Raw genomic sequence first — 72,089 nt, 5'->3', positions numbered from 1 at the left:
TGTAGAGCAAGAGTTCTCCAAGGTGTCCCTATGTAGCTTAAGCCTGTGGGGCTCGACTAACAACCTGTGCCGTGATCACTGTTGCAATCCGGAAACATGTATTTCTCTTTGGTGAAGACATTTGAGTGATATAGAAAATGCACAAACACCCGTTTAGAAACCTGGCCTCCATCTTCCACAGGAGTAGAGAAATGTCACCATTTCAGATTCGCCCCATCCGTGGTTCCTACAGTTTGAAAGCACCTGCGCATCTGTAGAAGCAGCAGAGCAAGCTGCTGTAGCACTTGATCTTGTGCATTGATCTCCCAGCAGAAATGAGCCAACATGCTGCTGGTGTGTACTGCATTGGACTATGTGGTCTGTAATCAACAACAGATTAAGTGGCCAGAAAGATCTGGGCTGTCTGGGCTGGATTTGTGCCACAAAAGTCACAGACCAGACTTTACCACCAGGATTTGCCGATGGTTTGCACTTCAAAACTGCTATTTCCAAATACAAGAGGAAGGTGGTACAATCATTCCCCACTGTTAGATGGATGCAGGAATGTTTGCACCATAGACATTTTACTGAAAAGGGAGTGGGAAATCCACTGGCTTGGCAGTACAGATTAAAATATTATCACATTTACTGCACAGCCTTTCCAGATGTAGTCTGAGGGCATTTCTGTGGACAACAGATGGGGGAGTCTGAGCCAGTCTGAGGAAGAGAGCAGCAGACAGAGATCCTTGAGATAATTTGGAATTTGCAGACAAGGAAAATGAATGTCAAGCAGCTGGACAAGCTGTTAAAAAGTCCTAACAACTTACCTCACGTTTTTTGTCCCCACAGTATTTTCATAAGATGGGAAAATTAGAGGGAAAAGAAAGACTCCTCTATTCCATACAGTAATAGAATTACATTGGACAGTGATGATACAATGTGATAAATTCTACTCTCACGAAATGAAATACCGTACTATGGGTTATTCAGCAATATCTCCACAAATACAATCCTAATAAAAACCTTAGAACTATACACTTATTGGCATGACGGTATATAGTGCTTCACCTTTCCTGAAGTTAGTACTATTTGTTTGCACCAAGCATTATCACTATGTATTGCTCCACTTCACATACCTAGTAGATAATAAACACAGACTAAATCATGAACAGTAATTGCAAATTTGTATGATTTGTTATTTTAGAAGTAGAAAGTGAGTCAAGTACCTTTCATTTGGTGGAATTTTGTTTCCTGTGCCAGAAGAGGGAAACAGCCTCCTGAGCAATTATACCTACCCATAACCAGGCACTTTCTAGCCTCAGAAATATGTCTTTAACACTCACTTATATGGCTTGACATTTTCATTTTGGGTGAGGGTAAGTATCTTAGTTTTCAGTGATAATTAATTTGTTGGGTTGAGCCCTGTATGTATCTATTTTTACTGATACATGCATATTCATTGCTCTCCTCCTTCAACCCTTCTTACATCCTCAGTTGCATCCCTGCTCTTGACTCCTGTGCCTAAAGCTACATCAGCGCTTCCCTCCAGCTGTGGCCACCGTTCCCTCCACACTGTAACGTATCAATTTCTTCTAAAGGAAAATCTTGGAAGACAGTGTGACTTTCCTTCTTTCTCCCACTTGTTTTCCATTCACAATACATGCACGCTACTCTCTTAGCTGCAGCTCTCCTCTAAATCTTCCACTTGCCAGAATAAGAGCATTTCCTCACCTGGTCTCCATTGCATCTGTTACTGGTCCCATTCTTCCTTTTCCTGTGAAAACAAACTTTCCATCTGCTGCCTGTGGTCTTCCCCATCCCACATGTTTATAAGGTAGGTTTATAAGGTAATATTTTTCTCTCTTTTACAAAAAAAAAAAAAAAAAATGCCTCCTTCACCACCACTCCGTCTATCTACCTCTAAACTTATTTCATGCACCCTGTGCTACTGCTGTCCAGAGAGCCTGTCCTTCATTTCCAGAATTTCCTCTTTTCACTGGCTTATACCATTTGCTCTTGGTAAACTGCTCCTGGTGAAAATCTTAAACAACCTTTTCCAAACCACTCTCATTCTCTGTCAGCCACCCTTGTGAGCGAAGCCTTTTCCAAGATAATGTGGCCACACTCAGAAATGACAAGAAATAGTGTAGGTTTTTGTAAGCATAAGGGCTCTTTCTGAAACCTGTGCAAGCTTGTCCTGCTTGTTCCCAAGCCCTGGGTGTAGAAATAAAGAAAAGGCTTTAGCTCACTGCCTGGGTGCCAGGCTGCAGAGTGATAGTGAGGAAGCAGCTAGCACTACATCTGGCTCTCTGAACTCACCTGCAAATTAATTCTGTGCACACCTGTCTGCAATGAAGGCGTGCATGGAGCATCCCACATCTTAAATACAGATCTGGGAAGAAAAGACTTCCTCAGATGAGCATGGAGGAAGTAAACAGCTCAGTGGAGTGTGAACTGGCTGCAAAGTGCTTTGCTGCATGTAGGCATGTTCCAGGGCAGAACTTGGGTGGATAAGCGATTGTATATAGGTATGCAATAAAGGGTCTCATTTCTTCATTGACTTGGGGTCTGTGCCTGCATATGCCGCAGGTTTTGTCAGTGCAGCACAGCCTAAGCTGGTAAGACCTGCCAGCAGAGAAGATGAAGATTTGCCTGTGGCTCTCATTAAAGGTCTGGAAATCTTTTCTTTCTTTGAGTCCTTCCACTCTGTTCATACAACATGTTCTTTAGAAGGCCTGTGTTGCTTTTCTTCCAGGTTTCAGAGCAGCAGAGGCAGGTGGTGAGTCACACTCAGGCCACCTTTCCTTCTCTTTTTCCTGTAAACTCACTTCTGTTTCTCTGCCTTTCTATTCAGAGCTTCTACCATCTGTGCAAATTATAGTCCTGAGCTGTTTCTATGATACATCCTTGCGAGGAGTCATGATGAAGGAAGATAAAACAGGTTTTCGTTTCCCCTGTCCCAAGTCCTCCTCACAGCCTTCTTTCTCTATCCTACCAGTCATTCACACACATAACCCAGTTATGGTGTTTGGCTCCACTTTCCTTTAGGCACCAACACCTGGGCTATGTTTAAGGCCTACAGAGTCTTCCCACAGAACATTCTTTAGCACGGGCTATAGCAATCCCAACAGATTTCTAAAGCTGTTAACCAGATCGTGATAAAGCTTTTGATAGTTTTGCTGATCTTGAAAAATGTAATATTATATTGACTCAAAATGCTGCCACAAGTATCTTCTGATCTCACTGCCCTGAAAACATCACCTCTCTCTGAACCTCCCCTTCTGATCAGCAGGTGATGCCAGCCTGCACCATACGCTTACTAGACGATCAAACAGAATCCTCCAAACTTTTTACGATGCCAGAGATGGGTGGTTTTGCAGGGGTGGGGCAAAGGGTGAGTGACATCTCTAGTAAGCACTAGATACATACATTGTTCTCCTTCAAAATCTTGTCTTGCAATGCTTGTACCAAAGAATCCTCACTATAGAAAGGTGCTGGGCCTAAACTCACAAGTTGATGGCCTTCGTTATCACTTTAAGGACTTAAATGCAAACTATGGATCATTGACACTTTTTCCTTAACCCCAGAAGATCCAGAATTTCCCCACATTTTGAGTTTTCTCCATAAAACAATTCCTCAGGTGCCTGTGGAAATTGCCCCCGCTGGGCATACACAGATTATGCATTATCATGGCAGAGCTGGGCCTCACATCAAAGCCCAGTGGGATGCTCCGGCCTGTTGGACCTGCAAAACCCGAACTGCTGTGATTATCACAAAGGCACAACAAACCAAAAAGAGGAGCTGGGGGTAGTTTATTTTATTTGAACCAAAAAGGACAGTAAATTAACTTGGGATGCAGAAGACCCAGGGTCAAAGCTACATATCACCTAAGATAATCTAAGTAAACAAACTTTTTTTTTTTTTTTTCTGCAAGAATGTAAACTTTCTCCATCTAGGACATAACAAATATTTAGTAGGGTCACGCAGATAAAACAGTTTTAACAGAAAAAGCTAAGGAAATGACGCTATAGGATGCCATATGGCTTAACAATTCAAGAGGTATCTGATGCTTTAAACCTGGGAAAGGAGTATGGATATACATGCCTAACAATTCAAGTGAGGATGGATGTAGCTGGTGATTTCCAGACTTAAGTTTTTCACCACATCACCAAACATGAAGCTCACCTGTGCAACCTTTATAATAAGTTTAATAAAAAAATTAAATCAAATTAGAGGTCAGAACAGAAAGGTTGATGGGAGTATATGCAGGGATTATAGAAAGGAGAAATATTTAATCCCACATTACTGCTGTAAGGATAATAGTAGCATGAAGGACTGAGGTAAAAACCTCCCTAACAAGTAAGGCACTAACCCTAGAGGTACTGTTACTGGTTTTGGCCTCTTTGCTCCTCTCCCTGAGTTTCTTGTTCCCAAAGCACCTCCTGCTCTCATAGGTGCTGCCTGCAGCTAAAAAAAGCTTTCTGATAGACCCACAGCTGGTCATGTAATTTCACTATTGGAGTACATGCAAGTCTTTGTGTCTCATTTCTGTTTACATACTGTCTATAAACAACCAATGAGACCCTGGAAGGTCCTTGCTGTCTGTAGGGGTTTGTGGGATAATAATTTCAAACTAATGCTTGGCTTGGAGCTGACTTTCATATACTTAAAGACAAGATTTTCATTCTTTGTAACTGGTCTGTGCCAGTTGAACAGGGAGGTGCAGGGAAGGTTTCTGTTGCCTGACTGGATGAGCTTAATCTTTGAGTAGGCTTTTAGGACAAACTCTTGCCATGGATGAGTTGGAAGTTCATGTGTATGCTATAGTCTTCACTAAAGTGTATGTCGTTTCTAGGCAAGAGTTGCTTCCAGTAAAATCACAGTCAAGAATATTGCCGAAAAATAAATACAAAAAGACTGCAGTTAAGTTATTTTTTACAAAAGTTTCAAAAAATTACTGTATTTTTCACTCTCCACTCTTGAAAGATGGTTTAATCAAGTTTCTGATATCCCCACTAGTTTTACACTGCTACAGATAGAGCAGAAAAGTCAAAAGCAGTGGCGGAGACACACACAGAAGCAGCACTGGTGACAGCAATAGACGAGCTTTAATGTTCAACATGGACCTTAATTTTAAAGTTTTTTACGCAATGAGAAAGTGTAACTTATAGAGGCAGTGTTCTTATGTAAATATTTGCAATGTTTATCCAACATCCATTTCTGTAAGGGACCTAATAATAGCAGAGGGTTAAATACTAAAATTGTGTACATTTGTGTACCTTACCTAATAATAATACTATATTTAATCAGTGATAAAATGTATTTTCAAGCTTACTTTACTATGATTCTTTTAACATCTCTCTCTGCATGCTGGGTCTCTTCTGAGCATCTTTGTTTCTACCATTGCACTTCAATGTGGATCAAGCATGTGCTTTTGAAGCACGTTGCCCTCATTTACAGCACTTGCTTTGCATTGCAGCACTATCTTGGATGATGTGAACTGGCTTATTTACACATTAAACTGAGCTGCAAGATGAGCTCTAGAAGAGCATTAATGCCAATAACAGGCTTTCATTCCCCACAACCAGACTAGAGCTATTCCAGGGAAAACACAGGTGTATACTGTGGACACAGGGTGAACATCACCAGTTTCCCCCCACAAGCCCTCTCCCTTTGGGCCACGCTTGTTAGCTAGTAGGAAGAGCCCAAGAGAGGGTCAGATGCTTCCTGGTGTGCAGGACCCCAAATGGCTGCAGAAACACCTGAGACAGGAGATGAAATGAGATGAAACACGCAGGTGATGTCACATGCAGACTTGTTTGCCCCACAAACACTGAGTACTTTCTATATTAATAAATATCTAATAGCCTTGAACATTGTCAGTGAGGTCCCGTGGTGTGCCTGAAGAGGACCACTAGTGCAGAATAGGGGTGGAAGGACACAGATGTGTATGAACCACCCGCTGCTGAGGATGTGCAGGTTAAACCCCTCTTAGGCAGACTGTGAAACATAAGCTCAGCCATTTGCAGGGTTTGGCCAGTCCTTCCAAAATATTTTGCAGGTACGTGTTGATGTTTCTCAGTAGTTGTTTTGTATGCTCAGCTCTCTGTCCTGGGAAGTCTGAGTTTATTAGACATCCATTATAATTGACACATTGTTGCAGTAGGGGTGAATAGATGCATTAGACAGATGATCTTAATTGGCTTTCATCCAAAAGAATTAAAATAAAAAGGCAGCTGAATTTCATTCACATTTTCAATTAGTAAAACTTCCTTTCATTATTATAATGCCTGCTGAAACAGCAGCCACATCAGGGTGACAAATCCCGTTATCATGCTTTCTGCAATTGTCTTCCAAAAAGGCGTCTATTGAAAGCATTGTCTGAGCGTGTGTATAATGCTGACAATCAAGCTCCGCTCAGAAAGCTGGGGGAGGGTGTCTCACTGTGATCTATATAGAAATGCATTTCTTTCCCGTGCTGCTGGTTCTTCAGTGCTGTGTATTTGCACTGGGGCAATGTGCTCTGACAGGCTATGCGTACTAACAAGATCAATCACTGAGCATTAGTGGAATTCTCATGCTTTTCCACCTATTTTTCTTCCCTTTCTTTATTGAGCGTGATCCTCTGCAGGTGTTATTTGTTTGTCAGACTGTTACATAGCAAATGTGGAAATAATTTTTTTTTAGGGAGCAGATAACAGCTGAACTCATATTGCAGACAATGGTTTCACACTGAAGTACTAATCGAAAAGAATGTGAAAATAATTCTTTAGGCATTAGAGAAATAAATGGCTTCTTGGGGGTGGGGAGCAAAAAAAGGGGCATTAGGGGGTTGTTTTTTTAAATCCTTTTTGAGCAGCTAACCAACCTAATGCACTTGTAATGGTATCCCAGGTTCTTAGCTTAGCCAAGTCACCTAACTAAACCAGACAAAATTATATTATTTATTTGTTCCATGTGACACTGAAGAGAAACATGTGGATAACCAAGAAAATCAGTTCATGTGGGACTTGTGTTATCCAGTTTCCTTTCATTGAGTTATATGCCAAGAGCCAAATGTATTGCCTGAGGGTTGTTTTCCTTTTATTTATTTAACTATTTACTTATTGAATTGTTCCAATTTACATAATTTCCTATATCATCTAACTTTTGACAGCCATAGTCTCTTATATTATCCACCTGAAACTACACATGTGGATCACAACTGTCACATTAGGGGATGATGTTCATGATGTTCAGTTTTCCACATGCAGAAGCTGGGATCCATTAATTTCAAACATCCTAACAAGATATAATCGGTTGGTGCCAGAAATCCAGTTAACAGACTGAAAACTTGGCACTCCGATGCCACAGGATTTCTGGAAGTGACAGCCCTTGCACAGATGAGGGGCATTAACACCTCTGCTAAAGTCTACTTTATCTTTACATGAGACTCTCAAAGCTCTAATCTTTTGAAACTGTCTGGTTCATGGATTCCTCAGGATTTTGAATACCACTGCCTCTGCAATTTTGTTTGCATAAAGTTAGCCAGTGTGAGTTTCATGGGTGGTACCCACAGTTTCACTTTGCCATACCTGCAGCACTTTCAGTTACAGCGTGAGCATGATGGGTCTCAGTGATGCTTTATGGGCCGGCAGGGAAAATTATATGTATCTGTTTAAAGGATTGGTCCTAAATTATATTCTTCTGTACTAGAAATGTATCCCCTGGCCATACTTGAAAAGCCCCTAGTGACGGGTGAGCTGACCATTACTCTCCTGGGAGCCAGCTTGCCTCCTCAGTGTAAAAGTACTGCTATAGAGAGCTCCACCAGGGACACATCACCAGAGGAAGGAAGGCTGCGAGGCAGCAGAGAAAGCCAGCAAGTCAAGAGACCTTTTTTTCAGCTGCCTGCCTCCTCTGCAGTCTTGCAGTTCCCAGTGTCAACAGCCATGCTCCCCTAATTATTATTATTACATCCATTTTTCACAACAGTAATTCCCAGAGCATCTGTGAGACTTTCCAGCACAATTCACATTCTCCTTCTCAACACCTTCTTTGAAGAGATGAGCTCCAAGCAAAATGGGAGGAATCCTAATTACCATCCATGGTGAAAAGCCAGAAGAGAAAAAAAGATTGGTAGGAAGAGTGGCACCTTGCAGAGGTGGCAAGAACCAGACATGGTTCAGTCTCCCACAGAAAAGCAGCTCCACTTCTGTCGGTGCCTCTCAGACATGCTGTCCCTGCACATCGGGTCAGCATCCCCCTCACTGACTCCCGCGTCCATCAGAGATAAGGCACCTTGTAGCAGGCTCCTGCTATCTCAAATTATGCAGAGGAACATTTCCCTGGGAAGACTCCTTCCAATGACATTTCTGATCAGCAGATTTGCCGTCACCTAATTTATACAGCTCTACTGGGACATGTCATTCATTTTCATAAAGTATTGTGAGTTCTTCAGTTGGAAGATGCTAAGTAAATGCAGTTATCACCTGGAGAAATGAACTCTACATTGTTTTCAAATTAATGCAGTTGGTACTTTTTTTTTTTTTTTTCCCCTCAGATTTTTTGTTCTTTGTCTCACACACCTATAAAAATCCAACACAACTAGTCCTTACCAGGCTGGGAGAGTTCCTTACTCCCAGCCCTAGCAGTTTTGTTTTCCACTTTTTCATCTGGCTGGCTGTCTCTAAAGGATTAATTAAGCATTAATTTAATATCTGTCAGCATTTCTGTTAAGTAAAACCAAGACAATTTTGCTCTTGGTCAGGTTTCTGGTAAGGAAGAAAGTGTGTTCATTTTGTAATGATGCACCGGAGTTCCCGAAGTTGCTGTAAAGCACTCTTTATAAAGTGTGAAATGTAAAAACAAAAGAATAAACCAAAGCCTAAAACTAAAACCACTAAGGAATAATGATGAAAAGGGAAGAACGCAAACCATATCTCATCCTTACTACTGGAGATACATTTTATAGCTAATGCATTTAATGAGTCAACATTGACTTCTATCGCCTGAGAGCTTACTGAATTATTGAGTATCTGTGGTATGGATTATATGGAAAAAATAGTTTGAAATGGCTTTTTCCTCTGTGCAAATTTAGTTTTATTTATATTCAGCTACAGTTATTTTCTGAGGTTGTTATTAGACGAGTTCATCTTTCCTGTATATTTTAAAGACCTAATGTGGTTTAGTAAAAAAAATACACTTTTAACAGAAGCTTTAGAAGCTCTGGGGTTTGAAAAACACCTGAGGAAAGCTTAACTGAAAGAAGGACAAAAGAATAAATCAACAACAGTGTTTCGCTAAGACATATGTCTACTAATTTACCCTGAATAAAGCATCTGACATATACTGGGCTTTTTTTCAGATGGATAAATATTGACTTGGTTTGATTATTTTTTTTAATGTCCTCTAAATAAATAATAACAACAATCTTAATATTTAATTTTCCCCTTGGGTAATGGGAGGGCACACTGCTGGTGAACAGAGATGAAGAAGGAGCTGCTCCCGGCACAGTGCATCCTTCACTGTGGACCTGTTTATTAGATTTTTCAACTTCCAGTCTTAGGTGGTAGATTGATTTGGCACAGATTAGATAGGAGGTAGAAAGGAAAGCTGTCTTGTTAACCATTTCCCATATGATGATTTAACATTGACTTGGCACTGTTCTTTAGTGCCCTGCAAACAGTTTTCCAAAAGGGATGGTGTCTGCAGCTCGTATGCAGAGCTTTCTGATAGCTCTGCTTCACAGACATTTCTCTGAAAACCTGGCCATGGATGACACACCAGCGGGAGCCATATTAGCAATATCATGCTTGTCAAACACAGCTTTGAGAAATATTATTTATAGGGCTGGCTAGTAAACAAATCCATTTTGTGAAAAACGTTCAGGTTTCAGAATGTGATTTTGGTCCACATCAAAATGAAAATGAGAGCTGTCAAATTTTTTTTTTTTTTTTTTTTTTTTTTTTTTTTTTGGTGGAGGGAAATAAAGATCCTGGGGACTAGCCAATAACTGGATTGTCAGGATGTGCTCCTGGGATGAAGAGATGCCAGAACTGTGTCCACATTTCTTCTGAGTCTGCAAAACACACAATTCAACAACAATAACAAAAAATATTTTCTCATGAAAAAATGTCATCAACACTTTTGCTACCAACTTCAGTTATTAGCCACCTAGGAACTGGTTTTGCATCTAGTCTGAACAGCTAACCTCTATAACGTGCACTCCGTTTCTGCACTGTTCCTGCCTGGCTAGTTAAACCTTTCATCTTTGTTCCTGTAAATCCATCTGGTGCTTCTTAAGTGAACCAGATTTACTAAACAACGAGATTTGCTGCCACAGCCAAACACATCCATCACCTTCCTTTTAACTGTGCTGTCTTCTAGAGCTGTATACCCCAAGCTGTATGTGCCTCATGGTGGGCAAAGCAGAAGACTCTGGTTCTTGAGTGCAGCCCTCAAAAATCATAACACATATGTTAGCACGGCGCTCATTCTCCAGGAAGACTTGGTTTCACTGGACCACTGCCTAAATAAATGCAATTTGGAGCAGAAAATCTGTATGTATCTGATTACTCAGTCTCCATCTTTCAAACCATGTTCTTGTCCTCTGTGGTCAATTCCTGAAAAGAAATACTCATTTGCTTAGCTTTCATACTCTTAAATCAGTGAAGCTGCTCCCATCCATCAAGCTAGTCTGGTGCACTTGCGCAGAATAAAGGCCTTATATTTTAAATTCCTTTTTAAAGCATCTTTTCATTTGAGGAGTGATTACATATTGTAGAGGTATTTCCCATTCTGAGAGTATGACACAGTGAAGCCTTAATTCCTCTGGTCATCACCACAGTGCAAATAATGGGGCAGGAGTAGTGAAGACCCAGAGCTGCTGCTAGCATACTAGCAAATTTATTTGCATAGAAAGTGCTGACAGAAAGGGTGCAGTCACAGGACAAGTGATATATATATATATATATATATATATATATATATATATATATATATATAAAAAAAAAAAAAAAAAAAACAAACCCACAACTTTCATTAGCAAGAATTAATTTGCACTGTCTTGCCAGACTTACTGCGCATGCTTAGGAGTTTTGTAAATAAATATCGCTGTCCGTCTGCTGTAGCTGGGGACTTTGGTATAATTTAGAGGTAAGCCTGCAGCTATGGGAAGCACTGGGAAGACGTTCCCCATGGGCTCCGCTCCCTGACCTGTGCTCTGAGCACCACAGCATGCTGCCACCCTATAAAGCATGAAATGAGACTGTTTGTCACGTTAAGAAGGGGGGTTTCTTCAAACCCTTTATATTTGATCAGCCTGTCAGTTTCCCAGGACGAGACCCTTGTGTCCGACCAGCCTGTCTGCTACCTGCATTGTGACAGTCACTGTGTCAGAGGGTGATGGCAGTAACCTGTTCAGGGACCCCTGCTGACAGCATCACTGAGTCAAATCCCTTATAACAGCTACCCAGATCTCCAGAGATATATACAAAATGAACTTCAGCTGAAGATTTTTATTATACAAAATGCAAGTTTGTGACAGAATAAGGTTCCAAGTTTGCCGGTGATAATACCCTGACTGCAAAGCAAGCAGCAAGCTTAAAACAACACGCTAATAACAGCTGGCATGAGTCAGTCATAGAGTAAAGTTCTTACCCGGCAGGTATCCCTATGGGGGAGAAGACAGGTTCAGCCCATCAACTGATCCCAGAAGTCACAATGGAGCTTTCCCTAACTTCTCCCCTCCTTTGCTTACTTTTTATACTTCACAGTACATTGCATATTCATCAGACACAGGATTGGTTACAAGTTTCTCACTTCTAACACAAATTAGTACGCAACCTCAGATAGCACTGCTAAAGTTCTTCACTAACTACACGTGCTGCTCAAGTGGAATTTTGCCCCCTTTGGGGGGGGGGTGGGGGGGCATTTGAGTCAGAGATCGAGATCTACCACCACCACAATTATCTTTGTCCTGTTTTCCACTAATTTTCTGTTGATGTCAGTGGATTGCAACAACCTTTTCAGCTGGTCTCCTCTTATAGCCAGAACTTTCCTCACTGGAAGGCTTCTTTCTGCATAACTTAGATAATGGTGTTCTTTTCACTATCTGTTCTTCCTAAGGCTGACTCCCTTGATTAAAGGTCCCTTCATTCGTAACAGCTTTAGAGAGTGGGTCAACTTGACCTAACTTTGTGCGCAGATTTGTATATACTTAAACACTAAATCAGAGTTTAGTAATTTAGAAGTTTAGACAAAAATTCACCCCCTTTGGACTTATTTCAGTCCAGGACCACCTAATTTTCTTTACATGTAGGTAGACCTTGAGCAACTCTAGTCATACATATTGTTGTTACTTATTGGTATCACGTGCCCAGTGAGGTGTGGTGGTACCTTGGAGGCAGGTAACTTTGGGATGGAGGCGTGCATTGGTATTACAATGAGATTATTTCATCCGAGGAAAGTAATTTTGCCAAAATGGTTGGCTGAGCAGCAAACATCTTCTCATAGATTCTTCACATGACAACTGCTATGCAGCTCATCAGCTGTTGTGCCATCAAGTTCCCATTCCAGCAGGGCGTACAACAGACCCTGGCCACAGTGTCTCTGCTCCACTCCACCCTCCGTTACCCCTATCAGCATGTGCTGAGCTGGCAGGGTGTGCTGCTTAGGGAGCCGCGGTAAAGTAGATTCCGTGTGTGCCAACCATCCTGAAAGTGATAGCTGTATTTTACCCCAGAAAGCTTTCTGTAATACTATGCCTCTATTAGATCCCAGTTTTCTCTAATTTCTCCCCTCAAAGTAATTTTCCCACACTGTTAGACAGCCTGATGTTACAGTGCATGAAGAGGGATATACTAGCTCAGGGCACAGTGACTAGCTAGCAAATATGAGAAAACAAATCTCAAGAAACAGAGGAAAATGCATACCAAGTAGGTGGATGTATCTTATGTGCCATACTTAAAAATACCTTCTCTCAGGAAGGTGTTAAAACTTAATCCCTCAACACACTGCTCCCTTTGAAGGAGCTAGGAAGAGCTTGTGCACAAGCTTGTGAAGGGAACCTTGTGGGGCTGCTGTGGAGGGTTAGAAGGAGCAAGCAAAGGCTTGGGAGACACAGGGAGCCACCCTTACCCCTTCACTCTGCTTCACAGCAGAGGAAGAAGCCACATCGCATTAAAACACACTCCCAAAGAGGCACATGCACTCCTGCAGCCTTCACAACCTCATCACCAGTCAGGACATTAAGACCCATTACCCCACTGACCAGAGGTCTCTTTCTTCAGTATCAGCAGAAGGGTGAGAGGCAGAGTTGAGGTCCAGGAGCTCTGCTACCCTGCATGGGTCCTTTGCTTCTGTCATTGCTGCTCTTGCACCTCAACCACAGGAGGGCTTTAGCTATTTAACCCACAAATTGCTGACACCACAGCAGACCGGCAAGGGTCTTGGCATGTGCCAGTGACTCACCTACGCTCCCCAAGGCCATCCTCAAGGGTTGGTGGCACTTGCTATTCAGGTTGGCGCTGCTGACATGGGCAGCTGGCAGGAACTCAGCAATGTAATTTAAAGCTTCTTTTAACCCACAGTGCAGCCATTAACCTTCCACATGGGCACCAGCAGATGCAGTGCCGGAGGGAGCGTGTCAGGTCTCTGTTTTATTTCCACAAGGCTACTGCGAAGACACAGGCTCATGAGAAGTCCCAGGATCACTGACCCTTTTGGAGAGGTGGTTGGACTAAAGGCTCAAGTAAGGTCACTCGTTACACTGCTAACTGATCAAGACATTTGCGCAAGCACCCCTCCAGGTCTAATGGGACCTTTAAGCTCAAGACTTCATTGTGGAAAAGTGCCTAAACTGTTTCACAGATAAAGGTCTAGTCTAGAAATGGAGAGCCTCTCTCTAAAGAAATACTGTACTTCTGGGCCACTCTTCACCTCCGTTTCTGTCTTCTTTAGCAAGTGTTGTTTGCTTTAGATTGTGGTGGCTTTTAATAATGTCTTACCTTACTCTTCCCATGGCTGAACTTTAAATGGAGAGTGGCAATATATACATGACACAATAAAAAAGCTCCTACACCAAAACCACGTGTTGAAGGAGGCTCTGAGTCATTCTGAGGTTTCCTAAAATTGCACAGTGAACAAAATCTGACATGATTTTACACTATATTTGTATAATGTTGCTGTTTTAGGAGAAATACAGTTTAAAAATTTTTCATACAAATAATCCTCATTTAAGAGTCTATCTACTTTTTTTAATTAAGACAATACTGCCTCACACATGGCTAGACAAGTCCTGTTGAATATGATGTTACCTCCCCAGTACTCACTTTTGGGCTGCCAATGATGTGTTACCTGCCTTCCTCCTTCCCATCAACCAGCATACACATCCTGGTGGAAGAACAAAGTTTCGTGCTTTGAGTCAGCACTTGCCAAACAGCATCATCTGGGAGACAGCCTGACACTGATGCACCAGGCTAGAGAGCCAGGTTGAGGGAGGGGAATGAGCAATACAAGTCTGGCTGGATCACTGAAAGTATTGAAATGGTGACTTGTTCTTCTGACTATCCTGGATTCTATCATAAAGCAGGCAATAATTTCTAAATGCTTTGCGAACACCACATATTTGATTTTTTAAAATATTTAAGTTTACATTTTTGGTTGATCTTTTTAATGATTGTTTCTCCTCATCTCAATGTATTTGTTACTATACATAATTTTTCAAAAAGAAGGCACAAAATAATTGCAGCGCTTTAAAAACAAATGAGGGATGGCCCTTTCTATAGCAGAAAATACAGACATAAGTCTTGTGTACACCCCACTACCTAAAAAGCCTTTGTGTCTGGGACAGGTAAAGATCCGCATTTCAAGTGTGAGTGACAACAGGCAGCCCTTTTTGAATCCATACAATAAGGGACTTACAATATTAGCAAAAGAAAAATAGTTGCTCTTATTAACAGGCACTGTGGTCCACCACCTGGCAAGACTCTTTAGGCCTTGCTACCCTAAGTGGTTGCAATGGTGCCACTTCCCAAAGATATCACACATGACAAGCTATTAGTCAGAAGTGGATCCAACTGATACGTTATAAATAATCAATGTGTTAAATGCTGCAGCAATACTGAGCAAGGATAGGTTGCATTGCTGCTTTTGCCTTGTTTTTGTTGTTATCAGGATTAATTTAGACTAATGTTAAACCCTTTGCATTTCTCCTGGTTTCTTTATCTCCAGTTGATGACAATTTACTGAAGCATATTTGGTTGCAATGTTCGTTTTTTCCTAAAGAGCATGATGATGCTCTTTTATTAGCATAAGCACTCAAACTGTGTCCAATGTCTTAAAGCAATTTATACAAATTGTAATCACTTGAGAATTTTATTCTGAAATTAATGCTTTAAGAGTTTTGATTAATTCACTCATTTCAAGACTCCCACTTTAAATACTTCAAAGTGTGCATTAGCAATCTTTGTCATCCATGACATATAGTGCATGTGACACTCATGAAATCTCCACACTGAAATGCATCCACAGTTTAACACCAAGCAGCAGCAGCAATGGTGGTGGAAACAACCCAAGGTCCTATAGCATTCAGAGATGATTCTTTGTCTAGGGTCCTATGAAGGTGCTGTGAAACTTAGCCGTCACCAACTTCAGTCCCACACAAAAAGTTAATTTAGTCTGATCAGACAAATATTAACTTTAATGTATGGTATAGGTCCCATAAAAATCCAAAAAATGTCTCACCCTTCTGTTTCACTCTCTCCTTGGACCAGGACCAGCCAGCCAAAAGTTGGTGGAAGCTGTCTGGTTTTACTACAGGGCATGGTGAGAACAGACACCAGCATTTAACAGTACACACCAGGTGCCTCCTGTTTCACCCTTGTCAGCAGCATGTGTCCTTCAGCCTCAGTTTCCCAAGTTCAGGGAATGTGATATGAAATGCTGAGGGGTATCACAACCTGACTGAGGTTTTCTGGCTTGTTATTGGCAATTATGCCATGAGCTATCAGCATTTCTTACCTGGAGACTGCTCTGCAGCACACCTGCGACACCGTGAACACTGTGGAAAGGCCTATAAGGATACTTTATTATTGCTCCAGCTACAACCCATAGCCCCCCTGGGGAAATGAGAAATGTATGGGAGAAACCTTTCAAATACTAGAGATGATCTTGCTTTTTCAGATATGAGGACACCATGGATGCCAAGTGAATACAAGGCACAAGACATTCATGGCTAGCATGATGTTAAAGATGAGGTTTGTGGCCAACGGACCATGCAGAATAGACCTAGGGCGACTGTGATGCCTCCTTCCACATTTCTGCTCTGGGGTTTCAGGTGTGCTCTCAGGGTTTGTGCTTCGCCCATGGCAGCCCTTACCTGTTTGGCACCTGACGGCAAGGGGCTGAGGGCAGAGTTAAAGCTCTGCCTCTACAATCTGTGATTTCAAGAGATACGTTTGAAACAACCCAAAGACCTCTAAAAGCACCCAAGAATGTAAGAAATAAAAACTGTACAGCAGTAGTCATAAAAGACAGCATATGGGGTTTAACTGAATTTGTCTGGAGTCCAATTAAGCAATAAGACATGATTAGGGCGTGTCATATTACTGGGCCATTAATGCAAGTCTCTGGAGCACTGTGAGGCACAAGGCCAAAGAGAAGTGCATTAATGGCCCAGTAATACATGCTTCATCATGTCCCATTGCTTTTAGGGCACGATAACGTTTTCTTTTGAAAAGAAGAAACAAGAAAACCCACTTCAAGAATCTGGAAACCAAAATCAGATTTTTGTGTGAATGCTAAGCAGAAAGGAAGAGCTGCACCCTATGGGGCATAAGCTGGGAGATGCTGCCTGGAGCTTCAGGCATCTCACTGATGGTCGGGTAGGGATCATTTCCTAACCTCTGACTGAGTTCACCTGGCTTCCGGGTGAAACAAAATCCAGTCCCCATTTTAGGTGGAAAATCAAAGGCAATTTATAATGGTGGTTTTTTTTTTTTTTTTTTTCTCCCCAGAAACACGCAGAAATATGTTAAATAGCATTTATAAAAAAAATAGATTTTCTTAAATCATCACATCCGGATAACATACTAGTAAGTGTTTTCAAATTGCTGGCCAAGAAAATCAAGGCATTGACTTAATTTTTTGTATGTGATACTGGGAAGATTGTAGAGGACTACTAGAAACCTCATGTTAGAGCAATAGCCAAATAATCTGGTTATTGTGACACCAAAACTCAGGCAAATTAATGGACCAGGAAATTAGGGGTTCAATCAATAAAGATTTAAATGATGATAATAATTATGTCAATCAATATGGTTTCATGGAAAATACATCTTGTCAAATTCATTTAATCATATTTTTGATGCAATTACTATATACGTTGATAAAAGTGGCTGCATTGACTTAATATATTTAGACTGAATGCACTTCAGCTTAGTACCACAAGAATATTCTGATTAAAAATTAGCATCATACAACATCAATATTTCAAATACTGAATGGATTAAAAACTGACTATATGACAGAATTCAGAAAAAACATTGTTATTGGGTTTTTCCAACCAATTTAGAGGGCCTACAGTGGGATCTCAAAGGTGATGCATGCGAAGATGTGCTTCAATACTTTTATAAATAAGTTGGGGGAAATAATGAAAACTTTTAGACAGGTAAATAAATATAACTGAGAAGAATTATTAAACAAACTAGAGAACAAAATGAACCAGAGCACTTGGTTAAAGTGAAATAAATTGAACATCATGTACTTTAATAAAGTCTGAGATACCCAAAACTTGCAAAGAATGCCCTGAATGCCTGCACACAATCTTCGAGGTATGCACAGAAACATCTAAGCTGAGTGCCAAATGAAAAGACAAAATGGAGAAATATCTCAGGCCCCAAGGCAGTCTAACTTACTTTGCTTTTACCTAAAGTCTATGATAAACTTGAACTTTTCTCCTGTTTGCCCACTAAAGGTAGTTTCCTAAATTGTGCAGGCATGTCCAACGATACCTGCAAACAGGAGAGGGTGTCTACAGTTCCAGACACTCCATATGCACCTTTCTAGAGAAAAGTGCCTTTTTTTGCACATACTGACTTTATATAAAACAACTTTTATTTTCACAAGCGACGTGGGCTGGTTTTGACCCTTATTATTAACTTCAGTTTTCCCATTTTTTTCCAGTACTGTCCCCTCCTTATCTTCTTCAGTATGAAAGCAGGGACTGGAAACAACAAAGTGGGAATAGCGGGTACTGTTGTGCTTAGGGTAAAAGGTTAAAATGTGACCAAAGCAAGGTCACCTCCTCCCCTGCCAAGCCTTTAATTGACACTCCCTTTCTTCTGTGAAAAATACAGATGGGTGCCTTGTACGATCTATCATCATGTGATGGTGTTTGAGCCTGTGTTAATGAAAAAGTCCCACGCCCACGTTACAGGGTTGCTTTGACTGCGGTAACCAGCTCACATCTAGGTCTGGGGAGGCTGCAGGGTTTGGAGTGGCATGTTCAACCATCTCAAAACAACTAAATACTAAATCCTCAATATTTCCAGCCCTATGAAAAAAAAAGTCTCTTTTGAAGTCAGTCTCCAGTGTCTTCCCCCCTGAATCTAGTCAACGTCAATACATTTTTTGACTAAAGCTTGTCTCTGCACATCACATATCATAACTTGAAGGCACAGAGAGCTCCACCAAGCTACATCCCAGAGCTGAGTATCCCACAACACCAGTACCAGATGAGACCTGAATGTCTCACATTTGTTGGTGACTGTTACAAATTTGGAGTCTGGTGCCAGCTGACTTCCATCAGCTGATTCTACCTCACGCAGGGCTTAATGTTATTTTTCAAAGACCCTTTGATTTGGCATTGCTCTTGTTTTAAGAGGAGCACAAACAGGTAGGTTCTGATTTCTAGAATAGATGTTTTTTCTTAGATTACTGACATCTAGCTGTAAGGAAATAAACAAAAAACCCCACATTTCTTACAGTCACATTCAGAGAATCATTCTCACAAGATGTATCTTTCTTTAATTTTGCCTGTTAAAAGCATTTCATCATCAGCGCCCTTCTCTGTTCCCTTCTCTGGATTGCCGCCTTCTAAGATCCAATTACTGTCTCTCATTTTCACTGCAAGGTTTCACTCTCTACAAATGAAATTTAGAGAATAGACAATGACTGAAAGCAAACACCATTAAAGAGAGAGAAATAATAAAAATCATCTTGTACAGATTAGAAATGCTAACATAAAAATACTGAAGTGAGTTTTGGCATGGAAAATTAAAGATAATATGTACACGGGAAATGGAAATGACTTTCACCTGTAAAAGAGAGGGTCCGTGAAAAAAAGAAGGAAACTTGAGTGTAACAGGGTAGAAGTCTTTTCATGCAATGAGGTGCTTACCTGCCGTCACATGTGTGTGCAGTACTCAGCACAACAACACCAGCTTCACACCAGCACCGGTTCAAGCTTTCTGCTTCTGGCTCTCCTATTGGTACCTGGAAAAACCCAAGGGCTGTCCCCAAAGACCTCAACATTATTTTAAGAATTTGACACTGAAGGGCCATTTTGCCTTTTTGCACTGGTTAAACCACAACACTTTTCAACTCTCTCAAGGAAAAAACCAGATGGAAGAGCAGAAGAGAAATATCAATTCTTCATCATATACTTATGCTATTAAAGAGACATGTATGTGTGTATATATATATACACACACACATATATATATATACACCCATGAACATTAAAACATAGGCAACCTTACTATGAGAATAGCTGCCTAAACCTGTCAGAACACACCCACAGCCACATGTGCGTGTGAACATGCCCACTTATATAACTTTGCTCATGTAGTTGAAATCACTACACGAAAATACTCAATTCAGAGCTGTTTCCATGGGAATATCGGGGCTTGCACATCACTGTGAAGAAACATCTGTCCTGATTTGGGATTTCACCGATGTACCTTAGCTTTACTTGCTTAATGTTGGTTGAGATTTTACAGTCAAAAGCCCTCAGGCAAATTAAACTAGCCATGTACACCCTCAGGGAAATGAGACTTTAGTTACATGCCTGATACCAATTGATGCCAACTAGAAGAACTTTATGATATTAATGAACGTCTATAATTAAAGAACTGTTAATTGAAGTGAGTCAACCAGTCTATTGGCAATCTCATACTATTTTTTGAACCTGACTTTCTAATGTAATTGTATTTCAAGATGCCTGAGAGTCACTTAGCAATTACTTCGTGCACTTTGCAAGGATTGAGCAGAGTTCTAGCCATTCTGTTCATTGCTTTTGATGGCAGAATAGCAGTTCAAATCCCAAGAAGAGTTGAGAAATTTCTCTCTTAAAAAACTCAGCTAAGCTTTTCACTTAAGTCCATACCCTAAAATCTGCATGATTATGTTATTTGCAGGATAAAAAGTACTTGTGCAGCACACATTGTCTTCCATTTCCGGTTTTGAAGGGCTTTCTAAATGCAGATACTGTTTTCAATATCTCCTTAGGAAATTAGATATCCGTTATCTTATAACACAACTCCTTTAAGGGCAAGTAAGTGCTATGAACATGTGAGCTGCTTGCATAAATTGCTGTGATGCACTACCAGCTATATTCCGTGCCCAAGGCATCAAAGGCCAGCGCTAAGGACTGTTAGCAGCACTGCTAGTTTTTACTGTGAGCTGTGCACTTTAATGCTGTACCAAGAGTTCCCACTTGCTGGAATCAGGTGATTTTTTTAATGTTAAAAGCTCTGATTCTAACTAAAGAATATGTCTAGCTCATACAGTGGTAAAAAGGCTGAAAATAGCTCCCAAGAGCAACTTCAAAGTCATCAAAACCCTGAAATAAAATAAGGGAAACCCCATTCAAATTCAGTTCCTGATGTACAAAGTACAGGACTGGCTAGTACAGTTCGCTTACGTAAAGCCACAGGCTAATAAAAGTTAGGCTCCACTGAAGTTTAGAAAAGCGTAGATCGGCAATCTGAGTACAAAGCCAAGAAAATTCATAGGTCTACCAGATTACTGCTCGAAAGTGAAAATGTTTGATGTTGCTTCTTTTTTTTTTTTTTTTTTTTTTTTTTTGAGGTAGGGAAATGTTGCCTGGTATTTTCTGCCTTTTAAATAGCTTATTGAAATGTTGGACTATATATGGCACTGTGTTAATACACACATAATAGCTAGGTGCCAGCCCACCTTGTACACTGCAGCTAAATATGGACTTTCTTGAGATTTTCTGTTCTGTTTGGCACACTGAACACACCTGAGCGACTCTGACACCAGCAGGGAAAATTAACCACAGTGCTCCCAGGCTACTACCTGTTTGGGTAAACTCTGAGATCCTTATCTGAATTCAGGGAAAGGTCTGCAGCCTTTCAGCCTGAGGTCAGCTACAGAGCAAGGCTTGGCAAGGTAACAGCAAAGTGCATGTAAGATCGAAAGCATAATTTTGAGCTGCACTTTCAGCTTTCAGAATAAAGTGTGAAGAAGAATCTCTCTGCCCATCTCTAGTGGTAATCAAGATAATGAATTCTACAATAGCTGTGACTTTAAGACTTAGTTAAGGCAATTCTCAAGTAACCTACATGAATTTAACACACAAAAATAATTAAACATGCTATGGAACAGATGCTGCACAAATAACAGCAATCAAATGATTCACACTTAGCAGACCTTCCCTAGCAGTTAGTTTAGAGCAGTTCTGAGTGACTGAAAGAGAAAAGCAGACATAATGTACGTAATTTCAAACCCAGCGTACCTGACACACAATTTAGGAAAATTCAATAACCTGAATCCATTTTCATTTTGTTAGACCCTTCCATAGTTTTTACTTTTATATATGTATATATGTAGACATATATACACACTTCCCATACCCAAAATCTATCCCAGAAATTATTTTTTTGTATTTCATCTCAGTAGCGCACTAGTAAAAGCAAAAAAAAAAAAAAAAAAAATAACCCAAATGCAGAGAATTCAGAGTCAGGTTTTAACACAGCTTCGGTGCACCTGCATGTGGAAAAGGCACAACCATGTGCCCATCGAAAGCTCTCATGATTATTCATTCAGACTCATCAACTGGAAGCCAAAAGAGCAATCTGGTGATTTTTATATATAATCGTGTAGACTGCTCATGGATCGTGTGGCAAATATACATACATATATACACACACAATTTGTTCATATGCTTGTGGATTCTGGACACTGGCTTACTACCAAGGTACATTATCAAGATATCTTCATTTTATGTGCTGGCTATGTTTCAAGTGCTCCAGTAATAGGCAGTAAATAAGAATTTACAATAATAGCTAGCCAAAGTCTGAGGTATCCAACTAATTTTCTACCTTGCCTAGGCAAGGACTGAGTTAGCTAGAGAGAAGTCAATGAGCTGCCCTAATAATTAGGGGGAACTGTAACTAAAAGAAACAGAAAGTGAAAAGGACCACAAAAGAGAGCTGATTTACATGAAACTTTCAGATTGACTTAATGTGCACAGCTCCCGAGGAAGTTTCAGGGCCAAATTCAGCAGTGACACAAATGATGTTGTAAGTTAGATATGTGTCAATCACAAAAAGAGTGTCAATCGGGAGAACTGGCAACATACTTCAGTAGCACTTTCATGGGGTGATTTGATGATGGATGGTTGTGTGATCTAAACTGTAATTTATGCACTGTGGCAACTGAAGTGGAGGTTGGCAGCGCAGACAGTACATGACAAGGGTGAAAAAATAAAACAGGCTTTCACCTTTAGTGACAATATCCCCATCCTTCCAAAAAACACACTGGGGGTATTCCAGCCTGGTTTTACTGAATGTAACCTGATTCACAGGTGCCAATATTTTGCTGATTTACTAAATGATATTTGACTTTCCTTTTTCCTGATTGATTTCACCTGAACTGGCTCAGTTGCATGGGGGTGGGGGGGTGGGGGGTGAGGGGGAGGGAGTGTCTACATTTGAAATTCACAACTTTCAAATTTAACTGCAGTGTTATTATTTTCTCCTTTCCCATTCCATTGACTTCACGACTAACACTGGGTGTGACTACATGCCCACTTGAGGCCATCTCTTGAAGACACGTTACAGATCACAACACAAGCGGCAGCAGCTCTTTTGTTCCGCAAGGCTCCTGCTGCAAGAGGAACGGCTCTGACGCTGCCTTATGCCAACCTGTTTTAGTTGACACAGGAAGAGATGAACAAGCCAGATCTGTCAGAGTTGAAGAGACAGAGAGCCACCAGTAATTCTCACCATTAGCGATCCTTTGTAGAGTTGCCAAAATTCTCCAGTAAAGCTCCTTTTTGGGCAGAAAATTGAATTTTCCACAGAAATCGATGTCTTTGTTAAAGGAATATCTACTTTTTTCCCACCGGTTATTTGAAGTTTTCATTGAAACCCTGTATACTTCAATTACCAAGGTTTTTCTGTTGCTCTTTTTTTAAAATATATCTCAGGCACTGTATAAATCAGAATCAAAGCAGTTTTGATGCAGAAATACTGCTGTGATACCTGATTCCCAGCCAGACCGCTTCATGACCTCATTGACCTGCACGGACTGCCTTCCCTAAGGAGAGCAGGCTTTCCATGAGGTACCGCCGGCCAGGGCCATCCCCAGGCTGCTCTGCCACGGCTCCAGACAAAGGGAAGCTATGGTGCATTGTGTGGTCCACTCAGAAAGTCAAGACCTCGAAACAGATGAAGGGCTGAGCTACAAGGCACTGGGATATTCCTGGGGTTTGAAATGGCATAGTTGAGCTTTCCAATGCAAAGTTTTCTTCAGAAAAAGCCTCTCCATTTTTCAGCCAACCCTAAGCCTTCAGTTTTGACACCAATTTCCGTGCATTTTCTCCTCCGTGGACCTCACTCATAGGCTGGAAAACCTGAGCAGGCATTTGGGAGAATGGAACAATTGTGGCAGGGGGTGGAGAATTTGTATTTTGTTTTCTGTGGGCAAGAACAAAAGAAACAGCATTTTCTCCTTTGCCCTATGCGTTTTGGCTGACTGATGTTATACGTGGCCTATGTTCTGGGGTTTTATCATTTCAGTACTGTGGGTTTAGTTTCTAGAAAAGTGTGCCTAGCCTATCAGACTGAAGCTTTTTCATGTTGTATTTAGATCCATAATAAATAACATTTAAACATTAATGTTGCTGCTAAATTGAGCCTTAACTTAGAAAAGCTGTTTCTTAAATCAGACTTTTGCAATGCACAAGTGTACAAGAGACAGTTTGCTCTCCCTACTACTCCTGTAAATTCAGATAAATCACTTAATGAACACATAATATGTGTGACTGAGAAGCCAAGGTGAAAATGTAGAGAATTTGCTAAAATAAGAAAATAAAGAGTGAAAATCAATAAAATTAGTCAGAAGCAATCTGACAATGTACAGTGACAGAGGATTCTAAAAACTTTTTATACATTTTTTGAACATTTTTAAAGGACATTTTAAACATTTTTAGCACTGTAATAACATAAGAGTTTCCTTATATACATTACTGAAATTAAAATAAAAAATTGAATATGCATATATATGAAGTGTCTTTCATCTGAAGATAGAAGATGCTTGGCATGTTTTATGATCTGTCAGAGTACTAATCAGCAGCAACATCCAAGGTGAAGGTGGGTGATTATTCAGTGCCAGCAAGCAATGGCCTGTAAGACTTCAGGACAGCAAGCAAAGGCCTTGGCTGTCCTCGCCAGCTTTGGGCAACCAAGTGACAGCCCAAAAGGGATGCTGCATAAGCTTGCCAGATCAGAGACACTCACAGTCTTCCTCAGTGTCCGGATAGAAGATCCCACTCCTTTCATTTGGAGTATTTAATATTCAAAATTCCTTCAAACCATCATTCTGAATTTTCATCTTTGACATACGTTCAGCAAATAGAAAAAATTAAAAAGTAATGAGGAGAGTTCCCAACTGCTTTGAGAAGATTCCACATATGTGCTAATTAGTGATTCTGTCTGAAAATATTCCCTGAAAGCTGTATGGGTAGTGCAGCCTGGGATAAATAATGCAAATGCCCCATGGCACTGTCACAAACACCACAATCAGTGCTGTTTGCGATTTCAGTGAGACTCTCCAAGTTCTGCACCTGAGACTGAAATATTAATGAAGGAAAACTGTAGTAAACAAACCTTCAGTCCCTTTCCCCCACCCACAGTCGGCACACACACGTTCACGCACCCTTCACCCACTAGCTTTCCTGGCACAGGATAAAAAATACTTTAGGAAGATCAGAGTTGACTTGTAAATGTTTGCTTTGTACATAAAACTGCTCCTTCCCCCAGTTGCTATACCAAGCATCTCTTCATCACTGGACTAGCGCCTACACAGATCTTTGATGCTAGAAATGGAAGGAGCCTTGCTGCACTTTGCTTATGCCAGCAGGTTCTCTGCAACCTGGACTCACCAACCAGCATGGGTGAAAAGAAAACCAAACCAACCAGTGGTTTGCACCCATTTCCCATTTTCCCCTAGTACAGATGTATGCCTGCTGTACAGCCAGAAAGCTAGCAGAAAAAGGTTGCTGTTGTAGGCAACAGGCAAAGCCCAGACATACCAACGGGAAGGTCTGCTTTGCCTCGAGACCTAAGCCCCAGCGGTCCTGGGCTCAGCTCCACATGTCCGTAATGCCAAGCCATAGGTTCAGGCTGCCCACAAAGACCATCTGCACTTGTGACAGGCGATGGCAGGGCATGCCAAGGTGCAGTTCTCTGGTCACATAAAGGGCAGTAAAGACATAAAGATACCTCAGGCATGGTCTTCCCTTGGTGTTGTAGCTCATGACGTGTCCAAACCTCAGTGCAGCACCTGAGGGACCATCAGCACTCAGACTTTCATGGAGAGGAAGGCAAAATGGCAGTTTATTGAAAGACACAGGCACTTATATACTAGTAACAGAGCCAGCCCCTTCGTGGGTGGTTTTCTACTTAGTTCCTACGTTTCCGCCACAACACGTGAACTTCCGCATCGCCACATCCCTATGCTACTACACCTTGGACAACCTTCAGGTCTGAGTTGTCCTTTAATATACACTTTCGCTTCCTACAAAGCCCAAACGCATCCTGGAAAGTGGCACCCGTCTCTAGAAACACCAATTCTGCTGACTTCTAGTGCAAATCGAAAAGGTGCCTAAGCAGTACTATCTGGCTATCTAGATGCATCATGGGCTGCCGGTGACTTCTGAGGAGGTTAAGTCTTTAATCTGCTTAGATACTTTGGAAAATATCACTCCGTTAAGTGCCTAAGCCACTTCTGAAATAAGAGCTAAGATTTCAAAGTTGCAGAGAGACTTTAAAGGACTTCATGTGACATTCTCCTGGTGATACAGATGCATCTCTGGAGTTAAAAGTTGCTCTCCTACAAACACATCTTCTCTTCCAACTGCATCATAGCTGTTTCAGGAGCATGACCAGAGTGAAATGCAGAGCGGATTTCAACCCCTGATGACTGTTCACAAACTATTTTCCAAGTTACAGATACCCATTAACCTATCCATTCATATTTTAGTCTACGGTCTCATACTGCAAATCATTCCTTCTGAGATTACAGGGACTGCCCATTCTTGAAGCCTCTTTTATGAAATTACAGCCCTGCTGTTTCAGCCTGGTGTTACAATACCTGCCCACACCTTCTAGCACAATTCAGTGTCAGAAACTAGTCTGCAAATGTCAGTCCATGAACAGCATCCAGTAAAGCCACTGGAAAAAAAAATAACTCTTCCTAGTTTAATAAATGAAGGACAAATAGCACCATTAAGGGAGTTTCTAGCTGTACAGAAGCCTATTCAGAAGTTGAAGATTTGAGACAGAGCTCTCAGCTATCCCAGGCTACACCCAGAATCAGTCTTCAGACCTTGTTTTGGCTGTGAGATCTGTAAGCTCTGGTCTGCAGAGCGGCTCTGGTGCTTGCCCATGTAGAGCCAGAATCCTTCCCCACTGCCTGTCCTTGAGTGGCTGCTATCCAGCTGGAGCTTGAGGATCCTGGGAGGCTCATCAGACTGAAAACACCATCAGGTTTCCTTGATTACTGCTACTTTACTCCATAGATCAGGAAGCAGTATCCAAGGTTATGTTCGTCTACCCTGAGACCATTAGTGCCAGAAGTGTTGCCTATCTTCCAGTACTATTTTAGGAACACTTGAAATTCCCCTCAAAACGCCAAAGTGTGGCCTAGACTAGCCCACCACAAAGACAAAAGAAATTTTTCAGTGGCTTGAGATGCTCTAATGAAGCCTGCGTTCAGCAGACTGTTATCACCTGCCACCAGCCTTCCTACCACTGCCTTGGTGCCTGCTTTTCCCACTCCCTCAAGCATCTCCTGGATGCCTCCCAGCCCAAACCATGACTGCAAAATATCCCTGTTGTATAGCAGGCTTCTTAACCTCATTTAAATTCTTCCTTCAAGCTACCTCCACCGTGATGCCCTCAAATTACCACCATCTTTTAATGAGAAGGATGCTATGCATACCCATTTTATCGTTATTATATTCTCACAGCCCAGCTGCCTTCCACCCGGTAGCTCCTGCCTGTTATGCAGATTGTGAGCTCTCTGGGGTGCCAACTGCTCTCTTCCTTGCATGTCTTCACAGTGTGTACCATGAAGGAGCCCTGATCCTGGATTGGGGTCCCATAACACAAACAATTAGATAGAAGAATAATTTGTTAGCCTGCATTGCGAATCTTCAGCAAGTAAAAATAAAGCAATTTCCCCAGGCTGTCAGAGGCACTTTCATGTGTCAGTATCATAGCTCTCTTCCAGCGATCCAATTTCCAGGCACAAGAGGGACTGTTTTCTGGGCTGATGTGATCTCTGCATGTTGCTGCTCTACATCTACCCATGCCACGGAAAACCGAATGGCTTGTAGGGAAGGGATGTGCTGTTGGGAAGGCAGCTTTCTGTGGGATGTTAGTGTTGGGTGAACTCGTGGGGGGAAGCCCTTGATGGGATTTTTCCTGTGAATGATCCCTTTCTTTTCAAGACGTGATATTTGGCTTCAGTTTTGATTTTGTACCTCATAATCATGAAGAGAAAGGCTGTGAAAAGTTTGTTTGCCCAGATTTAGTATTAATTACGAATCTGCACTCTGGGTTACATACACTGAAGTGAAATCACCACTGCCGGTCTGGCTGTGAAGCAGGCAATTTATATCTACATTCAAAATTCATACAAAGAATATTATATTATCAGTAGATATATGATCTGCCTTCCACCTGTCTAGAGCAGACTCAAAAATATTCAGCTGCTGTACCTTTTTTTCAGCTCACTCCTTGGATAATTGAATCCAACTATTAGCAGCCAGGTACTAAAGTTTTTATCCCGAAAGGTTTTCACTTCTTGCTACAAAAAAGGTCAGCTCAGTCCGTAAGAAGCATTGATCTATACTGTCAGCACCTCGCATCAGTGGTTTCAAATTCTCCAGGGTCTGACCATAAATACATTTTCAAACAGGATGTAACTGATGGCATCTCCTTCTTATGCAGAAAAATAGAACAGTTTCCACTCGGCAAACACAGCACAAAGGTGTGCTTACCTATTGAGAGGCAAGTTATATCTACATAATGTTTTACAAATAATTCATACTTCATTTAAGGTTCCACTTGTGCTAACTTGACGTGCTATATACCTAGCTATTATATTTAATTGACAATATGAGGCTCAAGGATCAGCAGCTTCAAAATGAAATCCTGATTTTTCTCTCTCACATGCTTTCTAAGTGTCCTTTCCCTGTTCTGACCAGTACATAACTGTTACACCAGCTATCCAAACCTGTCAATAGGAATTGCTCTCTTGCCTTCTAAAAATAATTTAAAATTAAATTATTTTTTTAAATAAATAGATTTTAAAAAGGACTGACATTTTCTTAATGTTTAAACACGTGTCATTACCTAAACCCATCCCAGCAATCTAGCTAAATTTCTCAGTTAAACCAGTAACTGATTTAGCCTTGCAAACAAAAAAATACTGCATTGTCTACAGGGAAGAAAAAATCTGGACAACTCTGAAAAATGAAAGGAAAATGGAAGTAGTTCAGACTCCATCATCTCAAGTATCCTTTTGTTGATACTCTGCATGATGGACATCTGTCAGGCAGGTGATTCCACCTGCCTTAATATTTTGTCCCAGCTTCATGCACAAAAACCTTCCCTGTCAGGACTCCACTGAAATCAATAATGTCCCATCAAATCAAAATCTTTAGGTCATTTTACACCTAATAATCAGGATGTGGTCATTAAATTGCTTATTTTATAAACAAATTTATTAGGGATATTCAAGTTTTTGTTATTGTATAAACCATCAACTGTGCCTGTACTGTTTCTTTAGTCTCTAATTTGAGTGATAACATAAATAATGGCTTCTGTGGATTTCTGTATAAGTCCTCTTTTTTATACAGAGGGACCCACAGTCTGTAAGAGTCTTGCTTGAACAAAATTTCATTTCATTATTCCACACAATGCCATAACTATGTGCTCCAGTTTCAAGTGCTAGTGCTCTGCTCCATTGGTTCTTTCCCAGTTCCTGGTATTTTAATGATCATCAGACCTTTTTAATTGATGACTGCCATACTGAAATTAAACCACACATTTCTTGATTAAATTTTCACATTTTGAATTTTCAATTCAGTTTGAAAGAATGGGTAATGGATCAGTCACTATTTAACACTTGCCAAATATTTAGGACACAACTGCACACCATGCTCAAGGTGTGCTGTACAACCTGTTGCAAAAGGAGCCACAGCTACCTAAAAACTGGTGTAGCTCATTTTGCTCTGGCTTCACCCTGCTCACTGCAGATATTGTAGTCTACGATTCCTCCCAGTTTGAGTGAACCTTCACTGATGGCTTGTTAGACAAATTTTTCATCCCAAACATTGCAGATGCTCTGCAGACCTCTCTCCTCCATTTCCCCAGAGCTCTCACCACTTTAGTTTGTTTGAAAATTAGGCTAAAATTCAAAGCAAACAATCTGTGCTGGACATGCTGCAGAGCGTTGTACCCCCACCTCAGAGATGGCAGTGTGAAAAGTGGGCATAAGGTGGACGTAAACAGCCCAGGTGTTGCCCTGGCCCCCCACATTATCTGCTCATCACTTTGACCAGTGATGTAGTCCATGAGCTAGGATCTCTCACATAACCTCTCAGACCAGCCTCGTGTCCCCACTGCAGCAGTGGGAAGCTGGGAACAGACCTGTTTATTGCCTAGAGGGGTGCCAGGGCTGCTTTTGGTGCTGCCAGCTCCTTGGCCAGTGGGAAGACATTCTACAAGGGCACCATCCTTCCCCCTATGGCACCTCAGCTGCAATGTCCCCGTGCCCAGGACAACACTGTTTGACAGATCCTGTCCTCTTGCTCAGCCCTCCTGCTCACCGCTGGGTCCAGCAAAGGGAATGAGAAAACAAAGAGGTCAGGGAGCACCACCGGGACAACCAGCTCCCTGTGGGAGCTCCCAGAGTTTGAGGGGAGCCTTTGGCTAGGTAGGAAAGGAAAGAAAAAAAAAACAGAGGGAAAGACTATTTCTGAGAGCTGTAATTACTCACGGGAGGTGCTGAAATGAGATGATGAATGTTAATGCTTGGGCTAGTATTGCCAAATGGCAACCTCTCGGAATAAACATGGGTCTATTAAAGAGGGAAGTCACCCTTTGGGGGCTGCAGTAGGGGAGGCAGGGGGGAAGAAAGGGAGCTGAACTTTTAAAGCGGGAGGCTGAGCTGTGGCCTGTATTTTCTTCTCTACCCACACTGCAATGCTTATTTGCTGCTGGGGCTTATTAATTTTTCACTTATGCCACGCTAAAAATAGTTAATTATTGAAAATGCATATCCGTCTGATGGTGAAAGGCTGTCTCTTCCGAACAGGTGAGTGGTTCAGATAACCCCAGAAGGCACTTCTGGATCTTCTAGACCCTTGATCAAAATTTCTTTTTTAATTTGAAAAGAACAGAGGTGATTAAAACTGAAAATGATGGTGAGTCTAATGCAAGCTTCCTCTCCCCTTCCCCAAGAGCTGGTGTAATGGGCTGAGGTTTCTTTCTTTTCTTTTTTCTTCCTTCCTTCCTTTCTTTCTTTCTTTCTCCGTTTTTCTTTTTTTCCCCAAATGAATATTTTCAGTGTATACGTCATGCAGGTCCTTTGATTTAAAAAAAAAAAAAACAAAAACAAAACAGATGTAGAGATTTTGCTGTAACGATTGAGTGTATGCGGATAATATTACTCACAGTGCTGGTGAGAGTTCAAAAGGCTGGAATGTCCAGACTAAATACACAGCAGAAAGATCAGTTCTTTAACATTTCAATTAGACAGAAACATGAAACAACAGGCTAGTGACTTCAGCTTCTTGAAATTAAACAGTTTGACACTGCACAGAACACACATCAAAATTCATTATGCTTTCACAGCTTAAATGTCCTCCTGCTGAAATAGAGGTGGGAGTCATTCCTCAAACATAGGAGTCACATTATAAATGTAGTGGGTCTTATCCTTACCTGGAGGAGGGGGTTATTCTTTGCATGTCTAAATCTAGATCAAGAGCTTCTTTGAAAGAAGCAGGTCCCCAGGGATCCTGCTCTGCTGAGGAAAGGCTGGAGCCTTGCCTGTTAGGGTGAGCCGTGGGATCAGCAGAGGGGAGCACTGCCCATGCAGGGACAATGTCCTCGCCCCTGCCCCATATCGCTGTCATCGCTGTGGTACCCTCTGGCTCTGCTACAGCATGGGCATGAGCACATCTGGCCACATCTGGGCAGCGGATGTCCTGATGCAGGGAGCAGGTTGTGCTCACACCTGTCTAGCCTGCTCTGATCCCCTCCTCCCATCCCCTTTCCCACTCTAGTTTACATCTGGGCCCACAGGGACTGGGAAAAAAGGTGGAGCTTCCACCGGGGTGGCCACATCACCTTCCTTTGGGGAAGGAAACCAGCACAGGGAATCACCTGGGTGTGAGAAAAGGGTCTTCCCATCTAGCCTCAGTTTTCACTCAGCAAGACCCTGCCCAAGTAGTGCCAGGAACACAACCCCCGTGGACAATGTACAGGATTTGACCCTCTGTGCAAAGGAATCCCTCACCCATCTCCACATACAGGGTTGTTGGCTCACACTGCCACCCCAGCTTTGACCATAGTGTCATAGCATAGTATCACCGCCCTAATAAGAAAAAATGTTAAACTGTTTGTCTAAGAAATCATAGGGAAATCTCCTACTATCTCCAAGTCCACAATATAACTGGCTGTGTTAGTAATTAAATGTCCAGCGTGTGTGACTCAGGAGTAATTGCCAATAAAGCTTCTGCACTGTGTCAGCTAAGTTTCACATACTCCTTTGACATGTTTGCAGTGGCAGCTGAAACACTATAGCTCCCTGAGAAAATATTTCTGTTACAAGATATACACGCAAACATACATGGTCTGAGAATTGCTTTCATGTTGGAAACAGGATCATGACGTTTGCAAGAGGAACAATGATGGAGGATGAAAGAGATATCTTTCCTTTTACAGCAAGGTGTCTAGAAATTACTTAATTATCTCAGGAGAATAAGTTATCAATTACTATAATTGTTATTTTATGAGCCCTACTCATGAACCTGCAGTCTTTGATCCTAAGAGTGTCCAACCTCAGCATAAACCAGGTGATAACAGATAGCTACAGAGAGAAGGGAACTAAAAAGGGGGGTGGGGAAAGACAACACTGGCCATTTTAATAAGCCAGTTTTCGCTCTCTGTAAGTCCTGAGGATATTTTGTAGACATCACAAAAAGAACTTCTGAGGATGGACGTGAAGAAGACCAAAGGGAATACACTAGGATGTGTAAAGGGAGTCCATTCCCTATTGCAAGGGATAGCAGGTGAGAAAGAAGAAAGATATTTGCTTCAAAAATTAAATGTTTTAACAACCAGACAGTGGAAGTTGACAAATGTCATCTCCTTTCCTTATGCAAATCATTCATGAGTCCATCCCAGTTCCTGAAGAAGTGTTGCTCATTCATCATCTAGCGAAACTGTATCCAGCTGCACAGATGGTTCACATATTACTTCAGCCATTCTCTATTTGTCAGGGTCTATACCTAGTAACCCCAGCTTCACGAGGGTTTTGTTTCTAGAGGACATCTGACTGAGAAGCCTCAGTGTCCTCCAGATGTAGGGTAAACCCATTTCTTCATATGAGCCTTCTCCCAAAGAGCAACACACCACACCACACACACACACACACGCGCGCACACGCGCGCACGCACACACAAACACACACACAGACAGAAGGTTTTTGTTAATGATTCCCAAATGATAGCCCAGGCATCTGACTACCCAAGTGCATTACCTCCTCACCTATTGCATGACTCTCCAGCCTGATGGAAAGGTTAAACGAACAGGGACAGGAAGGCTTAATTTCCCCGTGCTGACACCAAAACACCAACAGTTATTCACAGCATCATGTCAGCACCCCGCTTCTGTTTCCTCGTCAGGCGGAACCAGAGATAATAACACTGGCTTTACTACTCTGCCAGGTACCATTTAGATGAACTGGTTTTCCAAGTCATGCAAATCACTAACCACTATGTTTTATCATGGCATTCTCCCCACTCCCCAAATTCTGATTCCGGTGTTCTGTCAGACTGTCTCCTAAACCTCCCACATCTTTCTGATATGAGAGTATCTGCAGCAAACCAAAGGTCACTCATCCTACTGGCTTGGTCAAATTAAAAGTCGAGTTCAGCTTGCTATAATTCTCTTACAGAAAGTAACAACTGTTGAAACAAAAATGGAACTAGAGCTAATTTAGCATTTAGAAGTAACCACACTTCAGCTTCACACTCTCACATATTTCACTGTCTCTTGTCATCCATATCAGACAGATACCTAACTATATTTGCCAGAGTACTCTTGTGTGGTACATAGCCCATGCTATAGTCAAAGCCATCTGCTCAGACATATCCTCCTGAAGAACTGAGACTGTGGAATGAGAATAGGCAATTAAAAGCAATTCTGTGAGCAAAATTTGCTTTTTAACCTGACCCTTCACAAAAATGTTGAGACAAGGATGGGGGTAAGGTATTATCTTGGATTTCCAACTTTTAAAATAAGCCAAGTTCAGATCTCATCGTACCAAGCTTATTTCTAACAAGACCCACTGTGATCATCCACACAAACTTGTTGGCAACTAGTGCTTGCTCCACAGCTCATTGGCTTCACTTGGACTATGCACACAAGTAAAAGCTCGAAACACCCATCACCACCCCAAATAGTTTTAGTTAGCACTGGCGATCAAGAAGTGGCCACAGAGAAGAGAGTTTATGCTAGTCAAGGCACTCCAGTTTTCAAATCTAGATCTTCTTGGGGAAAAACCTACGCAACTGTGCAAGGACAGATATGAAGTCCTGGAATTTGAATCTAATCTCATCAGATGGCCCATTACAATCTAGTGAGACACATTAATGTGAACAAATGTGATCAGTCTGGCAGCACTCTCATGCAAGCAGAAATGCTAGTTTCACAGGAATAATTAATAGCCCTTTTCTGCCACTGGGCTAAACAAGGAGAAAAGAAAAAGAACAGGGTGAGATGAAAAGAAGATACAAGATAGATGGAGAAGATACAAATGTGTGTTTGATAATGACAGATTTCTGTAAGGACTTTGAAGAAAAGACAGAAGGCAGCTAGAGAGGGTATCGTGAAAGTAGTCAAAACAGGATTTTGATCAACTGAGAAGGAAAATGCATGGGGAAAGACAGCAACAACCTGAATTCCAAACCAAAAGGCTTGGGCTTGTGCACACTTTTCTACACATCCAACCTGAGACAGAACCAAACAGTAAGAGAGAAACAAAATATTACTCAGCAATGCCTTCAGTTAGGCATCTGCTGTCAGCAGTCTAACAAAGAACGGGCTTACTCAGCTCCGTGATGGGTGTGAAATTCATTGGATAAAGTTTTGTGTATGTACATGCCCTCCTCTTCCCCCAACTAATCAGCTCTTCTAAAATAAATCATTGTGGTCCATTCTCCCTCTCCCACTGAGAGATTCCTATTAGTCCCGCAGCATCCTGCTCCCCTCCACACCAGTGCCAGACTGGTGAGAGCCCAGCCACACAGGAACAGGGGAGGTCAGTGCCTCAGGCTGAGCTAAGGCACAGCAAGCTCCAAATCCTTCATGCCAGTTCTAACAGCCAGGTTATAAACTTCTGAAAAATATGAGTTCATAATAAAAATACTAACACACCAAATCCTGTAATACTCACATTTACTGTATGAAGCTTTATATTATCCCATGAAAATAAATAAAACACACCAGCTATCGTATAACCATGAGGATTTTTTCTCTGTTTTTTGCTCAGATCACTGTTTTGCATGCAGAGGAAAGGGGTGGTTTTTGTTTTATCTTGAAGTTTAATGGGTTTTTCTACTTTTTCTGAACAGACTTTTTGCTGTGATGTCTGTAATCCAGCTCTCAGGCTACATAGTTTCTTCTGATATACTGTGATCAAGTCCCAACTGGTTGGTCTAGTTTCTTCACATATATCTCTTTAGATAAAGCCTTTGCAGGAGGGAGAAGATAGAAATTGAGTTGCCACAAGCCTTGGATTTGGCTAGTTTATCTTGCACCCTACTCCACTTTGCTGAAGGACATTAATTGTCCTGAGGTCTTCATGGCCTGCACATTTTTTTCCATTTTTTCCCCTCTATTACCCTCCCACCAGCAGAACTCATAACCATGCGAGCAGCAACTGCCAAAAGGCAGCAATTCATAATCAGCAGAGTGATTACAAAGGAGCCAGCAGCAATGCTGAAGTTTACAGCACTTCCTGCACACAAAACTACGTGGTAAAAATATTTGCAGCAGAGAGTAAGCAGGCTTAATGGGCTCCAGTTTAATTTATTTTTTATAATCCTGTAGTGAGAGTATATAGTGCTTGGGAAAAGTGCTATGCTGACAGCACAGGAGATGCGAGCACTCTGTTTAGTGGCACAGCGTGTATGGTGCAGACACCAGAAAGTGCCCATCCTGCACGCCCAGGTCACACTAGGCATTGCCCAAGGTCAGCCTGGCAAGGCTGAGAGCCCAACTACAGCAACAGCCCGCCCTCGCCCCTGGGAATGTCCTGTCACACCAGCTACCCAGGATACAATGGCATATTTGCATTATTGAAAAAGAAACATGAGCAATATGAGGCCACTGGAAAGCTGTGGTGATTTTCCTACCCTTTTTTAAACAGACTGCATTTCCAGATTCCGGGCACAGAGGATGTTCCTCGTCTGGAGCTTCGCATATGCAAGAGGCAATGTGTTTTTCTCTTACGCAGTGTGCTTCCTTGGAGCTTCCGCAGCCAGGGAAAATTCCCAGCTAGGCTGGCTCCAGTGCAGACCAGCTACTGGGATGAGTAACAGGTTACAGAAGGCCAAACCCTTCGAGTGATCTGACATGATTAGCAGGAAAAAGTCAGCTCATCCTCTGCATCCTCTGCCAAATACAGTCTTTATGCTGGATATACCAGGATGTGGAGGAAAAATACTGGCACTGACAAGTGGCTATCTTCTACACAGCAGCAGAGAACTTTGGAGAAGATATCTCTCTCCATCGCTGATTTTAGTAAGTGCACCCTTCCTCACTCTTTTGCCAGATGGAAAAATGGGGACTCAAAAAAACCCCATCCATTTATAAAGGAGTGGAAAAAAGACATATCAAGGGGAAAAAAAAAAACCACAAATCATTCTTTCTGTAAGACAGATGCACTTCAACTGTTCACAACTGGAAAAAAATTTGTCAAACAGACATGCTGCAAGGGATTCCCTGTCTTTTCAGTTTCCAGGATGAAAAGGCTGTAAAACCTCTCTTTTTAAACAATGGCCTTTACCACAGTCTAGGTCTGTGAGTCTAGGTCTAAGAGACCAAGAAATTTGTACTTTTAATCTCATATGATAATCATAGAGCTGCTTAACTCTAAATACTGCCTGAGACTGTGAGCTGAATGCGTTATGGCCTAATTAACTGCTCAGGGCTGCCTGGACATCCCAGCCAGGGGATGGTAAAGAGAGTTCATGAGGTGGTGGAACAGTCTAATTTTCCCTAAAGCAATGTGGAGGGTCTGGGTGACTCTTTCATCAACTCCTGTAAATAGAGAAGCCTTTGAAATTGTCTTTTGCTTTCGGTACATAGGAAAAATGGCCTTGTCCTTGGAAGTCGGCAAGGATGGTGGATGGTCTGCCTCAGTTTCCCTGGGAGCAGAAAGAAGAGACAAGAAAACCCTCAGTCTGGTAAGGACAATGATCCAAGCAAATGCCTCATGAGCTAGAAAAGAGGATTGATGATACACCTTTGGATCTTTCATTGCAAACAGTCCCCATTGCTGGGGACAAAATGCCAGAATGACCACTTCCAAAAAGCTGACCCATATCACAGGGGCCACTGGAAAAGGAGCTGGAGCCCACAGTGGCTGCCACTCCCAGGGAGATGGTCCTGGGGAGAAGTCACAGGCTGAATTGCCAACCCTAAATGTCCTTTAGGCTGTAGTTTTGCAGCTTGAAACAGTCAGTGATGACGTCTCCTGTTGCACCACCAAGAGCCAGACATTGAGCTTCAACAGTGGACATTAGATAGAACAGTGGATAACTTCACTTTCAACATTCAACAACTTTGAAGGAAAATAAAACTACAGGCGAAAAAAAAAAAAAAAAGACTTGGAAAAAATGCTCAAAGTAAAGCATCCACCACATAAAGATTCGCTCAAGAAAAGGAGTTTCTGAAGCAATGACAAGGCCACCAGAAGCACTTTGCATCTCAGATCAGGGTAGCTAAAAAGAATTGAATGTGATAGACATGACATAGGTACACTGTATGGGTACGGCAAGAACTACAAGTCTCCAGTTTTCAGTGCTTTCAGATAATATATATATGCTGTGTGAATGGGAATGTGGACAAGTGTTGACAAAGAAGAACTTAGAACTTTCTTTTAGACTCTAACTTTCATAAAGTTGAGGTATCTATGTATAGAGATGCGGAAGATATCTGCAGAATCAGATCACTATGGTTTGTATAAATCTTTTTACCAGTTTCATACTGCTTTAGTTTTGCATTCACAAATTGTTACTTTCTAATGAAAAATTAATGAGAGCTAATATTTTTTATTGTTGACCACTGTAGGCCATCTTCAAAACATGAGACAAATTTGACTCAGAAACTCAGCTAGACTTGAGGGGATTTCAAATGACTCAGCCGTAGAATGAGCCTCATGACTGACATCAGGGTGAAAAGCACATGAGGTGTTGACAATAACTCTGAAGGTACAAAACTTTGATGATGTCCTGGATCATTTCTTTGAATGTCTCACAACTTCCAGCAGCTGCCTAAAGGAGAAATGGACTGTGTTTTCATTGCCCTCACCAGAGAGCCCTGCAGAGAGGTGACAGGAATGAGGCAAATGCTAAGAAAGAAAGAAAGAAAGAAAGAAAGGGGGGGAAAGAGAGATTCATAAGAAATTTCTAAGCAGAAGAATAATTCCACCATCTGCACAAGAGCTTCTCAGACAGCATTGTCCAATCTGGAGTGAAGCGCAGTTCTTGCAAAGATCCAAAGCCTGTAACGTGGTGAAGCTAAGTACTGTTCAGACAGATCCAGCAGCACCAGAAAAACATGCCTCAGGATGCCTTCATTGTCTCTCCAGGTTAAGTTTTTAAACAACTCACTTTTCCGACGTGCTGTAATAAAGATCTGCAAAAGGAAGAGCACCGGCAAGGCAGAGAAAGAGGTTTATTTCAGAGACATCGCCTAAGAATAAGGCAAAGACCTAAATGAAGGTATTCCAGGACATTGTAAATTGCTATTCACATCACAACCTCTAGCAGTCACAGTTCAGGGTGGTAAGAAGTTGATTAAGGAATGCCCACTTTTAAGACATGGTAGAGGCTGAATTAATTCACATACAGGTTTAACTCTTCAATTCACGCCTGTAGTCATTGGTGAAATAAATAGAGAAAACTGGGACCTGCTGTTTTGGGACAGGAAAGGGACAAAATTGCTCCATTTGAAAATTCCTATATTCATTGGCCCAACCCCTAGAACAGTGGTCACAACATGCTGCATACTTTTCTACTGAATGGGGGGATAGTAGGAATGTCCTGTCCTGGAGCACCCCAGCTCTGGCTGCATACAGATCTTTCTGTAGTTTTCTGCTATCTAGAGAGTAACAGGAGAAAGGGAACTAGGAGCAGGATGAAGGTAGTAATTACAATAAAATATCAGCATTTTTAAACTGTCTTCATTTAGGAGGAAAAAAAGTCTTGGTTTCAAAGATGCTGTTGCAGGCTTTTTAAACTGCATGCAATAATACTGAGAAACTATCATGCTGAAGATGTTCTGCAAATTCCTTTGGAAGATTTTGTGCAGCAGTTGACAGATATTATTATATGTATGTATGTTTGTGTTCTATATAAAAATTCCCATGTTGTGGTATTATGTTACGAGAGCTCGTGAGAATGTGATGGAATGGCGAACACTCATCCATCACTTCCCAATGGACTACTCAGAAGTCCATTTATTTATGACAAGGTAAAATCATTTTGATGTTTTCTTGCTAGTAGCAAAAAAATGGAACTACACAGTACACTTATATTTGCAGACCCACATTTTTAAAAATGACAGGTTAGATGTCCAGTGTGAGAAACTTTTTTAAAAGTTATTTCATCTTTCCCTGGGAGCTGGATGCCTACTTTGTCTTCTCAAAAGCAGACCCTTTCTGAAGTTTTTGGAAGGGATCCAAATCAGATCTCTTTCTATGTGTGGAACCCAAAATCAAGACAATTGAGCACAGTCATTTGCTTGCCTATTCAGTGCCACATTTTTCTTAGAGAAATGGAAATATCAAACTAATTTACACTGAGCTACACCATTATTTTTAGTAGTAGTAGTAGTAGTAGTAGTAGTAGTAGTAGTAGTAGTAGTACTGTTATTGTTAAGTTTACTTAGGAATACATCAAAAGCAAAGAAGACTGTACAAAAGCTACAAAGTTTGCATCCACTCAGAAAAAAAAAATAAATAAAGCTAAACAATCATGATAGGTACCTATAACCAGAGATTTTTCTTTTACCGCACTCACTATTTGCCTTTTGGCTCAGGTAATTTTCTTTTAATTTCCTAAAACTATAATCTTTCCAACCTTCTTATTTGTTCTGGCAATTAACTTCAGCCTATTTATTTTCTTCAAATTTATATACCTAAGGTAAAAAGACCTTGGAGAGGCAGATTTTGTTTTCCAGGGTCTTTTGGAGGTTACAGCAGTAAATTACAGATTCTAAAATAATATGCATATAAGAAAGTAACAGAACATGGAAAGTGGCACACTTAAAAATATTAGCAGCTAAGGACATAATAAAAATTAATAATGAAAAAGGCACAAGATATTGTGATGCTTCCTCAAGGCTGGTTTTCTGATTTTAGAAGCAGCCAATATTGAATGCTCTGGAGAGCAGGGCAATTCATCTATTTCTACAATACTTTGCTAGAAAGCAAATGTTGGCCTGACCCCAGCTGGTGATTAGGTTATACTGAGGAGTTTGAGGATTGATAGCGCTTGTCATTTTAAATTAGCACTAAATGCAGTTGAGGATGTTATTCTTATTTGGGTAAATACTGCATTCTTTTTGCATATCATCTATATTAAGGTATTTGTCTCATAAAATAGATTGAGGTCCACTATTAAACTGTGTGCAGTATAAAAAATAGAGCATGTAATTCATTTTTACAAGTGTTGCCTTTAACTTTCATCAGTAAGAACTCTTGACAGGCCATTCAAGGTTTTCCAAGCCTCTATCAATTCCTATCTTTTTCTTTCTTCCCCTTTCCATACTAAATAGACAGGACTTCTGATCCAACACCAGAAAATGATAAAAAGCATTCATCTGGTTTGTGTTTTGAGTTTGTAACATCCTTCACAGAGTTTTCTCTTTTATTGGAAGATTTACTGTTATTTTACATTTCTCCAAAATAAATTATGCCAAATATAATAAACACATAGATATTTCTCCAAGAATATATCAATCCATCTAATCTTACTTGTGAATGTTAAATACTTTGGAATAGCTTCTTCACAGCGTGTGCGGGGCCGGGGGGGGGGGGGGGATTGTTAGCATTTTCCAGCCTTGTTTTATTTAAGCTTTGACATATTTGAGTAACTGTAGAGAACCATGTTCCTCTTCATCAGCTTGATCATATCACCACAGCATAGGTAAGGCACTAGGAAAGCTTTTGTCCAATTGTGCTAAGTGAGAAAATCATGACCCCAGGAACGAGGTAATTCGTCACCCAAGGAAGGACAAGTGCCCATGAGAGACTTCTTGGGTGCATTGTCTGTGACTGCAGTGTCCCAGCTCACACACCACTGCAGGTCTGGCAAGTCTTTCCTACAGACTTCAAAGGAAGTATATCCCTTTACTGTGCCTGGCAATGCTAGCATTTAGCTGTTGCTCTAACACAATCCTGGACAAAATGCTTAATTTCAAGCACTAGAGTAATTCCATTGACTTCAGCGGAGCTATTTGTACGCTTAGATGAAAGTATGCATGTGTTTTGTCGTATTTTGTAGTAATAGGCAGTCCCTGAGACATTAGATGATGTAGATTAAATATATAAGCCACTTATCTTCCACCAACTTCCTTCTCTTGCAGACAATTTAAAATTTTGCGGCTGATGCATGGGAGATGAGAAAATACAATGAGGAAAATGTCACGCATCTCCTCAGAATTGCTAAATATCTTCAGCTAGCTGTTCCTGCTATATTCGCCCCTTCAGAAACATGAGGCCTACTAATTAAGCGAGGACTGGAGACTTGTCAAGATTATGAGAGTACCGCTATGACATAACCATAATTCTTGATGACATTTCACTTTCCCCGTCCAGAAAAATCTATCACACTTTCTGAGATGTGACCTTCATCTTGTTAAATGAATACTATAGCAAAGAGCTCGTTTGACCTCTTACCTGCCCTCCCTTCCCCACCCTCCGCCTGGCCTCAGCAAGTCTGTCAAGCTTATTTGCTTCAGACTAATTAGCTTGATTTCTTTGGCTATTTTTATTTAGCACACTACCTTTGTTTTTGTCTCTCTTTTCACTGTGCTTGAAGCTCTTTGGACCACATGGTTTCTCCTTTCCAACTATCTAACTGCTGTCTTTTTTACTCCAACCTTGCTGTGAAACTCCTTATTTAGCTACATGTTTATCTTTCCTGGGTACATCCCTTGCTAGCAAAGTGGTGGTCCTTCTCCAGTTCTTTAGTTCTTGGCGTTCTCTGCTCCCTTAGTCCCACTCCTCAGCCTGTTTGATTTTTACGAGCTTGTAGCTCATCCTCTGGAGAAACGCAAGCCTGACTCCAGCATCTTTTTGTTCTCCTTCTCCTAATTTAGCATTCATTTTTGCTGCAATCTTAGACCTAATGAGATTCTGATCAATGCTTTCTGAGTTGCCCCCTGCCTACACGTCTTCAATCATACCTTGGCTGTATAATCTACTATGCTCTTCTTTCTGTCAATTGATGGACGTATATAGTTAATGTTAAAAGTAGTCTGGAACCACAAAGCAAGCGCTTTATTTTCCCCTCCACTTAATAAAGTGGAATCTACCTTGGTAATTACAGAACTTCCTTTGCAACCTTTCTCATGTGAATGCTGTGATTTATGTGTTTATTTTTTTGTGGAGTCACTTTAGAATCCAGCTCTTTCTATTTTGGAAACTCAATACATTCCAGCTTTCAGCCTACTTGAGGAAAAAAGCAAAACAAGTATGACAAAATACCCTTTCACACACAATTATCTAGCAGGCAATCACTATCCCATAATATTATCTCACAAAATAACCAGCTCTCAGGCAACATTAGCTTATCCCTGCAATGTTTGTGTGTGTGTGTATCTTTTACAAGATACCCTGGATTTCACAGGTGGTAGGGGGCACCTTGGGATGCCTTGGTTGGTTACCATTGTAATTAACCAAATTTAATCATTCACTTGAATGAAGGGCTGGAGCAGACACGAAAGCACTGTGACACCAAGTGAAAACACTGAGCCTCCTCTCTGCCGGGTGAAAACACAACACAACAGCTTCTGGAGCTATAGCCATTTACAGCAGCATCGGGGTTCTCTGCTTTGCCTGTGTTCAAAAGAGGTCTTCACCTGACTTGTTGACTGCGATGATAAACTGCCTTCCTTCAAAAGACACTGAGGTGAAAATCACCTCCACATCTTTGGTTCAGCCAAAGGCTCCCGTTTAACTTCCCAAAGAGAAAACTTGGGGTTTCTCTCACCCGGTCATAAACAAATGGATTTTGCCCTAAGGACTGACAGCAAAAAAGATGAGCCCTGTGTCTCCAAAGATTTTGAGGTTTTGACTTTTTTAAGCCTTACCTTCCCTGCTCCATTGTGCGCCTTTTCCTTTGTACCTTATTTGTCTCAGACTGGTAGCACTTTCTGACAGCTCATGTGTTATATTTGAATGTGTTTCCCGCACTGTACGAGCTATGACAACACAGATCACCCAGACAGATTACAAGGGAACGTCACACTTCGTCCTTTTTACGCCACGAAGCAGGGGGAAGGGGCTGTGGCCGAGGGAGGCTTTCAGGGCTCCCCTCAGGGTCTCCGCTGCCCGACCTGGGGCACCAGGGCACCAGGGAAGAGGCGGCGTTTCACTTCCAGGACTTCAGGGGCTTCGGGGATCCACACAGAAGATGAAACCAATTTATGATCAGACCTCTGCACATCTGTGCCATTATGGAAAGGTAATAAATATCAGGGAAGGAGAGGATATCGCACACTCGATTTGAGAAAAACTGAAAGTTCTATGCCACAGGCCAAATATAGAACTCCATTAACCATTGTGAAGCACTGTTGATGAGGAGAGTAAAAGAACAGCCCAGGAGGAAATTAATAATTCTGTATTAAGTGCAGGGCTTGGATGGTGTTTGGTAAATAAAGCCTGGGGTCATGCATTGACTGACGGGGAAAAACAAAATATTGAATAACTACCAGTTCAGCAAACACCATCTATCCTGTGCAGGGAAGAAAACATTTTGCCTATGGAGTAAAGGGAATACTATCACTCGATCAAAATTACGTTAGAACTTTGTGTACACAAAGGGGCCAAATAAATTTCCACAGCAGCTTCAGTTCTTCTGTTCCTTAATTCTGGGGGCTCTCCACAGTTTTCCCTGAATGTAGCCCTTTTATATATTTTCGTATGTAGTTTGTACCTGTCTGTTGTTGCATTACTGAGGAAGTTTAAAGACAAGCAGCTTGCACGAACCTACATCAGCTTCAATGTTATGCAAGTTTACTTACATTTCTAAAATCTTCTGGTTAGAGCAAGGCTTGTAGGCTAATTCTAGTATATTGCAGGAGGAAAAGACTTGGACCTTTGCACTGAAGGACAGAAAAGGGCTGTCTCTAGGCCTGTAATGACTTAGAGGTGTCTGAGTCAAGCATCACCTTTCTCCACCCTCACGCTGGAAGGCGGAGAGATGGTCCGGCACTGCTCGCTGGGGGTGCAGATAGGGTCCGTCTCCTTCCCTCCCACAGACTGTGTCCTGGCATGCCTGCTGCAGCCTGAGCTGCTGCTGCTCCTGCTGCGACGGCGAGGGCATGGCCCTGCTCAGCATTCCTGTTCAGTCTTTCCAACACCACAAACCCAGACCCAAGTGAGGAGCATAAAATTTGCAAAATCTGTATCTCACCCAAACCTCTAGCTGGCGTTTTGGAAGGGGGAGAAGGGAGCACAAGGAAAAGAAGCAGCAGCATTCCCTCTGTTTTGAGCCTTTTTCTTGCCAAATTTCAAAGGTCCTTTGCACAAGATAGCTGAAAGCTTCTAAAGATGAAGATGAAAACAAAGATGACAAAGAAGAGAAAGGAGATGCATGAGGAGGAGAAAGAGGTAGAAGTGTTTATCACAGAAAACCTCCACCATAATTTTCATGCAAGTCAAGAAGGCTGACTGCTTAAACTGTGCTTTACAGACACAAAATTGCACATAATAAATGACTTGTGACCAAAAATTAGAAAGACATACTATTAATGGAGAAACCTCCGAGGTGAGTGTGGGAAACTGATAAACAGGTGTCAGAGCTGAAAAAAGTTGGTGAAAGGAACTGAAGCAGTGCAGGCTTGGAGGGCTGGGAAACGCAGGCAGGCACCAAGCCATGAAAGCGATGACAAGAAACAGAAATCTGCCCCAGCAGGAGCTGCTGCGCTCTGGGGGTAACTCAAAATGTAAGGATTCCAGGGACTGATTTTAGTATTTTACTACATGAGCAAACTACTTGGAATTAATAAGATCATCCAAGGGACAATGTCATTCCATGTAAAGACTGGGAAAAAACAATCAATAAAAATTCTGTGCATCTTCTTTCAGAGAAGTGATCATAGAAGCTAATGAAATGAAGATAAGTGCATTAGGTTTTCCTCCTTTTGTGCACCCTCTTACCCTGTCATTTAAAACTCAAAATCAATCTGAGTTACCTGAAGTGGCAATACTGTATTTTTAATGCTCGATTCATTTGTTGTGAAATATAGTCAAAATAATAATTTGAAAGGGAAATTTGAAAATGTCAGATAGTAAATGCATATTTTACTTATTTTAATGTTTGTTGATTTGAGGCTTTGAGGGCAACATGGTAAATATTCGGTTTGGCTGGCACAAACTGTGCAGGAATCTAATAGAAAGCAATATTGTTGAAAATGGATATCAATTGAAAACAGAGAGCAGTGTCAACTATTCCCCACTGGGAGCAGACAACAATAAAACCAGTCAAGCATTACACAGTTGAGCCTGCCAAATGTCATTAGACTGTAGAAAAAAGTAAAGGCACATACGAAGGAAGGGGGGGGGGGGGGGGGGGGGGGGGGGGGGCACACTTGCCTTTATTTATATTTTTCCCCTGGAGAATTTGGTAAGATAAAACTGGAGGGTGGGGGGGGTGGGGCGGACCCCAAAGTTTAAATTCATTATAATAGTGTTGTCAGACAACTTGGGGAAACATATCATCCTATTTGGAATCAAGAAAAGCAGAACGATAAAGCAACGCAGTTTTATGTCTCTCAATTGCAAAGACATCTCCCAACAATTGCATAGCAAATTACGTTGGAGTACAACTGTAATTTTTAAATACCTTCCCCACCATCCCCCAACCTTAATACTGAGATTATAGTATTAGGTGGAATAATTAGGAAAATTTATTTTAAGCTCTGCTGAAACAACAATTACAGAAAAATAAATAATAATAACACCACAAACCCTCGGGGAAAGGAGTTTTTTTACACCGTAGTTAAGGGGAAGGTGCGCTACCTGGAGCAAGCACTGGTTAAGCGCCCTGCTGCAGGGCCGGTGCTCCGCGCCGCCGCCCCCCCGCCCGGCCCCGGCGCGGCGCGGGCGGACAAAGGGCGGCGGCGGCGGCTTGGTCCCCGCGGCGGGCTGCAGCTCCCCCTGCCGGCCGGGCGGGGCCGGGCCGGGCCGGGCCGGGGGCCGGGGCCGGGGCCAGGGGGCGAACGACTGCCCCCCCGCAGCCCCTCGCCCGCTGCCCCGCCGCGGGGTCCCGCCTGCGCAGGGCTCGCAGGCCGCCAGAGCCGTTTGCGGGATTTCCCCAAAACCCCACCGAACCACAGACCCCGGCGATCTGTGAAACGCGTGCTGCGGTACGTGGGCGTCCCGGAACCACGCAGCTCACACGCTGCATCCCGAGCGGCCCCCGGCCATCACCCCCAGTGCCGCGGTGCCTCCCCGGTGGGTGCAGCTCGGTGGCGGTACCAGCCGGCTTCTCGCGCAGCCCCTTGCAGAAATACCACAAACCTGCCATGTTTTAATTGCAAATCTGCCTCCCGTTGTAGGCGCGGGAAGCAGAGCGGGGCTTCTTTGAAATTAACCTCCTCCGAGCCACTGGGACTTGCAGGTCTCCACACCGGTGTAATTTGGTTGTGTTTCTACGCAGGGCACAGATTTTGGTGTCTGGCCTTACCCACCACACAGAGAAGCATATTCTCCGTTTGGTTTGCCCTGGCTGTGTTACACGTGCCTATGCACACTTCTCGCAGTTCCAGGTTTTCCCCATTTCTTTCAGTATCAACCTTCCAGGGCAGGAGTTTGCTTCACTGACTGCAAGCAGAATTTGAATAGAGGACTTGGCTCTTGTCTGAGTAACCTCTTCACAGATATTACTTTTTTACTTACATATTTAATGTCTGGTGATAGACACATAGTCGGGAGAAAGCTTAATTTCTCTGTCTGCTTCAGACAGGGACTAAAGTCCTCCCTCTCTCCTAACAGCAAAATGTGCTCCTGAGCTCATGCCTGCCCATCTCTGCCCTAATCCCCACCCGTGTTCCTGCAACTCGAGCGATGAGGGATGACCCACCTGTCTGAAGCTCATACTGATCAGCTGCTGCTCTCACCTGAGCTGCGACATTTGCAGTGCATTTGGGTCTTTCTGAAGTGCCCGGCGTATCACTCAGGTATCACAGTACTGAAGTCAAGTACAATCTTCACTCTGAAATTTATGGTTTACCCAATTCAAAGACTTTATTTAATCTGCTGAGAACTACAATAGATGCATATCTGCAAAGTCTGTTAGCTACGTAGTTGCACAGTAAAGTCATTTAATCACAGGTCAGAATAGCTGGGTACACGTTAAGCCCCTAAAGCAGAGACCAAAAATACTTTTACCATGTGTTAATGTAGGTGATAGATCAGAACTACATCTCTGGATCTAAAAAAGGCTGCATCCTGTTAAAATTCCCACATCCCCATGGCAAATTTTATTTCCTTTTGAATTCAGTTGTAAAAATTGGAAGCAAGGAAATTCACAGGCCGAAACACCGTCTAGATAACATTAAGGGGCATGTTGCTTCCAAAGCCTTGCGTGGGTTTTAGCCACATGTCTCCCACTGATTTTAATGGGATTTGCATGGCTAAAATCCTGTGCAGTGCTTTGAAAATGTATCCCTAAGGGTCTGTCATGAATTCATAAAGCCCCAGAATTTCTGAGTTAAAACCAAAATACAGTGTTGGCTGATTTTAAAGGCTTGTTACCACTCTCCTAATTAAAACACAGCTTAGTTTGGTGAAGGGTCTATTCTATTTCGTGTATAGTGAGTATTCGTACAATATAATTCTAGTATGTGTATAATTTAAACAGTTGTGTTATTTACACTACAAAAGAGCTGTGTTATGTGCGCTTTCTGATTTTCATAACACTTTCATTATACATTGGGTAGTAAGCCCCAAACAATGAATAAAATTGCTACTGTTCTTTCAATGAGCTCATAAATGTCACTGAAGGAATTGCTGTCATGTTAAGGGTGAGTTGGTTTTGTGGTGCACTTATACTACTTATCGACAGAACAGTTTGTTCCAATATAAGATTACTGCATTTTTCTTTAAAATGTTTTACATAGTGTTATATCATTGAGGATCAAGAAAACCAGCAATGCAAATCAATATCTCACAAAATGCTGGGTTTCTGACAAATGCACAAAATTAAGGAAAGTCAATGGGAAAGCTGTTTCTTTCATTCTTGTGCCTCAGAGGAAGGATCTCGGGTCAACATTGTCATTATATTAAGTGGCCCATGAATAGCCAGTATGTCAGGTCAGCAGTAGCAAACTGATGCTACAGACTGCAAAGCCAATTTCTTAATGCTTTGCATTACCATGGCCATTAAATCTGCAGGTGTATTTATCTGCATTTTCAAAACTCCAAATCTGTTCTCACATACTCTCTCCTCTTTCACCCACACTCATTAGAGTTGGATAATGTTGTATTCAACAACCACCAGACAGAAAGAATGCCCTAGTCTCGTATAGCTACCCAGGTAGGCACACATGTTAACATTTCCTCATTTGTCACATTAGATATTCAATAGGTGGTTATTAAACCATGTAAACAAATCTGATTTTGTGTAAGCAAAGAAATACACTGAAACACTTACCGGTAAAATCAGTAGGTATAAGAAATTGCAACCCCATTTTGCAATTGTGTACACTTCTCCTGTCAAGCTTAAAAAATCACCAAAACCACCTTTGTCTCAGCTACAAGTTAGGGTAAGTCTTGGGACCATTAGTTTTAAAAGCAGATTCAGGAAAGAACCGGTTTTCCAGATTCTGAGTTAAGAAACAGTAAAGTACCACAAACTTTCTTGACATCGTCAGCCCAATGAACTAGCCCAATGTGCAAAAGCAAATCACCTCCCAGCAATCCTGTCCTTTTAAAATTTCTTATTTCATATTTTGCTACCAACAGGACTCTTAATATATGGAAGTTACCCTGAAGGATGAATAATCCCTAGCAGGTGTTCTTTAATGAGGACTAGTTCCATAGCTCAGTGGTCCACAAACTGTAGCCCATGGCTCTGTAGTGGCCAAAAAGCCTCGGATAAGTAGTCACAAATGGACTATAGACTATAATAAACAGAAAAATATACAAACTTACATTGAGTCCAAGCATTCCATGCTCCTATTTTCCATGTAGTTTTTCTGATTTGCCAGGAGGAAGTTTTCAGCAGAGTGCAATTTGCACAGTTGCTCTGCGTCCTGCTTTGAAAAATGCCCTGGTAGGTTCCTCAAAGAGCACATGGCAGCTGAGGGTTAAAGGTGGTTCACTGGTCTAGAAAAGCCTTGGGGGCCAGTGCCTTAGCTAATTCTGGGCAATGTATTTTCTCTGAAATCATCAAACCTTGGATTATAACTCTGATACTCATTACCATTCTTTTTAAATACCATAAAAATTAAAGATAACAGTGCATGAACCCTGAAAGGCAATATCCCTTGGCCTCACATATGCACAAGATTTCTCCTCCTCTCCTTTTTTCTTTTCCTTTCTTCTTCCCCTCTAATCTGCCTTCTCGTTGATTGGTCTTTGATAAACAATAACATACAAGATGCAAAACTCACACAAGGCAAACACACAAGAGTAAAACCATACAAGAGGCAGTGTCTATGCACTGCTGTGAGTTGCCCTCTTCTTTGCTTGTTTTATTCTTAATTTGGATCCCTGAGGAATTTTTCTGTTTGCCAGAGACACATCGGACCTTTCTGACTGAACATGTTTTAATTCTTCCAGGAAAAAAAAAAAAAACCAACAATAAAAAAGCTCTTTGATTTTGAAAGAAATTTGTAATCTGTATCGTCATCTCTGAGTCTGTCTTTGTCAGCAAGGCTGGAAGAATATGCTCTGATCAAATATTTGGGTGTGTGCTTTTCACTCTGGAGGAGTGAGGACCTAAGCTCCGTGACATATCTTGGATGGTGGCCAAGTTTAGCTCCCTAATAATTTAAAACAATAACCACCTGCTTCAAAGAGCGAAAAAAGACATTTCATTCTTGCTGTTTGCTAGTTTAAGATCAGCAAAATCTTTTACTGCATCAAATTGAAATGTAATAGCTGTAAGGTTGAGAACCGAAATCTTGCGCTAAGCACTTCATTGCTGCAGGCTTTTATTTTTATTTTTTTCCTGTTAAAAACATAGCCATACAATGCCTTTTCAGATCTCTGAGTTAGGGATTTTGCCTCGTAAGACCTGTCACATAAAAGGTGTAAAACCTACCATTATCAGCCTTTTGATAAGGACTAAACACAACTCGTGTGTTTTTACACAGCCATCATTAGACACGTACATTTGCAAAGCAGAAATATCTACATGCCTATTCTGGAAATTCGTAAAGCTATAATATCTATGGGACTTCTACAACAGTATTTTAGACTAAAAACCATCCCAGATCAATCCGCACCCATTTCAGACCCAAGCAGATATTTAAAAGCGTGTCACCCATCCATCTTTGAAGAAATGAACAGCCTTTTTCTGACCATCAGTTGCAAAAGGAAGAAAGTGCCCTTGCAGATGCATGAGATGGAAGCTGGGTGAAGGCCATCCTCAGAGAGCAGCACTGCCCCTTGGGTTGCTTTTGAAGCCACACAAGCTTCCCCCAATACTATTTTTCACTGCAAACGCAGCACGTCTCCCCTGTTTCCACTAGGACCACCAGAGACTTTTTCATTCTCCAAGTGAAACAAGGTTTTGGTTGCCCATATCTTGAGTTTCCTTCAAAGGGACCAACTGGCCTGCAGCAACAAGCAGCTGGGAAGGTGGCTTGACAGTTTATTTCAGGGCAGCAGTAGGTCCCAGGAGATGGACTGAGAAGCATCATGTGGTACAGGACGAGCTGGGTTCAGGTGCTTGGGAAAATATGAAAGTAAAGCTAGTTTTCTAGGCAAAAGTGAGAAGGTGGACTTACTGCAGCAGGCACAGGGACAGGGCTGGATATCAGCTATGGGACACAGACCCGTCTCGCAGGGATTGCCCTGTGAGACACTGGAGGGTGGCACCAGGGGGCTGGGCTGCAGCACCTGGGCAGTCTGGGGCAGGAAGGCTCAGCTGCAGGTGGGGCAGTGGGACCAAGCCCTCCAGGGCCAGAGGTGCATGTGTAACTCCTAATTAGAGGTTTCTTCCCAGATTCCTTAAGGCATTGCCTGAGGACTGCCCTCTCACAGTCTGCTTTACTGGAGAAGGGTCATATCTGCTACAGGAGATGGTCTTTCTTCTGTGCTTCTCCAAGCAGAGTCAGAGATTCAGCCTTCTTTCAGGTAACCCCAGGGGCTGTAGCCTGACACCCCCTGCACCTCCCCAGAGAAAAGGAGTATCTCCATCTTCCCATCTTTGGGCAGTAGATCTGAGGTGGATACTTTTTATTTATCCTTCTAAATTTACAATAGCTCCTCTCTTCACGACTCATTAAGCAAAACTTGAGTTCTGGGGAAGGAACAAGGAAAGAACACTAAAAGAGATGTCCAAAGCTTTAGGACTTGCTTCTTTTACACACTCAAAGTCGCTCTCTGGGGAAAAAAAGGTAAAAAAAAAGACTATTTTTCCGCCTTCACAGAATCTAGACATGCCTCAAAACTGGTCCAAACGAAATTGTAATAGAAGAGGAGTATATTGTGGCTTCACATTTTTGAAGGCTATCCTGAATGGTGAGAATGATTGTCCATTCACGTAGATTCAAAGATGGGCTTCTCTTCCTTAACTGCTCCTTGAACAGCATAGTCCATATTTGACAAGTTAGAAGCATTAGAGAATAAATTCACAGAGATGAAAATAGAATTTCCAAAAAAAAATTTCCTTAGACTTCAAAGAAGATAAAAAGGATTCAAGGAAGTTTGATCTTTATTTTATAGGTATGTACAAGAGAAGGAGAGAATGAAGGCAACAGTCAAAGAAAAGTCTAGTTTAATATTTCTCTTGTGGGCATACATAATGAGAAGTGGAACGCCACAAAACTTCAGTGTTCATAGGGTAGCAATTCACTGCCATGAAATTATACCTGGCTTCTTAGAAAATTCCTTCATTTCTCTGCGCTTGTTTGAGGTATGACTTGCTCTTAAGGCTCACAGATGAGCTGTAGTGGATGGATTATTCCTAGAAAAATTGAAACCTAACAGAGATGTAATCTTTTTTTAAGCTTTCCACCTAAAAGGCAGTATATTTTCTCTAGAAAAACTAATAGAGAAATTAATTTTTAAAGAAAAGCCTTGTAAAGTCTTCCAGTTTATAAGAAGTCAGACAAAAAAGAATGGGTGGATAGTATTTGAGCAAAAGAACATTTCAAAGTTTTAGCATTTGCAAAAAAATGATGTAAATGAATGTTGACAACATGGCAAACAATACACGAAGAGATAAGGATGAAAAAAGAATCAGAATTAAACAGAACTCTTTCTTCTAAGGTTTTATTTTAAAAACTGGATTTTATTCACAGTTCAATGTCAGGTCAGACTAATTACATCCATACCAGGAAATTAAATAATGCCAAGTAGTGTTTCCAGCCATGGCGTTCCATCATCTGTACACTTAAATTGTCCCCAGCAGAGCCTTGCCCCAGGCCAATAAGTATTCTACCAAACAGGTCCTGGACATGGTTTAGGAGCTACGGTGGCCAGGGACCATTCCTGCTGCACTGTTTGGATATGATCACCCTGTGCAGAAGATAAGAGAATTTACTAATACAAGTGCAGCCTATTCCGTGCTTGTTTGCTCACATACCAAAGAACTGTCCTAGTTACATATAATTTGCTTGTATGATATGACAACATGATCTGTACCATGCTGAAAAACAGACCAAAAACCTCAATGACTGTAGGTGCAGAATGTGTAATGGATTTATACTATAGATGTAAGAACACATGCACGCTCAAGCATGCAGGCAGTAGCTATAGTGTAAGCTAGACAGAAGACTGAGCCCAAGAGCGCAGTGCCAATGACTTACTTAAAAACAAGAAACATGTCTCCCTGGATTTACAGACTGATTTTTTTTCTCATTTCTATACTCACAGTTCAGAGAAACACTCACCTATCTGTACCAAAACCAGCATTTCCCTCGATAGCTTCCTGGCACAGAGAGAGTTCATCTTCGCAGACCGGCATGCAAGTACTACATATAATTTGCCATGCGTTATTTTTGAATTTTAAAATTTTAAAAACCCGTGCAATTCTAGTTATTGCCAAAAAGAAGCGAATAATAAAGATATGTCAGCTGTGTCATACAGGACTAGCACTAGGATGAGCCAGCTCCAAAGCAGACCACATGGGTCCACTGACCACATGGACACAAGAAGCTGGAGTCAGCACAAGCTCAGGTTTTTCCAGCAATGTACAAGCCTCTTAGTGACCAGGCAGTGATCCAGAGAGTGCTCCAGTGCAAACTGGAGAGCCCTGGGGCAGGCTGCTCGTGTGGTAATTTTTGCTGTGTGAGAGCTTGCTTCTGGAAGCATCTGAAGTAAATGTTACTCAGGTTAGTTGTCCCATGAGAGTTATTCAGCGAATAAAGTATTTGAGGACTCAGCCCTAATTTTGACAGCTAATTAAATATCTAGTTAATGATTCTGTTGACTGTAATACTTACCGAAATGCAAAACATGTTTATGCATTTTAATGTATAAATTCCTGCACCAAAAAAGTACAACTGAAGGAAAATGAGGAGTGTCTACAGTAAGCCTCATACTTCTGTCGTAGTTGCCACAAGACAGCGACCCTCCTGTCCTTTGTTGGTAGAAAGGACTTTGGATTTTGTGCGTTATGAACTGCAATGGCTGATGTACCCAGTTATGCAGCTGTTTTGCTGATAGATATGTTACTCATCCAACTTGCATGAATGACTGAGGGTTTTATTAGGCATATTGGAAGTGAGTGTTTTGAGCTGCGATGATTTTTTAAGGCATGATGAAGGGTCCCATCTACCCTAATCAACTTTGCATAGCTGGGGCTCAACTTCCAGTGTTGTCTTTCATCAGTGCAAGTGTCAGTCACTGGCCAACGCGTTGCCCACAGCCCTCTGCCCTCATTTCTTCATGGCGGGATGCATGTTGTTCTTTCAGGACAATTTCTTTTCGCCTGCTTTCCCAGCTTGCTTGGCCATGACAGGTCTGCCCCGGTTATGGCATTCACCATATGGCTGGGCTTGGCTCCACCCTATCTTTTAATAATTCCATCTCACTGACCATCCCCCTTGCATTACTTTCACCAAGGGCATTTCAGAATTCAGCCCCAAACTATCGGTTCTGACTAGCTTACCCATGTTAAATCTGAAAATATTAGCATTCATTTTCCGCTCGGTGATAGCCCCTGAAGTGACCTTAGTAGGTTATGTCTCATTTCATATATTTTCCTCCTATGGTAAACTGATACAGTGTTGATACAGCTACAGCTATTAAGTCACAGCTTGAAATCAGATAAATGCATTTGGAAACACAATTTTAGAATATCATGTAATTCATAGGCATTCATTTTCTTTCTCCTTTTTTTTGCATGTTTATGTATCAAAAATACATGAAAATATTTTAGAAATCTAGTGTGAATTTTCCAGAAAACAAAAATATGGAAAAAAAATAAATACACGAGGTTACATACAGAACAGACTACAGACCTCCTGCTGTTCTGAGGGGCTGGTGCAGATTCACACTCCAAATTAAAACCCAAGCTAGCTAAATATTTGTAAGAAATATTTTTTTCATGTAAACCCTACCATTTTTTTAAGCTCTTGAAAGGCAGAGAGGGAGCACTGCTTACTTATTTTCAGCTGCGAGAAAGGAGAACGCTTTAAAAAATGAAAGCTATTCAATGATCGTATCATTACAATACCTACAAATAGATTAGTTGCATTATAATGGTTTTTATTACTGTTTTTACATATTTTTGGTTGCATGATTAACCAAATTGTATTTTGCTACCTAAGTCTATTTGTCTACACACTTGGAATTACATGGGATTGTGCCTGCATAATCTGAGCTTCATGTTGAGGCCAAGAACTTTCCTACTGCACCATTTTAGAAGAACTGCCTACAGCCATATTTTGGCCTACTTAGGCATATACAGCCATATAGTTTTAATTACCTCCGTACATGTTATTTCCCATAACGCTCTGGCCTCCTGCAGCACAAAGGATGGATAGCGATCACCACGCTAGCAGTTGTTCACAACTTCTTTCCAGTCATCTTATTTAATGTGGCCAATGCTTTGTGTCTTCTGAAACAAGAAAACAAGTTAAAGACTCGTTTCCTTCTGAGCTTTGCCAGGGCACCGATCACTTTGATATAAAGCGAAGTGGTAAAGCTAGAAAGATGACAACACAATCCCTCTTGGATGGGGAGGGACAGGGAGGATCTTCCTCCTGTGTGCAGGCAGGATGGTGACACACAGGTGGATTGAGCAGCATCCATCAATTTAGGGTGCCCTGTTTGTGACATTCAAAACCTCATTTTATCCAATTTCATGCACATTACATGTCAAAACCCAGCTCCTGCCCAGAGCTAGTCAGTAGGACAGTATTGCTAACTCCTTGGTTTCTCGTGAGGAGCAGGCTGATGGTGAGGACTGTGGTCAGTCGCACAGTGGTATGAAGGATTAATTTCACAGTCGGGAGCCTCTGGTGGGATGAGAAACCTCTCAGCTTTGTTCCCTGCCCTACTTGCTCTCTTCCCTGGGCGCAGCAGCCTGCTAGGGGTGCTCAGGGACAAAAATGCTGCTCGGGGATCCTTTCGTCCCACTCCCTTGTGGCTGGGCAGAAGGTTGGAGGCTGTCCTCCCATCCCCCTCTGGGATGCCGGCAGGGGTGGCACCACAATTGTAAAAAGTCCCAGCATCAACCAAAAATCTCTTTCTTCCTCTTTGTTCTTAAAAATCACTGAGCTGTTTCTGCTGGGAGAGGCTTTTTCTCTGAAACTTTTTTTTAATAAAAGACTCTTTTTTAACTCTCATATCCTCTTTTAAGTGACAGAAAAACACTGCTCTGTGCCAGCATTTGAAGTCTGGTATAGTTAAAGTAAAAAGAAAAATAGATTATTTAATGGGTAATATAAAGACCCTGAAATCAGTGCAGCTTTCTCTATATAGCTGCAGATACATGTACACAGATAGCACACCAGAAGTACAGATATACAGTAAGATAGATGAATTCTACGTAACTACGTATTTATAATTTAACTGTACAATATTATAAGAACCTGTGTAAGAATCATATGCTTTTTATCTGGCACCATTTGACTGCATGTGTTTCTGTTCTGGTTTATTGCATATCAGCTAATCGCATAATTCGGCTGGATGCATACTAAATTGAAGTCCAAATGCTGTTCACCGCAGTGTAATCCCTCTGGATAAATGAATAGTCAGTATACCCACTGGACTGCATTCCGCCACCACTACTTTGTAAACAGCTGTTAGCATGTGTTGTAAAATATAAGACAAAATCTGTTATTGCTACATATAAAAACGTGGTTGCTATGTTAAAATCTTCACTGCAGTTGTTAAGAGGAATGTGCAAAACATTTAAGATGAGCTGAGAAAGCACTGAAATGCTCGGTCCTTTCCCCTGGCAGCTTCAGGTGAGGGCAGGTGCTGCTCCAGGAGGGCAGGCAGCAGAAGCACACGGCTGGTACAGAGCAGCGGAAGCCCCTGAGGTCCCACCAGAGATTCCTGCAGACCAAACCACAGCTCTAATGACATCTTGATAGACTGCACGGACAAAATGTAGCACCTGCAAGTCCTTTCCTGATTTGTGCATGTTTAGAAGGTGAGACACAAATCAAAGTAAAGCAAAGCAAGTAAAAAGAAGGTGTCTTTTCCATCTGTGCTGCCATGGAGCAGCCTCACCCTGCTTGCCTCCCACCTCTGAACAGCGCACATTTCGCCCTGGCTTTTCAAGCAGCAGCCAACAGATCTGGGGTTTTTTTTGAGGAAAACCATACCCAGCTGCTTTGTGAGGCAATGTTTTCCTCCTGCCTTGTTGGCTAGGCAGGCAAGGGGGGCAGGGATCATCTTAGGGCAGAGGTGGGAAGGTCATGGTAGCCCAGGGAATGGCCGTGGGCAAAAGGGAAGTACTCACACAGAGAAAAATGTGCAAGCGGGGTCTGGACACACGTGGGAGGGTGCCCTTGCCTGCTTCGCTCCCCAGCCTTCAAAGCATGGTGCTGGCCGAGAGGCTGTGGGCTTCAGCGTTCAGTCTGCCGTCTCTCTGGGGATGCCTTGCGGCAAAGCTGGCTGCATCAGCATCCTTAACAGTAGCGTGCAATTCTGAGTAACTGATCGTAATGGTCCCCTTCTGGCCTGCAATTCGATTAAATCTTTATAATTCTGTCTTTCTTAGCATGGGGTATTGCACAGAAGCAATGACCCCCAAACACTCTCCCAACTTTGAATCTTTAATTTTCCTTTGGTCCTCTGACCAACCAGTGTTTTGGTTTTGTTTTCTCCATCCTCACTTTTCTTTCTTTCACCACTGAGCAGACTCAATTCTTGGAGCCAAACTGGAGAGATATGGAGCTGGAGTTCTCCCTCCCAGGAGCACAGGAGGTCTGAGGCAGGTCTGCCTCGCGCTGCACATCAGCCCCATTGGTCACTCCTCCTGGGTCTTTCTGGTGTTCAGAGGGTGTTCAAAGTGGCTTAAAAACATGGCAAATAATATAGAGGTGTTTAGGTAGGAGCGTTACAGGTCTGTTATTTCATCTTACTCTTTACTTGCTCTCAGCACATTGAAACTGAATGCATCCACCAGAAGCCGCTCTCCGTCATTCGTGCTGCTAACATGCTCCAGTGAGGAAAGGGAAGGATATAATGTAAGATGGTGGTAAATAAGATTCTTGTCACTGAGGCAGAATTAGAAAAAAAAGAGTTATGCACTTCTGCGGAAAATGGAAGTACCCACATTGATATTAGATAAGACAGAAAACTTAAAGAGAAAGACATTCCCATGCTGCAGGACAGTGGCTGCACAGACGGATAGGAAGAAGAAGCTTTCCCTAGAGTCAGATCATTAAGAAATTATTTTACAAGATTTCCTATGCCCTGCTCTGAAACATCTCCTATAGCCACAGTGTTTACATCTGACTGACCTCTATTTCAAGGCAGGGTGGGAAATGTTCCGCTGCTTCTGATTTAGGGGTGACAGTGTATATCTTGGAAATTAACTGTGTGCATTTCCTCTAATTCATTTTGCTTCAAGGGTGTTCACATCTCTATGATTCTGTTTCCAATGGCAATATAGGATATGAGTTCACTGGCAGGAAAGCTCATTAAAATTATGATATTTACAGGAATATCAGTGACCAGTTTTTGCATAAGTGTGGTGGAAGTTGTGACTTACTTGCCTGGCAAAGCTAACTGGAAATGCCATACACTGAGCATTCCCAGTGAACTGCTTATCACCAAGATTTGGGAAAAGTTGCGATAAAATCTGAAATACTCTTGTTATAATTGTAAGTTACTCATGCATAACTTCAAAAATGGGAAAATGAGTTGCATTAGACAAGGATAATTTTTTTAGGCATAGTTTGTTCTGTTATAAAATTCCAACTAAGATTTTAACTTGTAGCTCAAGCTTTAAAGGTATCCACCTTTAAAACTGCCTTAAAATAACAAAAGTGACCAGCAAAATCCAGCTGGGAATTCTGTTGTAATTTTAATGCAGCTGTATTATATCTCTTATGTATTTCACAACATGCAACCCTAATTCTGCACAGAGCTAAGCAGGTATTTAAATTTATACATTTTGAGTTTTAATGAGAACTCATAGAGTGTAAAGTTAAGCATACATAAAATCAGATTAGGAGTTAGTGTTAATTAGGAGTTCGTGTTAATGGAGTGGTACATTCAAACACTGGAGGGAGAAAAAAAGAACATATACGGTAGATGAGAGAAAATTGATGAATTGACTTTAAAATTCAGATGCATTTTTTTTTTTAGAACACAGTCTTCAAGCCCAGGATTGCAATAATACTGTGCTTTCTTACTCCATTTTCTCTGTATTTAAGGAGAGGGTTTGGATGCAATCCCTTCATATAATCAGTTCCTTTTTATAAGAAAGCCTATTCCTAAATGTAAGTGTCTGTTGCTGGATTCTGTTTTTCATATTAGTGTATCACCTGACCTTTGTAAGACTCCAGCTTATCTGATCACTGTTCCCAAGGCAATCCATTATTCTGCCATTGATACTCCTATTATGAGGATTTGTAAAAAAAATAATTGACTTTATAGTGAAGAAGAGGTGGTAGGTTTAAATAGAGATGAATATTTCACAGCGACATGAGTCATACCATACTTATGCAGCACAGGCTATGAGAGAGAACTGCACCCCTCTCCAGTCAGCAGATCTAGTGTGCATTATCTCCAGTATTTAATTTATCTTATTCTTCTCCATGCTTCACGTAAAATCACTTCTGGATTTACTTAGTCTCTGTGCTGGTTTTCTGGTATTCTTTAAAAAACAAACAACTTCTGCAGCCTACCAACCTGACACACTCCTCTGTCTCTGAAGAAAGCAGAGGCAGAAAAAAAAATCTTTCTTTTTTTTTTTTCCCCTAGAGAGCTCCTCACAGAAAGTAGCTCTTTTCTTCCAGGTCAAAGTAATTTCTGTGCTTAATCTCAGTTCTCTGGAAGATGGTTTTCTGCCAGAGGGCTGGCCAGTGCTTGGGGCAGTAGCACCTTAATTTTCTGAAGTCCTGTAGGAGCTTCTCTATCGTGCTTACTCATAACAATGTAGGCAATAACTTCAGTTCAGCACAACAGCTCTGAGTGTGGGTACAGGCTCACAAGGAAGTTCTCAGTGCACTCCCCTTTGGGATGCTTGTTGGCACACTCCTGCCCCAGGATTGTTCCATAAGTCATACTTCCAAAAACCTTCATTGCCACAGACTTTTTTTCCTCTAGCCACGCCCTTGATCACCATCACTTGAGGTCACCTCAGTCCCACTCTGTGAGCTTCCTTGAGGAACATTTTCTGAAGCATGTAACCTGTGGGATGTACGTCTTAAAACATTTTAATGCAGTAGCAGTATGAGTTAGCGGTGTATGCGGCTAGTGCGTCCCTCCTCAATCCACAGGTTAGCAGGAGAGACCGAGGTGGCCGTGCACTTTCAGGGGTGTTGCAGCTCTGGGATGGTGGGAGCCTTGAGACAATCTGCTGGAGCCACCTTCCTTCTTTGTCTGCATGGGGCAGATGCACTGGGAGCCCCGCACCCAGCCCTTCCCATGCCCTCCCTCAGGAAAAGGAGGTGTTCCTATCCCACCTGCCCCACTTCTGTGGACACCTTCCCCTTTCCCCTCTTCTTCCTCACCGGCTGCAGCCACTGTGAGCTGATGGTGTCTTCCACTGACACCTCATCCCCATTCCTCCACCATCTCTGCCATGGGGAGATTAACACCGAGGCTTGGTTTCTTCTCTGTCCTTTCAGATCTCTTTGAAAATGTCCTTTCCCCGGCAGCCTTCCTATCTCGTCTCACCCACGGGCAGCTGAGAGAGATTCGCCCCTTCTCAGGGCACAGAGACAAGTGAGAGGTGGGGACAGTGCAAGGGAAGGGGGGTGACCTTGCTCCAGCTGCATGGACCACTTCAGGATTTCACTGTCTAGGTAAACAATAAGCAAAATTTGTGAATATGTCAAATGTGTCGCATTTTCTCGTGAAATATTTACTGGGTTTTGTCTTAAGGAGATAATGCTGATCTTACTAACAGAGATGTGATCTCAAATCTCATTCCTGGCTTTTAACTGTGTATAATAATTCAGTTCACCCATTTATCCCTTTAACATAACATTTAGGTTAAGCAGGAGGCCTAAGGGGAACATGTTATTACTAGCCTGCTTTTTATTTTTCTTTGATGTCCTCGATTGTGTTCTCATTCATGTATTGGGGTGTGCAGCAAATGAACCTTGAGCATTTATTTTATTTACTAATTTTGCTTACTAGCATTATCAAAAGAGTGGAGCAGCTGCAAGCTTCACAGATTGAGCATACATCTGAACATTTAACGGCCCCAGTTTATCCTGGCTTCAAGGCATCACAATATAATATTCACTGACATGAAAGCTGAAGAAAGGATGTCATGGGAAGTCTGAGCGTCACGCTGTGAGAGGGTATGTACTGTGAGACCCTCACTCCATTGGCTTCTAATAGGCTAAGTATTGATATGCAAATAAGAGAGGAGCTTGTGTGTGGCCTTTTAATATAGTCGCTAAACATCAGTTCAGAAAAAATAATAAATAGTAAGACCTCTCCTTTTATATTTTTAACAGATGCACAAAACCCAAACTGGATGCATTTTCATTCAACTGCTTTGAAAGCAAATGAGGCCACTGCAGAAAAATCATGCGTAGGACCTGAAAGCTGAAAAATTCTGATCCAGATTTCAAACACCAAACGCTGAGGTGGGCTGATAAGCTGAAGTGGGCCAACCCATGGAGGGGGTTAAAAAAAAATAAAAATCAGTTCCTTCATTCCTAACATGCCTCCCTGGGAGCAATACATGTGCCTCTGGAAGATTAGGTGCTGGGTTGCCATCCTAAAAATAGAAATATGTTTGCAAGGTAGCAGAAAGAGAGACCCAAAGGGCATCTCCAAGGAGGCTTTGACTCTTCTGGTTCTGACACACACAGATAATTCTCATTTCAAGTTCGAAGCAGGGGCAGCGGATGAGAAGAAAGCAGCTGTTAGTTTATCTTGTAAACAAGCCCCAGCGTGCCACCAGATTATGACAGTGCTTTGGGTTGGAGATGGCCCTAGACAGCTAAAGGAGTGAAGTGTTTAAAAAATAGAATTGCTTCTGAGCGTACTGTTACCCAGCTACTTTGGGCCGTCTCAAATGCTATGACTGGCCTGAAAGTCCCAAAGTAGTGAGGATGCTGGAAGCCCTCAGTCCCATAGTTGGGAAGGCATGTGTGGCTCTCACCCAGGACCCAGCCACTGGAAAGAAAGATAGCCCAAAAAACTCCTTTATGCTCTGAACTCACCTCCTCTGAGCAGGCTGTACCAAGACTGGGCTTTCGGGAGAGGCATCACAGAGGAAAACGACAGCTGAACATTAAGGGTGGCACCAGGCTTACTACATATTGTCCCAACGTGGATCACATGCAGCATTTAATAGAAGACTCAATGGCCAAAGGATGCTCTGGTAAGTGTTGCTTCAACCGGGCTCTTTGTACTGCAGCGCTGTGTGGCTGAGCTCCACGTACATATGTTAATTGCTATTAGCATATGTGTTCTGCAGCTGCCCACATGCCCGCATGTGACTGTAGCTGACGCCAGGGTATCATGAATAGCCCTGTCTTCATTTTTCCTGCCTGCCTCCAGGCTGGTCTGTGTGAGAGTTTGTAAGAATGCAAGATAAGATGCTATATTTCTATTCCTGTAAGGTCCTCACAGATTTGCATTCTAGAACGAGCACATTTTTCCAGATTAGCTTAGGCTGCTTTGGAAACAGTTCAGGTTAAGCAAGAAAAAGCTGTTCTTTATTCCTGAATAAGCATGTCCCACATCAGTACGACTGCCGAGTTGCCATTCACCTCTGTGATTTCCCCCATGAAGAGGTGCAGCAGGGCAGGGCAGACCCACCCCCACAGAGCCACACGCTGGCTGCCACACTCCCCCCAAACCTCTTGTGTGCAGGTTCCCCCATGCCCCTCAGCTGCCCCTGCTCCTCCAGCAGCTGGTCTCACTTTTTCCTGCAGCTGTTCTCCAAACGGTTGCATGAACTCAGCCTACTGCGTACACATATCCCCTCCGCAATTCCCCTCCTTTCCTCTATGCACGAGCCTATTCACAGGATTCATCTTACCTTCCATTTTCCCCGCTGACATTAAACAAATAAAAGCAGCAGCAGGGAAAAACAAATGTAGAAGTCAGCTTAATACCCAGTGGATATGCACTGTTGAGATGCTGTAACGCATACCTGCACACACACTCATGCACCCACATGAATCATCGTAAGAGGAGAAATCACTTATATGTCTTCCTATTATAAAACACGCTTCCCTTTCACCGCAACCAGTAGGGAAGCTGCTTAATAATGAAGACTTGAAGGTCTGCTTTTCTCTAGACTTTAAATGCTGGGCTCAGCCCTGTGTTGTGGGCATCATCCTTTCTGGCGTGGAAGGCTTAGGAGGATTCCTGGAGAGCCCATTAACATCGCTGTTTAATTGGCTCAAGGCACCGCTGCTGATCTCAGCTTGGCACAGCTTTCACTTCCCGTGCATCATTCCAGGTCCCTGCCAGTTCAAAGAACAGAAAATCAGGAGTAAAACCTGAAAATGATGCTTAAAATAAAAGCTAGAACTTCCTTAGCTTGGGAAATCACAGGTGAAAGATGTGCATTTTACAGTCTTCCTGGGAGAATATTGCTTTCACAAAACTTAACAAAGACATTTGATTACAGCTTTTAATGCTGAATTGGTGTCAAAGTGTTTAACCTTTCACTTACCAGTGTGCCACCACCTCAGTACTATTTCAAAATGTGATTAAAATGCATATTCCCTCCCCCTGTTTAACTGAGAAATGCCTGAGGAGGAAAGTAAATGCAGGTGTACAGAGGCATATTTTACACCCTTTACAGCCCTCGGGCTGCCTGGGGACAAACCTCATACCGGCAACGACGATTCAGCCTAACTCACCTGAGCTCCACTGTGTCAGGGCAGGTAGTTGCCATAGATCACCCGGTGCCCTGCTCTCCGCAGCGTGGAGAAGATTAATGGCAGCAGACACCAGAGCTGCCAACTCGGGAAGATTTCTGCGGTGGAGCAGGGACAGCTATGCACAAGGCATTTTTGATAAAAAGCTATACTGGGACTATAATAAAGTGCTGGAAAGATGCCGAGGTCCTCTTCCATAATGCAGATGCATTAAGGTCTGTCCGATTGTAGTGACAGACAGGTATTTGACTGAACACACTGGCAGCTATTAAAAAAACCTCAGTAACTAAAAGCTAATGTCAAAACATGATGTAGGCCTGTCAGATGCCATCAGTAATATTTTTTGCTATGACCAGTCACTGGTAAGGAGGGCAAAGGGAACAATATTGTTGCTGACTGGCAGGGACCAGCCACCTGTGATTTGTGGCCGTCAGAGGCAGAGGGTCTGCTGTCACCCCCCTCCCTGGTGGAGAGAGGGAGATTTGTTGTCTCCACAGTTTTCCTTTGCCTTGGTTGGAGGAAAAGCATTGCTGGGGAAGAAAAGACTAGGAATGTGTTGCACAGAGGTAAGAAGAAGTAGCTGAAGTGGGATATTATATAGGCATAAATGCATCAAATAGCATATTGCATAGGGGTAAAGGACCGCCACAGGCTTTATAAGAAGGGTGCAGAACAGGAACTGCTGGACAGGCAGTATTTTGTAGTAAAAGTTCATCATGAGCTATTTAGCAGAAAAAAACAAGCAGAGCAGCAAAACGGCCCTAGACTGTTCCCTTGCATCCACTCTTCAGCTGTGCCAGCGGGCACATGCTGCTGAGCAGTGTGGTGATAGGCAGGACACTGCTCCTGTCCTGCTTCGTTCCTTCCCGTTCCCCAGCAGCAGCACGGCCATGGCAGGAAGAGGAAAGCCTAGGGGATTACCAACCAGACCTTGCTTTGTGACCAGCTGTGCCCCTTGTTTGGCATAAGGGTGCACTGAGCTTACCAAACCACCCTTAGCCCCCTCCACGAGACAGGGACCATATCCAGACATGTGTCTTCCTTTGCAAGACGAGACTTGCACCTCTGTCCCTCACTCCCCAGGACAGCCTGCCCCATCAGTGTTTGCAAGGTGTCCTGGCGTGGGCTTGTTTCCAGCAGCACTCTTGAGAGCCATGGTTGGGCTTCGCAGCTCAGGAGCTGCATCTCTCAGCCTGATTTCCCAAATGTCGAAGCACAGCTGCAACACCAACCTTTACTCTGCTCTTTTAATGAAACTTTTCATTTCAGACTGGACACGGCAGCTCTGTGTCCAAACAGACTTCAGGCTTTTTTTCTCTTCTGTTAAGGAGTCTATTCCCTGCCAACAACCAGCTGCTGCTGCTGCTTTTTATATCTTATTCTTCGCACATAAAGCGGGGTGCAGCTTTCCCAGGACCATTTCACCACTAAAAACATCTCCCCCAGCTTCAGAGTTAAAAACAACAAGGAAACTTAAAGCGGGAACGAAACTAATCATCTGCTGCTCTTAAAGCTGGTGAGGCTTTTAGTCTTGCCAGCAGCAGATCTCCGATGAGATCTTTGTAGAGTAATGCAGCGGAGGCGCACCGTGGCTGGCTGTGACAGATCCAAATGCATCCTGTCTGTCCAAAGGGGGCCAGTGGCTCACAGCAGCTGTCGAGCTGCTTTGTAAACAAGTGGGGGACGTAGCTGTTTAACCTAGAATCATGCATCTGAAAATATGCTTTGCCTCTCCAAGGATTTTGCTGGAAATGCTTCAAAGGATTCTGTTTTTCCCAGAAAGCTGCATCATGTGGTGTTTATCAACTCCTAGAAAGTACTCGCAGCCTTCTTCCATAGGAGAACGGCACTTTGCAGTTTGACAGTAAAATCACACATGACTTGTTAAGCACAACTTCCTAATGTAGCTCCCTGTCTGTTGCAACAGTCTCCCTGGTGGTAAAAAAATACAGTACATTACACTTGCTATAGCAACTGTGATGGCAATATGCAGATTACATGACCGTATCACTCTCCAGCATCTAAAAAAGAAATATTTATTTTAGCATAGTCAGTACTCTTTTCACAGTCTCTTCTTTCACTGTCCTTTTGTGTTACACTGTCTTAACTTCATCCTGGGATCTCTCTGTTATTGATTGATACCAACTATTTTCTTTCTTACACGCTCATCTTTATATCCCAGCTGACCCTTTGTATTCCTTAGCCGTCCGTGCTGACCTCTCTATTCTGGTGTCACTATTTCTAAACAGCACACACAACCCCAGTTCATGGATCATTTTATCTTACAATACATAGCAATTCACGTATGTATCTTCATTCTCTCCTTCGGTTTATCCTATTCTTCTGCTTTCTTCAAAATGTGCCCTGCTGAAAGACATTTTTTCCTATCTTTTAATTGGGTTTTTAACAGAACCTAGAGTAAATTAGGGCTATTCTTATTTTGGAAAGCTGTTACATAACAAATTCCCATCTTTTGCAGATTTTCTCTGAAAATCTCTGGTTCTCAGTTCAAGGACTGCTTTTTCCTGACAATTTTTTATTCTTTGTGCAAGGGCACTATATGGAAAGATGTGATGTTATTTGAGCTGCAGCTACAGACCCATTGTAAAACCAGGAATAATGAAGTTCTGGTTTGAAGCTCAAGTGTTGAATCATTCTTCTTTAGGACTGAATTAAATCAACTAATTGTTTTTCCATCTCTAGAATAGGAGCAATATCGTACATCCCACCTTACAGGGCTGTGTGAGGTTGAAATAACGACAATGAAGTCATAAGCTACCCCAGACCATCCAAATCAGTCCTCAAAAATGTAGTGCCATGCTCTTTTTCTCATTTGGTATTGTGGTTTACCTTTTTCTCAGCCAAGAGTTTTGCCAAGTCTAGTCTGAAGCCTGTGCACCGCTGAAAGGATATTGCACCGAAATAGGAGTGTAGGTGTGGATGAAGACTGCCAGAAGCATCTCCTATTACCCCAATGAGAGAAGATGGCAGCCAACTTCCATATATGTCCTGTAGTATGGAAAATGGTGAAATACCATCTTTTTAGCAGCTGAAAATGGAACAGCCGGAGGTAAAAGCTAAGTGCAATGTGAATTCCGTGCAAAAGGGCACAGATCACGAGGGATTAGAGAAGCTAAGAAAATGCAGAAGGGATAAATAAATGAAGGAGGCATGCCACTAGCCCAACATGTTTAAATAGCACAGATTAGAAATCTTTAGACCCACATTCCCTCTTTACCTGACTGACATGCATCTGCATTGTTACAGACATACCGCTCCAGTACCGGCAGTGAATGGGTTGGTTGTTCACGTTGAGCTTTTCCTTTTACTAGATTTTGCCCTGTGAAGCGTGTCATGCTTTTAAAAGGTAGAGTCTGCACCCACTGAGTGTCTAAGCACATACCATATTTCTTGCACAAGATGTACACGTGGGTATGTTTTTTAATATCGTGGGTTTCACACATCTCTTGTGAGAATATATATGGACTGTTTGCTTAAAATTTTAGCATAAGATCAGGCAGGAGAAAAGGCAATAAAGATTGTAGTAAGTATCTCTGCAGCAGAACAAAAAGACAAGGAGCAGTCTAGGGATTATTTAGATGGGTTTGTACTAAGTATTATGTGTAATTTGAGAAGAAATACATTTTTCCCTGTTTCTTTCTCAGTCTCATGTAGAATCCAGTTCCTCCTCATGCTCTGTACCTGTTGAACAGAAATCCTAGTTTACAGGCACATGAAGAAAATGGAAAAAAATAAAAGAAAGCTTTTACCAGTTTTAATTTATTTTGACATTTTTTTCTGAAACATTAAATTGTGTTCCTTTTGCATTGTTAAAAAGTTAATGTTGACTTGAGGATTAGGTTGGGTTTCGGCAATGTAAATATACTAATTTTAAAAGTATGGCTTTGCACATTTTCCTCAACTTGTTTTTCAGTACAAAACAAAGGGAACATTTTTAAGAGTGCTGAATGGAAGTAAACATAAATTCATGGGCTGTCTTGCATTCTTTCTAACTCCTCTGTGAGGAAGGAAAGGAGATTTCTTCACGTTTACATGCGTTAACTCCGTATTTCTGCCCTCCACCCTTCATTTTCCATTTGAAGTAAGTAGGATGAGGAGATAAAAAGAAAATCAGCAGAGGAAAAGAAAACCAAAACTGGCTAATTTTCATTTTTTAGAAACTAAATTACTGAAATCATCATTGATATATGAAAATAGAAACAATCTTTCATTTCATATTTTCCAAGTATAACATAACAAATTGTCAAAAAAAGGCTTTTGATTCCAATGACACCACATCTTCTGAAATACATTTTTTGGACAAAAATTTCCACTCATTCTGCTGTAGTCATTGACATGGACCTTCTACGTGTAGATTCAAAGAGATTAATTAAAGGCGAGCACCACTGCTAAATTGTTAGCAGCTGGGGGATGAAAGCGATTCTGGAGAGTAATTCTCCAATGACACTGTGGGTAAGGCAGGACATTTAGTGGCTAAATTGCCTCCCTCCTGAATTTAAACTGAGCCTGGTGAAATGGTAGTTTTCTGAAAGTCCCTTTATGGTCAAATCCTTTTGCTGGTGGCACTACTTTTTTTATAAAACAAAACCAAAATATAAAATAAACGGTATAATTAATGTTAAATGGTGCAAGTATACACAACTTACTGTGCGCTAGGGATTATGCATAAGATAAACTTCATAGTTTTTACGTTTCAAATTTATAATTATTTTTTCCCCTGGATTTCTCAATATGTTTCTCTGGAATTCAAAGAGCAAGTGTAGAGCTCCCCTGTGGCTAATTTAACCCTAGGAAATTCCCTAGAGCATGATCAAAGGCTGTACAGTGGCTAGCATTTCTCTCCTGTTTCAAAACTAATGAAGTTAAATCCTGCTGGCTAAGACAGTATTTCTAAAAGTCTATTAGACTTTAAATATAGTAACCGAACAGACATCAGTCAGAACTACAAAATGCATTTTTTACCACCTGTCTAAAAGAGGCAGCACAGCCAGGGAAAGACCTCATCCACAGGCTTGAACCAGCCTCATTATCGCCTGTGAATTAAACTGAAACTGCCAAAAGTCACAGCAGTGAGTTCTAGACATGACGGTCAGACCATTGGTCGTGACTTGAGGGTGAAACACCTTCCCCAGACCTGGCCTGAGATGTTCTTTTTTCATAGCTACCCACATGGGACTAACCTACTTCAAAGGGTGCTCAAGTGTGTCATGGGCGTAAGCAATCTGCATCTCTTAAGCAATTAGGGCTGTTTGAAACAGTCATATTAGGGAATAAATCACTGTTTAAACCATGCTGCTAACAGGAATGCTGTTTGAGGGAGCCAGTGTGAGCAAAGAGGTGTGAACCCCAGCAGCAGTCTGATAATATCTGAGCTCTCATTTTTTGTCAGCATCTGTGCTCCCCTTGGCACCAGGATATCCCCATAGGGGAAAGAAAAGCAGCAAACTCATACACACACATTTTGCATGGATATTTGTGCAACTACTCAAACTTTTCATTCTTGTGGCTACCCTGGGTACTGTGAGGTGGGAATCACCCAAGCAAGGAGTAGAAACACAAAGCATCAGTCCCACAGACAACCCGCAAGCAGGGCCAACCAAAATCCTAAATGTGCCAGGGCAGTGAGTGGTTTAGCTACCATTCACTTCACATTATGTTCATATGTTAGATTTGCAAATAGGATAAAAATCACTGAAAATAAGAAAATAACTAGAAATGGTTCATTTTAACAAAATGAGTGAGGTAAACACATTAGCAATACTTCTTTCAAAAAATCCTTGAAGCCCTTGGAAGCAAAATGGCTCGGGATAACACTGTTCTCTTTAGTTCATGGGAGTCCTGAAAATATGTCTCATAACTGATACTTCTTTAAATCCAGACTTTATTTTTTCTGACATTACATTAAAGCCCTATTCAAGCTGGCTAGAAAAACAGTTGCTTTCTATTCCTGCCCAGAACTTCAACCAGCTCCTTTGTTTACTGTGGGTTTATGAGTTAAATGATCACAAATGAACTAATTAGCCCTAAATTACAGGGAGAACCAAAATAAAAGGCACTTGATGATTCCCAGGATTTGTTCTCAGCCCTCTTCTTTGGGGAAAGATGAGATTTTTCTGTGTCAATACGTCTCTTCTGTGGAGCCCACTTCTGCTCCTTCTTTCTCCGATGTCATCAGTAATTGGATTAAACCCTGGAAGATCCCTCTAGTTCATTAAAGGAAGAAGGAAACAACCCATACTGGGGCAAAACAATCCCTGCCCTAACTCCAGCAAAACCCATCCAGTATTATCGTTGATGAATTTAGCTCACTCTGTCTTAATCTAGTCAGTGACCCCTCCACCCCACCTAACAGCAGAGTTGCTGCATGTTTTTCTACCCAAGATTTTTGTAAAATTGGATGGGCAGCATCTTAATCTTGCCTTTACCCACTGCTAAGGCAACTGGAGCATAACACCACCAAGTGAACAGCCGGGGTCAAAGCAAGTGAAATGACCCAAAATTAAACTGAGGAGCAGGTAGCTCTCAGCACATACTTCTTCCGCTTTCTTCTGTGCTGTCAGTTTATACAATGGACCGTTTGCAGTGGTTGGGTTTAATACAAAAATTAGACATTTTGTGTGTATAGTTGGAGCAAATTATATTCAGGCAGGGCTTTAGTGGAGCTTTCTGGGAGGGTTTGTTTTTTTTTTTTGTTAGTTGGTTTATATTGGTTTTAGGATACTCTGTTGATATTATATTAACCAAAACCTTCACAATTATTACAGCAGTTCATTACAATATTAAGGGCTGGAGAACATAGTGGTATTAGTGGCTTCATAAAGCTCTTGAACTAGTTTTCAAGATTAAATCAGTAAGCAACGTCTAACATGGTTTTCCATGGAAATAAACAGCAAGCAGCAAGAGGTGTCCCTGGCTACAGATACAAACTTGAGGACTGCAGAAACTGCATGGCTATTTTTGCAAAGATTCCTCAAAGTTTCTGGGAAGACAGGGCTGCCCTCTGCAAAGAAATGTCTTAGGAAGGCCAGAAGCAGGCAGGTCCAAGGTGCTGTGCAGCAAAGCCATGGGTTCTGGGAGCACATCCTGCAGTGCCTGTGCCCCAGTGGAAGGGAGGGAAAGGACAGGGCTCCCAGTGAGGATGCACACGAGACAGCACAACAACTGGGAATGAAACAGCCCTTCATGAGGGTTGTCTGGGCATCTCCCAGAACTGAGCTCCCAGTCCCAAGCTCAAGTACCCCAGTCCCTGCAGCCTCGGCGGGGGCAGCTCTCCCCACTGCACCAAAGCCTCTCTTACCATGGAGCACTGTCAGCACCTCCCTTTCCCCTGTATTGGGTCCCCACCCCATATTCCTCTTTTTTCCCCAGCCGTTTGCTTCAAATTTTTCTCCCAGCACAGTGCTTCAAGCTCCTCCCTATCCACCTGGATTAAAGCCTGGGAGCAAACAGAGGGGACACGAGATACCTGGAGTGTGGGGAGAGGAAAGAAAGAGGACACGCAATAGCCCAAACCTGGGGTGCTCCATATTATGCTGTAAGCCAGATCCAGCATGAATGCCAACCCAGCCCCGAAGGCAAGGGTGAAAAATTTTACTGTAAGCAAGGACCTATATTTTCCCCCCATGTTCTCTGTAGGAAGACATCAAGCTGCGTTGTAAAGATTTAAGAACTGCACTTGTTTGCTGCAGGAGAGGACTTGGCAAAGAAATAAATGGAAGGCTTAATTTGCTTTGGGGAGAGTTGTGCTGTATTTGATTTATTCTGAATTTATGACTCTCACAAAGACAGTTGCTAAGGGACACTCGTGAAGGAAAGGATAGGAACCAATGACACCTTTTATCATTATTTAAAATAAAATAACTTAGCTGATCCTGTTCCAAAGCCACTGCACTGCACCAGCAGTTTTACCTCAGTTTATGTACACCATGACAAGCAGGTTTCAGTGTAAGCAGCACCTGTCTCTCCAATTACTCTTCAATGTCTTTAAGTGCCACCATCATACACCTTCCGTTGCACCTGGGCAACAGTTAGTTCAAATCAATCTGTTTCCATCATTGCCAGTCTATTTTCCAGGGACTAACTACTTACAACCCCTTTGGTCCTGTAATCATTTTTAACTCTACAGAGCAAGGTTTTCTAGAAGTATTTTATTCATATACTGCTGTA

Source organism: Falco biarmicus, chromosome 3, assembly GCF_023638135.1.
Source record: "Falco biarmicus isolate bFalBia1 chromosome 3, bFalBia1.pri, whole genome shotgun sequence".
In the NCBI taxonomy this organism is placed as follows: domain Eukaryota; kingdom Metazoa; phylum Chordata; class Aves; order Falconiformes; family Falconidae; genus Falco; species Falco biarmicus.
Note: the sequence above shows the minus strand (reverse complement) of the source record.